The sequence below is a fragment of the Cygnus olor genome, chromosome 1 (assembly GCF_009769625.2).
Source record: "Cygnus olor isolate bCygOlo1 chromosome 1, bCygOlo1.pri.v2, whole genome shotgun sequence".
Classification (NCBI taxonomy): Eukaryota; Metazoa; Chordata; class Aves; order Anseriformes; family Anatidae; genus Cygnus; species Cygnus olor.
The window spans coordinates 161,878,605-161,950,693 of NC_049169.1; the positions used below are offsets into that span (position 1 = coordinate 161,878,605).

Genomic DNA, 72,089 nt, shown 5'->3' on the forward strand with positions numbered 1-72,089 from the left:
ACAAACAGAAGACTACCCTCTTCCTAAATAGTAACTGGCTTAACAGGAGTACAAATGGGAATTATGAGGAAGAAATGAAACCATATCATCAACAAGTAAGCAAAAGTAAAGCTCCAAATCAAGCTCATCATAGTTCTAATCATTTCTAGGAAGGAGGCAAGTTTTTGAATGCCCCTAACTGGAACACCAGTGTACATGAATTTCTACTTGTCTGCTAGGTCATAACATACAAAATATTCAGAGCCTCAGGATATTCTGGTGACTTGTGATATGACCTTATTTGATGTTGCACAGCCATGAACTTCTGAATAACACTGTTCGCTTTTACACTTACATTCACACTTATAATAAACAAGGAGAAAATATACATATTTCAGTCTTGGGAATATATGCACAAAGGTGACTTGTCATCTCCTTCATTAGGAACACATAATCTGTTGGGGCACTTTTTATCGCCATTTGTAAGCAATAGATGTCATCAGTAGTAGACATGTAAAGCCTATTGATATAATATTAGGCTAACAACCCCTTTAGACTTCAGTTACGTTAACATGAAAGTCTGAAACTAGATAAACTTTAATTTTTTCTTGTTAGAAGAAACTAGTCATTACATACATTCAGACAAACATAATAATAATAAAGACCATAAAAAAATCATCTGCTTGTAAAAGTTTCTAAGATATATTTCTTCCATAATGGATGTATTATAGAAGCTTATAGAAGCCTTGGGGTCAGGTTTCTTACAATTACAAATTGCAATTTCCTAACCAAGAGTTTTCACTGAGAGGAATATGCTTCCTGCTTTGGAGCTGATCTCTTTCAATCACTCCTTATCTAGCTACTCCATTTAGTAAAATAAATTAAGCCCAAGGTCTCTGAAATTCACTCATGTTAAGAGTATAAATTACTGATAAAGCTAGTAAGTAAAGTTAGTAAATAAAATTCTTTCTTAAGCTGCACATAGATTTAAATATTTACATAAAATGAGTTAGAGAAAGAAATGAGCTAAGCCTTCACATTTTTTTATACTTTCAGATGCTTCCAAATTCTCTTTTTCCTCTCAGGAAAAAAAAAGAAAGCACCTTTAAATACAGCAATGATCTACGTAACGCACTGTTGATATCCCTCTTGTTTTACAGTTGTATTAATTGTGTTACTGGAGCATTATAACTCCATTCAGCATAGTAGGAGGCATTTCAAATGTCTATGGTTTGCCTAAAAATGACACAAAATACGCATAAAATAGGCATTCCAATTGGTGTGTTTAGTTAATAAAATACAAAAGAATCATAATTTGATTTCTGGTATTCTTCTGAAAGGCAATATTTTCTTATAGGCTTAGCCAAAAAATCACTTACCAATCCAGATTGTTTGTAGGTCTATTTAGGAGAACCAATGCATTTTTTGCTGTTTAATACCTAGACTAGTAATACATCACAGAGTGCACCCTCAGCAAGTTTGCTGATGATAAAAAACTGGGAGGAGTGTCTGATACGTCAGGGGTGGCTGATACATCAGGCCATGCTGCCCTTCAGAGGGACCTTGTCAGGTTGGAGAGTTGGGCAATGAGGAACATCATGAAGTTCAACAAAAGCAAGTACAGGATCCTGCACCTAGGCCAGAATAACCCCATGCACCAGAACAGGTCTGGGGCTGACCTGTTGGAAAGCAGCTCTATGGAGAACGACCTGGGAATCCTGATGGACAGCAGGTTAGTCACGAGACAGCCATGTGCCCTTGTGGCCAAGAAGATCAATGGTATCCTTGGGTACATTAGAAAGAGTGTTGCCAGCAAGTCAAGGGAGGTGATCCTCCCCCTCTGTTCAGCCCTGGTGAGGCCACACCTGGAATATTGTGTCCATTTCTGTGCTTCCAGAAGGACAAGAGGGACATAGAACTACTGGAGCAAGTCCAGTGGAGGGCTACTAAGATGATTAGAGGAGTGGAGCACCTGTTGCATGAGGAGAGGCTGAGAGAACTGGGCCTGTTTAGCTTGGAGAAGATAAGACTGAGAGGATCTTGCCAGTGTGTATGCATCTTAAGGGAGGATATTGAGGATGGGGCCAGACTATGGACTCATTAGTGCCCAGCGACAGAACAAGAGGCAACAGACACAAACTGAAATACAAGAAGTTCCATCTAAACAGGAGGAAAAACATCTTTACTGTGTGGGTGACAGAACACTGGAATAAGATTGCCCAGAGAGGCTGTGGAGTCTCCTTCTCTGGTGATATTCAAAACCTGATGGGATGTGATCCTGTTTAACATGTTCTAGGTGACCCTGCTTAGCAGGATTTTGGACTAGATGATCTCCAGAGGTCCCTTCCAACCTGTAACCTTCCATTCTGTAACTAAATAGGCTTTGTTTCAGTGCTTTTATTAACAAAATAAAGTCTACTACCGAAATAAGTATGTATTAAGCTCAGGACAACCCAATTATAATACAAATAATTGAAAATCTACTCATTTAAATCTCTTCAAATGTTTCATTGCCTCGCCTTAGTTGTAGTCACCTGTTATCAAACAGGTGTTTGCCAACATGACTAAATTTTACAATGGATTTTTATTTCCCCTGGATTTTGGCAGACAGAGAAGACAGGAATGGATCAGAAAGGACAGGATTAAGACAAAATGTATGAGATAACTTAGATTTTCATGTTTATATGGCATTTGATCTAACATTCTGTACTTAACAGTACAGTATTCATGACATAAATCAATGCAGACAGATAATAGAAGGGTGATTTTTTTCCTCAGATTTATTCATAGTAAGGACCTCTCAATGTACAAAACAATCATATAAAGTATCTTTCCTTTCAAAGCAGCCAAATGAAACTACATAGTTCATAAATAAAAATCTACAGATTTTTTTTAAAACAGAACTTACCAGAATTAAACAGTGAATATTGCCTTTATTATTATTATTATTATTATTATTATTATTATTATTATTATTATTATTATTATTTCCACTTAATGTATCTGGACAAAGTCCAGACAGATTCTTCACTTACAATGTGGCAATGGATATATCATTGTGTACAACAGGCTATGATAGCATAATAAACATTACCAAATAATAACTGTAACAAATTGCTCTACTGAATCATACTAATATTTCAAATAACTCATTACTTACCTCTCCAAATAAACAATTGCAGATACTTCACAGAATACAAGAAAACTTCAGCATCCTATTACGAGATCTCTTGCCTCCCAGGAAAAATGTTCTTCTAAATCCTGTCAGTTAAATGTTAGTTTAAAAGTAAATGACAACGGGCGTAGGGACTGAAGCTTACCTGTTATAAATGTAGATGTTCTCATGCTCTGTGGAAATGATGAAACATGCTCGGACCCTTCTAAGATCTTTAATATTGGGGCAGTGAGATCCTTATGTACTGGTAACTTGTATAATACCTTGCATGTGAACAAGCTGTATGTGATCCACATGATTAAATGTCACTCTATAAGTGAGCATCACACCTGAGCTTCTGTTCCAGTCAAAGGGGTTTTAATTTAATTACTTATTTGTATACCAAGGTCTTATATCACCTAATAAATCCTAGTGTATCTTATACGGCATCTAACTGCTGTTCCAGAAAAGCACATTTCTATATGTGTCTCCATGCTGATATCTCAGGAATACATCAAGCTATCTCTGATACTTTAGGATATTTGAAATAATAGTAGATACCTATGATGACTGAATATAGCCTGTAGACAATTCAGTCAGTAATGTCTGGGAGGCTAATCAGCTAATGAAATATATGTGATCTTTTAAAGCTGTGTTTTGTACTTCTCACCACTGATTTGGAAATGCATTCAGACACTTAAATGCTGGAAACTGGTGCCAAGTTATGGTGATTGCAAGCTGGGACTTGGCCAGAGAATCCTGTCAGGAGAGGCTGTAGACAAGCTACAGTGTGGGCCTAATATATACATCCAGGAGATGAGCTTCCAGCAGCTCTTGGCCCCGAGCCAGAGTCTGGAATGGTCACAGGCCAGACACGCCCACAGTATCTCTGGAATTGGTTTTGGATCCAGTTGAGCCAAAACAGGGTACAGAGACCCTGAATATGGAGGTCCCAGGTGAGTTCCCTCAGGGAGTTTGGCCAAATGGTGTCTTCAGGGCCCTAACATACACATCCAGTGCCTGGCTTATTGATCTTTGTATGAATGTGAAAAGATGGCTTTATTGAAATGCTTGGAACAAAATAAATGTGATGAATAGTGGCAACATGGTCACCAAAAATTTACCTGGATAACTCTTACAACATGGGTGCAGTCACACTACTACAAAGAAGTGTTATATGGTTATGCATTCCCTTTCCTATTTTGTGACAACTATCAGGATGAGGAAATTTGTAGGTATACCTAAGTCCTTGGGCAGGTTTATATGGATATGGAAGGAATGAAACACATAGAAGTAAAAAAGCGGAATACCTTTCAGTTAATACAACCCCAGAGATAATTGCTTCATGCTAATGAAATTCTGCTCTTCCCCTTAACCTAAATCAAGGCTAGAATCAGACGTGGCTCTCATAAATAAGATTATAAGTTTTACCTACTGAAGAAGGAAACTCGTAAAATTTTTTCATATGGAAAATGCCTACACCTTATTCTTAGTAGTTATAATTATTTAGAAGATTGTTATTGTGTCACCGAAATGAGAAGGAGATTTCTGGTTGACTTCTCAGGTTCTTCTTTAATTTTGAACTGTACTATTTTCCCCAATAATTTCCATTGCAGTCTCATAACATAATTCTTTGTCAGTTGCACTTACCATTAAAGATGAGGGAAATCTTTAATGATCTTCTAATTCTGGTTTCATCTTTACATATGACCAAATCCTACTTTCTTTGCTATCAATTTCAGTTTGAACAAAACTGTAGTGCTTTATTGTAATATTTGGAACTTCTTACTGGATAACATTATGACAGCCTTCCAATAATCTTGGACTTAGAAAATAAAATCAGATTTAATCATGTTTCCATGTTTAAGTAGTACCTGGTCATATGTTGTTACTCTCTTGCAGCCAATGGAGAAATTTTATTTATTTATTTATTTATTTTCCAGTGGAAGTAGAATTGTGCTCCATATAGAAACACACATAAAGAAATGAAGAGAAAAGATATACTTGGTGGGACAGTATTTCAGCTGATGTAAATCAGTGTCATTTTATTTACTTTTTTTTGTTGTTGTTTAATTAATGAGTAGTTAGAAGAATATCAATATATTGCAATAAATATTTCCTTTAAGTCATTTCTTGAGTAAATACATCATAAAAGAAATTCAGTTACCATCATCGATAAGATATGTTTTATATGTGAATTACAGTAAACACAGGAAGGAAAATAATCTGAATTATTCTAATAAGTCTGATTAATGCTATAAAGTTAAAAAATAAATAAATAAAATAGTATTAGTAAATAAATAATAATAATAATAATAATAAAAACTCTGAATCAATCGTGAAGAGAAATTTAATGTGGAAGACCTGTATTATTTTATATGTCCCAATACAGCAGCAAGGTATTTTAATGAATCTCAGCTCTGCAGATCAGCTACTCTGAACTCTTAATAGAATATATAGTTTACGCACATTACCATTCCTGTAGTATTCACTGGATTGTGATTTTGATAACTGTTCAAAATTCTTAAATTTAAAAACAACTTTGAAATACAGATAAGTACTTTTAAAGCAATTGGTTGAGAAGAAAAGACAAATAACATATCCAGAGTATGTTATGTAGCTAAAGTGGAGGCCAGGTACAACCCATGAAAAGAGTAGTACACGAAACAAATTTGAAAACTTGCTAATTATGAACCCAAACATAAGCACACTAATAAACTCTAATCACATAAACACCTCAATACCTGGTAGTCTACTGAAAAGATTATTATCTCTGCTGGCAACAGACCATAGGACTTTTATTAGGTGTGCCTTATGCTGACTGTGTAAGGCCCTAATCCTTGCCTACTATTATCAACTTGTTATGGGGACTAGCTATGTGAGCTTGTTACCAGGTGTCTCTTGTCACAATATGTAATTCAAGTGAAGATAACGGCAAAAACCTTGAAAATATGGCCACAGATTGAAAACAAAGGTTGCATGACTGTTAACAACTCAGTGATTGACAGTTACCGGTCATTGTAAAAGTACAAAATGGTGACTTGGGAAAAGACTGTGTTTGCTTTAAGGAAACAAGCAACAGCCAAGCAAGGAGAAAACAAAACAAAATAAAAACTAAAGCAGCAATGAAACTAGACAAGCTACAGGATAAGGTACCTGCCTGTTACTTCCACCTCATATTTTGTCTTCTCCCTTTGGAAACAAAAGACTAGGAAGTTTAGGTTTAGAAACTTAACTGCCATGTAAAAAAATAAGGTTACAAAATCAGAGTAGGAGAGAGATGACAAACCCACTTCAGTCTGATTTATCCTGGCTGAAGAGCTCCCAGGTCTGATCACCTTAGACTCTTTAATATAGACTGTCCCAGACCTTAATCATCAGTGCTAACTAAACATCACTTTGGTGTGCTCACAAGTAATGTAGGATATAATTACTAAGGACTGACCACTTTGAATGCATAATAATAATGAACTGTAATCTGTAAGAATTAATTAGCATGAATTGTATTGTTAATTAATGTCAGTCCAAAAAAGATTTGTTTTAAATTTTGAAACTGACCTGGTTTGTTAATCTTCTAAATGCTACAAACACAATGATCACCAATTCCTGAATTTATATATATATTATATATGTGCATATACAGCTACATTTATTCAGTTGCAATAGTAACTATATTCATTTCATCTACAGCAAATTGTATGAGGAAAAATGAATGAGGTAGGATAAAGTTCTTGTTGTTTTAGGTAATACGTTGAAGACTGGCATTATAACATCCTTAGAGAAACAAGAAATTATTATTTCTGTAGCACCTGGATATGTACACCGGAAATTACTGAGATTGTGATGGTATTGCGCAAAAGCAAAAACTTAATGAAACCATAAAATGACAAAATTTGTTGTAGAAAAAGGAATCTTGAATACTTCTATACAATAGAAAAACAGGGCTCATCACTGTGAGTCAGGTGAGAAGGATGAAGATAAAGTTTTACCCCATGTAGTGCATGCTCAGTATTACACAATGTGTGGCACAGACAGCACTATGCACTCTCTTATCAGCAGCTGCAGTTGCTTTCATCTTGGATAAAATTGTTGAGAATTTCGCTCTTTGATACAGCTGGATCAAAATTTCTTCCCTAAGGGATATCTTTATGTCAGATGTTCCTGAACCTGAATAACTGAAATTATTTTATAAATAATAGCAATTGTTCTTGAGAAATGTTTTACTTCTAACTTCGCTTCAATAAAGACTGCAAAAACAGGCTCCTTGCATGTCAGTTCTCAAGTTTGTCTAAAATGATCTAGGATCCAACTTGGATCCTGCCTGTTTGATATTGGTATTTAAATGGAACGAGTTACTCCAGTTTTCCCAATATCGCTCTACTTAAGAACAAAGTTAGGGTTGAGAAATAAATGTTTATGTATCATAATTTGATTTTGGTATTCTAATACACAGTTTCTGTCCTTTCATACCTAGATTCATCATAGAAACTGAGAGATCCCAAAAGCTTAATGTCGAACAGGATATGACAGGTGGTACTAATTCCAAAGTGACTCCAACCTTGGTTATCATAGAGCTCTTGAATCTGATATAAACAGCTTTGCTGCAAAATGCATTCTGTGGACAAATTAGAACTTTGTATCAGTGAGGGAATACTCAATAAGCTGTGGAGAGATAATCTACTCAGAATTCTGGCACTGGGTTTTCTGAAGTGGGAAAGAGAAGACCATGATTTTCTGAAATAATTGGTTCTTAAGGGGTTGATTATCTTGTTAGATTTTGACTCATTTTGTGTCCTTCCAGCCTGAAGATATTTGAAATGTTTTCCTCTGTTTGCCAAGACAACACTATAACCACTAGGCTATCATTTACAGAAGGAATAAATTTATCTCCTACTGAATTTGCTATGTTACAATGAAAATATTTTAGGTGCAAAAATAAGTAAGAGAAGCAGAATGATGAAATGGGACAGAAACTACTATAGAACCACAATTCTGTAACCCTTCTCTCCCCACTCTATCTAGTACCAAAATGCAACCCTCTTCCTGTTCACTCAATCCTTCTAGACCAAGTCTTTCAGGTATAAATATGATAGGGAATATGGCAGGCTATCCAAGGGGGTTCTCCCAGTACTTAATTGGCTTGTCAGGTATTGGTTAGCTATATTACAGTCCCTCATTCCTTTCACTGGGAGATCCTACCCTCCTTTGTTCTTTACCTGACTTCCTGACTTTACTCCTTTCTCTCTTCCCCCCCTCCCCCACCCGTTTTTTTTTTCCTCTCTATTTTTCTACCTGTCTTTTCTGCCTCTAATTGTCTCTTCCTCATTAGTCTCATTTCTGTTATTTTATCTTTCTCGTTTCACACATACCCAAATGTCATTTCCAGTGACAGGACTAATTTGGTCTTACAGGGTATTGCTGACAGTGTTGTCTAGATGCAAGCATCTCTGCCGGGCTCTGAAACCCAACACTGCACAGTAATTACCCAGTTCATAAATGCAACACATTCTTGCTACCTAAGACACTCTTAAAGATACAATGTTCTATTTCAACCTTGATTCCTTTACCAAGTTTTAATTAAGCACAAGTGTTTTCTTTTCTTATGTACATTCAGTGTTTCTACAGTCGGCTATTGTGTTCATATGGAATTCTTGGTCTAGAATTGTTTTCAGTATTGTCTTGGCTCCGTGCAGAAGCCGTAGCTAGTTAAGAGTGCTCTGTTAGGACTTTTGTTCACAAATACAAAAGTGAAAAGTTTTCGTACAAGCAACTAGAACTCAATAATCATTATGTCTAGGAAAAAATGTACTCATCAGTGTATTGTGATCTTCTCTATTCCTGGGAACATATACGTTGCATAGATAATTTCTGTCAAACAACATAAATCTTACTTTATAGACATTTGTATTTAGCAGGAAGACAGGACAACTTTTTCCCTTTCTCTTTTCCATTATAACCTCTGGACTGATATTCAAGACTGTCTTTTGCCACAGATTTCTGCAGTCTGAGGAAGGGACTACTGTAACATTTCCTGCTTTGGACTGGTGATTTAATCACCACTATGTTTGTTTGTTTGTTTGTTTGTTTGTTTAAAAAAAAGGGGGGTTACTATCTTGTCATTATCTGCCAGTATAAAGTTTACATGAGAAATGCTAAAGGATGTCTAAGCTTTCTTGGGGATTTAAATAGAATTTTAACTTAGGGTACCAACAAGCTTAATCTGACAAATCTGAGTATGTGTTAAACACTTCAGTTGTCTAGGAAATTTTGCTCACCATATTGACAGATCAAGAGTCCCTGGGACAATTAGGCCCAGGTCTCTCAGCCTTTCCTCCTAGGAGAGATGCTTCAGTACCTTAATCATCTTTTTTACACTTCATTGGACTTTTACCACTATGTCCATATCTCTCTTTTACTGGGGAGCCTGGAAATGGACACACTAGTCCAGACGTGGTCTCTTCAGTGCTGAGTGTAGGGCAAGGATCATCTCCCTTGACCTTCTGGCAATACTTTGCCTATTGCAGCTCAGGACACCGTTAACCTTTATTGCAAGATGGGCACATTGCTGGGTCATGAGTCTCTCATTCTTGAAGAGTAAGTAATTTCAATACTGCTTAAACTTTAGTCTTGTGTTTTATCCTGATTGTGTGCTTAGTTCTGGTATGCATGTTAGCTTCTCATCCTCAATGATATTTTACCTCAGATCTTGGATATGCTTTCCTTGCCCAACACCTTTTTTTAAAATATATATATATATATATATATATATATTATTTATTTATTTATAGAGATGTACATATAATCTGAAACCTCTCTTGGGCAGACATCAGGGCAAAACGTTTCTTATGTCTCATAGCTAATGCAATTTTTTTTTCCTAGCAAATAACCTTGCAGAAATTTCAGATTTTGCATTCTGATGAGCTGTACACACTACACTCCCAAACAGAACCCCATAACAGTTGAGATAGAGACTGCTACTGATCAAGTTCAATTATTATTGAAGCTAGAACTTTCACATTGCCTCTCACATACCTTATGAAATCCCGCAGCTGGATTCTCTTAGGATATTTGCAAAATTGCACAATTTAAGACTCCTGTCTTTCAAATTTTATATTAGATTTCTTCCCTAGAAAGTACTTAACACAGTGCTTCACCAATTTATAGGACAGATAAGAACAATCATAAGTGCTTGGCTACACAGTAGAAAGAAAGCTATTTAGGCTAGTTTGGTCTCTGGTATAGTCCTTGACCTCTTTAATTCAAATATTTCCTCCAAACATTTGACAGCTATATTGTTAACCTTTTCAATTCATACAGAGATTGTAGATCAGAATATTTACAGAGATTGTAGACCAGAACATTAGGCTTGAAACAGAAGTAGCAAATATACTGTAGAAGATTGTTCCTATTTATTTATTCATTTATGTTTATTTGAGCATTCAGTCATAGAAATTGTCAAGGAAGTTACTTGAAATAGTTAACAGATGTGCTGCTAAAAGGGTCTATAAGAAGGACTTATATTTATTTATAGTTAATCATATCGATATAAATCTAATACAATTCTAATGATGCTTTTTTATATAACTAAAAATTAAGATGCTGTTTATGCTATATATTGATATTATTGATGCTACATATTGACTTATATAACCCCCAATGTGACACATGACATGATGTGAAGGTTGGGTTGTTTCTTGAGAACCACAATTTAACCAGATCAGAAGAAATGTAGCATACATTTTGGACAGGGTTGCCTTATTCTATTTATTTTTTTTTTCTTCTTCTTTCTAGACAAATTGATAATACATTTTTGAAAACTGGTTGGAAGATACATTTTTTCATACTTTTTTTTTTTTAAGCTTATTATTTTTCTACATATTCTGTCCCTGTGAAATGATAAACAGAAGTTACATCCAGATTCATTACCTTGCTCAATTATCCTTTGAACGACATTTTCATATAATTAACTTCTATTCAGGAAATTAGATAAGTTTGAGAGCAAGACTAAATGTGTGTCTCTCAAAAGAAGTGTGTGAAAGCAGGATGCATAGTTGTATAAATTCTGTGCATTGGAGAAACCATCTGTCTAAAAATAATAACTTTTTTTTTTCTTTATAGATCAGAATTGAGCCCACAGTTCTTCAACTGGAAAAAATATTTTACATTATATTGTTTTGTAAAGGATTTCTTTCAGAATAAATAAACAGTCTAATTCTGCATTGTTGGAAGAAAACTACAAACACTGTGTTCTTAAAATATTTTGTGAATTTCTATTCTACAAGATAGCTCTTGTAGCATTATTGATTCATTATGGTCTAAAAAGAAAATCCACCCCCACCTTTCCCATTAAAAATTTCAATTTATTATTCCTTGTACCTTGAAGGTAAAAGCAAAAGATATTCACAGGAACCTTGGAGTAGTCCATATAACCATGTTATTAATTTAAATACACAAATATTTTATTTTCATATAGATATTCTCTCTCATAAAAACACCAGAAGATTTATGAGCAAATGTAGTTGCCACGGGAAACAAAAAGACATACAGATATACTTAAGGTACTCAACCAGGGAGTTGTTTTGGCTTGGATTTATGCTGCTTAGGTAAAAGTGACACTGAAAGGCTAATCCTTCACTTGAAAATAGCTCTTTTTGATCCACAAATTCATATGAAAATCACTCTTTATTCCAGAGACAGTCCAAATGAAACCAATGGAATAAGTTTGTAATTGACTCTATGCAATTAACTTTGCAAATTGTCCTGTTTGGCTGAATACAATGAACAATATGGTTTATATGAGACCCAATTTTGTGAGCTCTCTATTTGTATTTCTATGCTGTTCCTCTTACTCAATTTGCTGATACGTTACTATTCAATGTCAATCTTGAGGTATGTGATAATGTTACATATATAAATATAATACTATATCATTATCATACTGTATTTATTACACGAAGATGTGATTTATTGTCTAAAGTACCCATAAAAGCGGAAGCGTTAATATGGGGGAAAAAATTACACTTTCTCAGATCTGGCACAAGAGTTAGAAAGACTTTTACTTCAAAATTTAGTTTGCTGATAGAACAATTGTAGAATACTATTATACAATGGTTACATAAACTAACTAGAATCTGTGCCTGACTAATAAAAGCTGAAGTAAAAAATAAAGTTATTATTAACTACAAGTGTAAACTCTTAATATTAGATAACTTTATACAAGCTTAGGTACAGAGACAGGAGAGAACTAAAAGAACTGATAAACTTCAAGAAAATAGAGAAACAAGTGAGTTCTAAAATGAGATATATTTTTTTAAAAATCAACAGTTTTTAAATCTTATTTCTGAAAAATGAGTTTCCTAGAAGCTTGTGATAAATCTCATATGTATCTGGTTTTGAGTATACATATATTCAATTGGAAGTTAATGGATTACTATGCAAAAAAAAAAAAAAAAAATATGTTTTGGGCATTGAACTCTGAAATTTAGCTTATTTCCAGGAAAGTCTTGTTAAAATAGACATCTATGGATTTCTAGTAACTCTATTCCACTAATATTCCCCTAAAGATTACTCACTGTTTCTCACTGCAGATATGATTAAGTTTTAGACTCCAAAAGTAAACTAATATGGACTGGCAAGGATTGAAGACTAGAGATGTGCTGGGGATGGAACTGAAGGAAGAAAATTTCCACATAGATATGATATCCGAACTATAGTTTTAGAGAAAGATGGATAGAAATGTCTGTACATTGGAGAAGTAATTGTTCTCATGTTTTTCTTGTTTTGTTTTTGTTTTTCTCAAGTCTGTAGCACAGCAATTTTGTAACAAGTCTAAACAGAGAGAAAAAGAAAGAGGCAAGGAGAGGATGGTATCACTTATGAAAACCTAAACGGCAGTATAGGATTAAAACACTGAGGAGGAAAAGTAGATGAAAAAATATTTGGAGAAAAAAATGCATTATTGATTGCAATATACATTGAAGAAATAAATATATATATATATATATTTAAAGTCATGTCCTAAGAATGGCATGATTGTATTTGTACCAAAATGATCTTAAGAAAGAAGTTGATTGTCTGGAGTGTCACCTCAGGAAACAATTTATTTAAACCAATTACTCTATTATCAATAGAAGGAAAAAGGGGGAAAAGTTAAAAGTCCGCTGCCATAACTGCAAGCTTTGATGTTTTAAAGATGTTCTATTGCTTTTTTTTTTTTTCTTTTTCCAACATCACTGAGCTTTACTTTACTCTGAATCTTCTCTTAATAAAAGAATACTGAGTCTGTGACAGCTATCAAATCATTCTGTAATAGTACAGCTCCTCAATCAAAAGAAGTAAAACTCTTGTGAAAAGTTTGCAAGTAGTGTATTTTGAAGTTTTTGGTATATACCTTCTCCTTAGCTGGAACATATTCAGTGCTGTCTGGGCTCTTGATGTGAAGAAAGGTGGGAAAATGGCAACTAAGTCACACTGAAATACCAAAATGATATGTCCAATACAGTTTTCATTATTGTGGAACAGTTTGCTGCAACTCTGATTTATTAGGAATGCAAGCTTATCTCTCAGAGTATTGAGATGATTTTTTGTAAAGTGTGTGGCTTAGAAGACTACAATAACAGATTGTCAATTTTGTGGAAGGTAGAATTTCAAACAGTGTCTTACAGGAAAAAGGGTTGTGGAGACTGGTATCAAAGTGAAGCTGACATTTTATTTTTATCTCTTCCATTACTTTTTAAGGTACTTTCAAACAAAACAATGAGAAAATTATTTACATGGGCCCATCAAGTCACCCAGCTCAACCCTCATTGTTAGCAATTGGTTCTTATAAATAAATTAAGTTTCTCAATTTTCTTTAAAGAGCCATTTCCAAATAGGATAAATTTAACTAATGATATATGACACATAAACACTTATTTTGGAAAAAATCAGGTGAAATAATACAGTATGCTGTTTACAGAAATCTGTATAGAATCTCACCTTCCTTTTGACTTTCCAGTTTAATAAAAAGATTAAGATTACTATCTATCTCACCTGATTAGTATATAAAGAATCTTCTTATAATAAAAAATAACTGCAAGTATTTGAAGTAATATTGTCACATTATATATAAAAGTGTATGAGAACTACTAATTTTTGAGTGCTAATGCCAGAGACAAAATGCACCTTAATTTAAATATATGTGGAATTTGGGTGCCCCAATCTGCACTCTAGTCATTTGTCTGGCTGTATCCCAGAATGTACCATTACTTAACTTTGGGTTCAACATTGCTTTGGTGAGCATTTATTTCTTGAATTAGATGTTGAAGAGAAAGCTTGTAGGTACACTAATAGTATGCTAAGGACATTATGCATAAGAAAACTAAATTAGAAATATCAGTGGAAGATATGGTAGGAGAACCCTGTATTAAAAATGACCTTATTCCTTATAATCAATGCCAAAGAAATTAGAGATCTTTTTCCAGGTCTTTCTCAGTTCAAAAGTGTTTAACACTACAATAACAGAATTTGAAGCTATCCTGGTTCAAGACATGTTAAAGTCTGCAGGGGATGAGGAGAACTAAGAAAACAAGTAAACAAACAAAACAACAAGAACAAACAACCAAATTAAAAAAGAATGTATTCTTGTGATTAAAGTGTTAGCATTCCAAATGGAACATATATGCATATATTTCCCAGGATAATTCACATGTTAGTGTTTGATACACACAACATGAAGTCACTCCAAGCTGAGGAGAACTTAAGACATCTGTTTGCCGAGTAATTGTTTTTACTGGAATGTATTGAATATATGAGGTGTGAACATATTAGTCCACATCAGTCCATAGCAGATTTTTTTCCAATATTGCCTTCTGAATGGGAAATGGAACAAATGAAAGACAGGATGAGTAAGGAAAGAAATAGTTTTTCGTAAAATTATAGAATATCTCGAGTTGGAAGAGTTCAAGGAACATTGAGTCCAACTCCTGGATCCACACAGGACTACCTAAATATTAAACCATTTGTCTGAGAGCATTGTCAAAATGTTTCTTGAACTCCAGCAGGCTTGGTGCCATGGCAGCTTCCCTGGGAAGACAATTCCAGTGCCCAAACAGTGTTACTTACTTTAATAGAAATTAAAAATATTCAGATTTAAGAAGCATGAGAAATCAGAATGTAGTGATTATATTATAGTATTATTGATGTCACCTTGGAATAATATATTATGTAACTTATATTCAAGAGCACTCTTATTAGCTTAGAACATCTACCTTAGATTCAAAACTCAATTCATATCTTCGAAGGCATCTTTTGGCCTGCTATTTTCATTATTGCTGAAAATTCTGTAACAGCTTCACTATACCAAGCAATATTGCAAAGGAAGCTAGATGATTATTTTTACTTTTTTATTTTTTTGGGTAGTATAAATGGTTAAGGATCAATTATATTTTAAAATCCCTTAAGCTTTAAAACACTTTTACCAGATTCCCTCCTTTTGAAATGGAAATGAATATAAGTTTTGCTGAAGCATCCTATGATTTGAGTTTAAATGAATCTATCTCATTTTTAATTCTAATAAATTCAAAAGGTATCAAATATATTCTAGAGGAAATTCATTAAAGGATAAACTGATAGAAGATTGTTATGTACAAGGAAGCTAAAATAAGTTTATTTGTACACACACAAAAAAAAGGTATTAAAATCACTGATTTTTTTTTTTTTTTTTTTTTTTTTTTTGCAAATTCATACACTGCACATTTTCAGGACATCTGTCTCTTCTTTTAAAAAGGTCCTTGTATCAAGATTAATATTTAAAAATAAACCTTCTGGCAAAGTCAACAGATTTCTCTCTTAATTCTTAGAGGAAAAGTATGGATGCATTAGTATCATTCCGTTTTATTAGCTCTACTTTCCTGTTATGTTTCAACACTGGAAAGAAGACTATGCCTAAATTATAGAGGTTAGTACATTTAATTTGATATATGAATATATGTGTACATAATTTATCATAACTATGTTGTTGATAAATATTACCTCTCATAAGGTACTGTTATATTATTAATATTTGTAATTGTGGTGGTTCTACTCAGGCGGGCAGTCAAACTCCACCATAACTGCTCTCTCACTTCCCCTCCTCAAAGGGAAAGGGGGAGAAAATACGATGCAAAGTGCTCAAGGGTTGAGGTAAGGACAGGGAGAACACTCAACAATTATAATGACAGGCAAAACAGACTCAGAGTAGGGAGATAGTAAAATTTATTGCCTAATACTAACAAGATAGAGAAGTGAGAAGCAAAGGAAAGAAAAAGAAAACACCTTCCTCCCATCCACCCTCTTCCACCTCTTCCCGCCGAGCAGCGCAGGGGAATGGGGGAATGGGGGCTGCAGTCATTGTATAAGAACTTCATCTCTTCCACTCCTCAATCACTCTCTTCCCCTGCTGCAATGTGGGGTCCCTCCCATAGGAAGCGTGTCCTTCCTGAACTGATCCTGCATGGGCTTCCCACAGTCAGCAGCTCTTCAAGAACAGCTCCAAATATGGTCCATACCACAGGGTCTATCCATCAGGAGCACACTGCTCCAACGTGGGTGCCTCATGGGCAGCAGCTCCTGCCAGGTCACATGCTCCTGCATGGTCTCCTCTCCACAGGCTACAGGTCCAGCCCAGAATCTGCTCCAGCAAGGGTTCTCCACAGGCCACAGCCTTCTTTAGGGCAGGTCCACCTGCTCCACTGTAGAAAAGAAAAGAAAAGAAAAAGAAAGAAAAGGAAAAAAAAAAAAAAAAAGGAAAAAAAAAAAGTAAAAAAAAAAAGTTCTGGAATGAACAGATTTGTCTGGGGAAAACTGTAGATGGTTGAAGCCCTTTTTGTATCCATCAACCACGTAAATGGAAGCCAAATAGAAATGGAAATCAGTGCTATATACAGCATATGTTAAATTAGGTAATTCTGGTTCAATGTCTGTAATACTTCTAGTTTTTAACTGATCAAGTTCTTTCTAAAATGGGCCCATGCTGGAAATAAGATTTATCAAATACTGAATAAAAATATATAAATAAAAATCCAGATTAAAAAAAAGAATTAGTACCTATATTTTGCACACATTTTGAATAATGCACTTAATTCTCTGAAAATGATTATACTGAGAGTGGGAAATCTTCAAGGAAGGTCTGAAAAATGCCTAAAGTCATGGCTACCTTACAGAGATAAGTCTATACACTAAAGATCTTCAAACGGAAAAAAATGAAACTGATTGTTTTTGAAAGGGAGGTATGTTAGATTTTTATAAAAACATGAGTGTCATGAGGAGAGTAGAAAGTGATAGACAAGAACTAGGCATCAACAAAAGGGAATATGTTCAAAATATCCAAGAATTAAATGTTTCTTCATGAAAAAGGTAGCAAATATTTGGAAGGCCTGTTCAACAGACACTGATAAAAAAAAGTTTCTGTGTCTGTCCCCATGAGGATTTTTTCCATCTTAAGGCACCTAAGCTACCATGTATAAGATGTTAGGTATAACATTAATCACTTGTGACTTTCCTGCCAACATAGCGCTGACAGAATGGGAATTATTGAAACAAAAATATGATAGTTCTGTCTTGACAACAGAATGATGAGGTGGCAGACTGTGAACAGAGTGCCAGCTGGGGTGCTGCTGGGAAAATAAATGTCTGTGGAATTTATTGTGTGGGGAAGTAGTCCCCATGGGCAACCTACCTCTCACATAACCCTGCATTCAAAGTAGATCACCAATGCACTGTGAGAGGGATGACTGACACTAGGAGAGGTCAGTTCTGTGAGGTAACAGGCCTAGCAGATATTTGTTCTTAAGAGCTCTGACCTCTGTTATCAGACTGCAGCTGTCGTCCTCCTGTAAGGAGGACCCAGAGGAAATCATAATGTATATATAATCCCACATGACACCTGCCAGCACTCTATGCACACCTGGTCAGAGGGTGTGTGGTGCAATTGCCTAAAGTAACTAGGAAAATAAAACTAACATTCACATTTTAAAGAAAATGTACGACATTGAAGAGACTTTCAGGGTAGGGAGTAGCTGCATTACCTGAGCGTTCCCTAGGCTTCCAACCTTAGTTACTATCGCGCTGGGGGAACCTGGTGTGCTAGCTCTAAGGAACAGTACGGAGCATAGAGTGGAGTGGAGACACCACGGCTAGACTCTGTGACCAGGTGGGGACTTGGTTGTTCTTGTGCACACCAAGACCGGTAAGCTGCACTTTTTGCTACCCTGAGCCAACGACCTGTCATGTTTTGACAAATGCTGTACTCTAGTGTACTTTTGCTCATTATAATATCATTATAATACCAAAACACACCTCCACCCCAAAAGCTACCCACCTCCAAAGTGCAACCACCCCTTACTGAGCACGTGCTCTGAATTTCTTGGAGCCTATACCTTTAAACAGAGATGGGAAAACTTTTCACCAGTCATAACTAAGATATGCTTGACTAGAGTCACTCAAGCTCCACCTAAAAGATAGAAAATAACATAAATTGGCCTAAGAGAGAGGGGTTGTCAAAGGAAGATACCACCGTCAGAGGAGATACCATCCCGAGGAAATACACCATCCTGAGGATCTCCTGACTCCTGGGATCAGTCGACGGGCTGAGCCTCTCTTCCCCCACATTGGGACGCCTTTGGGTGAGATTTGAACACTTGGTTATACTGTGTCTCCGCAGAAACTTAGAAATCTCTATAGAGTCTTTGTGTTTTAACGCGTTAATTTCAAGGCTGTGCACCTGTGTATTTCAAGCATGCTAGCTTGCTTTTGCAGACAGTAACTATCGCTGGCAATCCAAAGAACCTGTGTACCTGTTGCTGTAATAAATTGCACCTAGCCACATTGTTCCTAGCTGTGATAGTTCTCATTGAATGCAACTAGAGTAAGGGTGGTTATACGTTACTGGTGAATCCGTGACCGTGACAGTTCAGTGCTCTGAATCCGACCAGACCCATATCAGTTAATGCATTACTGGTGAATCTGTGATTGTGATAGTTCAGTATCCTGAATCTGACCGGACCCATAACGGTTAATCGGCTACACCCCATAACACGACAGGGTGCACTGGGAGGGATCTGCAAGGGTTTGCCATTTGGTCAAGGATGTGTGAAAGTATCATTTAATCAGAGATTCTATGTGATTATAAGTACGTGTTAGATGTATGTGATGTGTAAAGGCAATTAGGAATTATCCCCTTACTTGCTGCAAATTCTTTCCCACATAAACAATTAAACAAATGATATGTGAATTGACAAGTCTCACATATTCCATCGTGCTTTGCATGGCAAAGGTTCAGGGAAGAAACAACAGAACTTAGAAAACTAAACATGAGAAAATTACTAAACAGTCAAACCATACCAGGGTCAGGAAATTCACAAAGATAAAAATTGTGGAGATTTATAAACTTAGGGGAAATACTCAATAGTCCTTCTCCTGTTATTACATTTCTATAAGCATTTGCTCATGATCATTGAAAGATACAGGATACTGAGCTAGATGGAGTTTTTGTCCGGAGCCAAGCATAGCCATTCCAATATTTCTCAAAGAGAAAAAAAAAAAAAAAAAAAGTGTTACCTGATTTTATGTAACACCGACCTCTGTGTGTGTGTGTATGCGCATAGACATGTGTGTGCTCCTGAACCTGGTAAACTGTTCATAATTCCAGCATGCTATATTTTTTTTCTGAGGATTCTAACACCAGCAATGGTACTAGCCTGTAACCTGCTGGTTAAGACATGCTGATTGAAATATTTGTCTTCTTCACAGAAGCTTTACAGTCCTTTCTTCTAATTGAAGCTCTAGATTGGCTCTTGAATTCTGTAGATTTAATCCACTCTTCTGTTGGATTTACATTAAAAGTTTTTGTAGGACAGGGGCTGCAGGGATGGCCTCTGTGAGAAGAGTTAAGAAGCTGTCCCTTGTTAGATCAGAGCCAGTTCCAGTCAGCTCCAACAGGGACATACTGCTGGCTAGACGAGCCAATGACCAGAGTTGGTTGGACCTCTGTAAGAGCACATTTATGGAAGGAAAAATCTACTGTGCAAGAGCAGCTTGGAGAGAGGGGTGAAAAAATGTGAGAGAAACAACTCTGCAGACCCCAAGGTCAGTGAAGAAGGAGAGGGAGGAGATGCTCCAGGTGCTGGAGCAGAAGTTCCCTGGTGGCCCATAGAGAGGCCCGTAGTGGAGAAGGTAAATATGGCCTTAAGAAGGCTGCAGCCAATGGAGAGCCCCTGCAGGAGCAGGCCCTGGGCCAGAGCTGCAGCCCATGGAGAGAAGCCCACGCAGGATAAGGTGATCTGACAGGAGCTGCTGCCTGTGAGGGACCAATGCTGGAGCAGTTTGCTCCTGACGGATGGACTCCATGGTACAGAACAATATCGGAGCAGTTCTAGAAGAGCTGCTGTCAATGGGAAGTTTATGTAGGGCTGAATCCCATGGGAGGGATCCCATAATGGAGCAGGAGAAGACAATGAAGATGAAGGAACAGAAGATGACAAAATGTTACAGACTGTCTGCAAGACCCGTTCCCCATTCACCTGCATTGCTCAGGGATAGGAGATAGAATAGGCTCGGTGGAGGAAAGGTGTTTTTAGTTTGCTCTTAGTTTCTCACTGTTCTAGTCTCCTAGTGAATAGCCAATAAATTATATTAATCTCCCTATGTAGACTCTGTTTTGCCCATGATAGTGACTGATGAGTGATCTCCCTGTCCTTACCTCAGCCCTTGAATTCTTTTTTATCATATTTTCTCCCCCTTCTTCCTTTGAGGAATGGGAATGAGAGGGTAGTGTGGTGGAGTTAGCTGCCCATCCATGTGAAAATATCACACTTTGCAAATTGATTCCTTCCTGGTCCTGATGTTTCAATGATGCATTTAAAAGTACAGTGACTGAGCACTTACTTCATTCCATAGATTGTAATCGTATTATACGTGGTAAATATTCCATGTTACTTTTCTGAATAGAAGCAAGAAGCAATTGTCCTCATAAATAGAAAAACAGCTGTAGGAGCAGTTTTAACAGTCCTAAATGTCTCACAAGTAGTCAATTACAACATGCAGACTTCAAATACTGAAATTGTCTTCTCACTCATTTGCCCACTCCCCCCCCCCCCCCCCCCCCCCCCCCCAGTGGGATGGGGGAGAGAATATGGAAAAATAAATAAATAAATAAATAAATAAATATAAACTTGTGGGTTGAGATAAAGACAGTTTAATAGGACAGAAAATGAATAAATTGGTAATAATAATAACAAAAATATACAAAGCAAGTTATGTATGATGTAATTTCTCACCACCTGACAACCAGTGCCCAGCCAGACCCAGAGCACTGCCCCACCCCTTCCTCCCCAGCCAACTCCCTGCAGTTTTATTGTTCTGCGTGATGTCATATGCTATGGAATATTCCTCTGGCCAGTCTGAGTCAGCTGTCCCCTCCCAGCTTCTTGTGCACTTCCAGCCTCCTTGCTGGTAGGGCATTATGAGAAGCTGAAAAATCCTTGACTCGGTGTAATCACTGCTCTGCAACAACTAAAACATCAGTGTGTTATCAGCATTACTTATTATTCATCATCCTAAATTTAAATGTCAGCAACATACCAGCTAGTAGGAAGAGAGCTATCTGTATCCCAGATGAAACCATGACAATAAGTCAGGACCTTAATCCATTTTAGAACTGCGGTACTACTTTAGCTGAAAATTCAAATAAACCCACTTTTTACATAGGCAGATAGTAATAGGAAAATGGGGAAGAGTTTTAAACTAAAAGAGGGGAGATTTAATTAGATCTCATGAGAAAATTTTTCACTGGAATGGGTTGCTCAGGGAATTTGTGGATGCCCCATCCCTGGAGGTGTTCAAGGCCAGATTGGATGACGCTTTAGACAACCTGATCTAGTGGGTGGTATGATCTAGCCCAGAGCAAGGGGGTTGGAACTAGATGGATGATCTTTAAGGCCCCTTCCAAACTGATTCATTCTATGATTCCACGAAGATTTGTATAATGGCATTTGTAAACATTACTTTACTAATACTCAAAAATAATCCTCTTTAAATGACATATTGCAAATAAATCTTTCCGCGGTATGGTAGGATTTTGGTCAGAATTGTAAGGCAAATCTTCTTATCATCATTTTTAAATGAAATTCAATATATAATTCTATTAATATATAGTATTTGGCATAAACTTGTCTATATCTTTCTCCCTCTCTGTCTGTCTAAGATTAAATAGGCCATGGTTCTTCCAAGGGCCCATATTCTAAATGAGAATTTAATTTTTTCTCTCTTTTTTTTTTTTTTTTTTTCCCAGAAAACAGAACTTTCCATCAGTTGTCAATTCCTTACTGTTGTTCTTGTTCTTTGCCCATGTTCCCATCACCTTTATTCTTTTTTCTCTGACGGAGTTTTTCCCTAAACAAATAGTTCCTAAACTCAGTATCTTCAACATTGAATTTTGTGAGTGTTCACTGAACTGTCAGAGAGAATCATCTTAAGTATCCAGCCTACCAATATTGAGTGCATTTTACTATAAATGTTTTTTGTGTATAAGGTAGAGCAGAAGAATATGTTCTCTTATCCTATGCCACCTGACAAGAAGAACAGCATGTTTTAACTGAAGTACTGTCACATTACACAAGGCAAGGACATCTGAAGTGGGCACAAGTCTGGACTATGAACACTCACAACCTTCATAGTAAAAAGTGACACCCTGCACTTATGAGAAGGGAATTCGTATTTCTGATCCCTATTTATTTATTTATTTATTTGCCTTGTGTCAGGAGTATTATTTGAAGCAAATTCAGCTTTTTCCATCTTACTCTGCAGATCAGTGTTGGGTACATGAACTGTCTTCTTTTCAGGTGAGAATTCATGAGAAAATGTGTTCTGCCTTAATGAACTACAGTCACTAATATAGTAATAGAGCTGTTTCAATGTAAACTGCCTATGAAATATGTTTGCTGGGGACATGGATTTCTCAGTTACATTATTTGATAATGTAGAACTGACCCTTGTTCTTATTGCTCAAGCAGGATCCTCAGAACATGGTTGCATTTGTTAAATGTAACTATACATCTTAGCTGATAAGGTTTACTTGAAGTGAAATTAGAAAGAAATATTTAGCCAGCCTACTAGAATTATTTCTGAATTTCTGAAAATAGGTACTTCAAAAGCATTGATCATTTAGGGTATGTTCCAAGAACTCCCTGTTCCTGAACAACACGCTACTTTGTATCAGTACTTTGCTTTTCATGTTGCCACTGACATGGCAACACCTGAGTCTTTGGTATCTCAAAATTAGTGAAATTGTCTGTATATTAAGATCCTAGAGAACAAAAATCAGAATTTTATCCTTTATAAATATGTTTATTTTTGTTGTGTTCTATTTTCCATCCTGTTTCTGCTTTTACCAAAGATACAAAAATGTCAAACTTTTATCACATTCACTTTAAATATTTATTTTATGAAGCACAGTTTTGAATTTGTAGGCTATGCTACTCTTCAAAACAGATTTATAAATATAACAGGACATCTTGCCAAAATACTTATGCTTTCAGTGAAATTGCCTTATCTCTTCCAGGAATCACAGAATGATTTAGGTTGTAAAGGACCTCTCAAGGTCATCTGGTCCAACCACCCTGCTCAGTCAGGGCTAGCTAGAGTTGGCTGCCCAGGAACATCTAGAGATAGATTTTGAATATATCCAGGGAGGAAGATTCCACAACCTCGCAGAAACATGTTTCATTGCCCAGTCACCACCATAGTAAACAAGTGTTTCCTGATGTTCAAATGGAACCTCCTGTGTTTCATTTTGTGTCCATCATCTCTTATCTTGTCATTAGGCACCACTGAAAACACCCTGGCTCCTCTTCTTTGCACCCACCTTTCGGGTTTTGTAGACATCAATGAGATCCTCCCTAAGCTTTCTCTTCTCTAGGCTGAACAATCCCAGGATGTCATCATCAAAAAGTTCAGGATTACCCCTGCAGAACAGTTTAGAAATTTTGTTGTTGTCATTGTTTTCAAAAGCATCACAGATATTTGCAATTTTAAGTGTTCTTATTCAACATCTAGAGAATCAGGGATATTCAAATGTATTCTTGAAAGAATAAAGAAGTGAGGGAAAGATAACGCATCATACATGCACATTGGAGTAGCTTTTGTTCTCTAAGAAGAGAAGTAATTGTTTTAAGGAAGACACTATTCAAATCACTCTCATTCATCTTGGGGAGTCGAGTGCTGGAATATATTTATATGCAGTCACGGCAGTTCAGCTTAAGCTAAATTACCTTGCCTCTGCAGTCCTTTTATAGTTCCACATTTTAGGTGAAGTCCTAACCCCTGGAGTATCAAAAATACTGAAGTGGTGTGATCTCAAGACTAGATCTGAGATTTTTCATAGCCTAAAAATTTTCCTACTAAAACAGATGGATACATTCCTAACAAAAATTTCAGTTTCAATAAAACTCTAGTGTACATTGAAAAGTATTTCCATTGGAAGTTTTTTTGTTATCTCCAGAATGTAAATTAACCCTTTGAACTTTCTCTTCTATTTGACTGTCATGTCCATGTTATGTATGCACATATCTGTATGTTGTCTATATATTTCAGTAATAGTTTGATTTCCCATATTTATATATTTTATCTAAATGAGTCTTCTAACAAGGATTGTGATGAAATTCAAAATATTTTCCAACTCTGAAATTCTTTTTATTTTCTATTACCCACATATTCTGTACTACTGCAGTCTTGGAAGCTTTAGGCAGTATGTTTTTTATAACTACTTTCTCATTTGTTGTTGATTTGTGGTTTTAAAATTGATACTTGCTCTTTCTTCCTATTAAGATGATGTTTTTTCTTCTAATTTTATTCTAATTTCTAATTTCTAATTTTCTTCTAATTGCCAGGACTCTTGGCAATCATATATCATCTCCAGTAATAATGTTGCTCCACAGTATCATGCCAAAAAAATGATACTTTTCATCTTTGCAAATTATTTTAAAATTTGCACAGTATGCATTGTGAATACTTCTGGTGTTAAATATATTTTGAAAGACAATCCTCAAAAACTGTATTTGCTAAATAATATTCTGAAATCACCAAACTTTGAGCTTTGTGTCCAAAGAAATCTAGCAAAATTGTACCACATTGTTTAGATTGTTGAAAATAATGGTTGCTTCCACTGCAGTGAATAATTTATTTACAAAGTAAAAACAGGCATGTCTCTTAAGTTCAGACATGTATTTATTTTGTACATCAAATAAGGGTAAATTTGAATGTTCCTATAGCAGATTTTTAGAGTGGAGGAATCTGTACGCTACAACTTGTTTAATTTCTATATCTTTTTTTTTTTTTTTTTTTTTAGGTGGATAGATACATAATTTCTAAAGCCTTGATATATTCTATACTCACATCAATTTTCCTGTTTATTTTCTCTCTCTTCTTCTCTCTGTGCATGTCTTAAGTTTCTGTCTTTATTTTTCTATGGTGGTCTAAATTTAGCTACAATTATGGTTTCTTTGCTTTGTTCTGATTCTTGACACATTAGTATTAACTTCTCCAGCTGCCAAATTTGTTGCCTGGAATATCATTTTGAAAGTATTTTTTACATTTATGTCACAAATGACGTTGTTATTCAGTGTGAGACCTCTAAAATTCCAAATGTAATAGTTTCCTCTTTTAAATTTTAATCTGCTACAAACTACTGTATGCCCTTTACTTTTTGTCAACCACAAAAATTTGTTTCAAGTGTTGTAATGACATGGTGAACCTTAGGTATTTTCACTAATTCTTCACTATTTTTTACCTTTGCTTCTCATCTTCTATATGAAAACGTGCATTACATCTGGCACATACATTATATTTTTCTTACGTCTTCTCATACAATTTTATTTTCATAATTATTCATTCATCTAACTTTCATTATAAATATTTTCCATGTAGATTCTCCTTACTGAAAAAATTCTAGAGCTGTGCTCCTATTGTCATTATTGAGTTCAATTAGGACTACTTTCACTATGCAGTCTACATTTTTTTTTACATAGAATGACAGAATTGCTAAGATTGGAAGGGACCTCTGGAGGTCCTCTGGTCTAACCCCGACGCTCCTGCAGGCCTGCCTAGAACCAGTTGCCCAGGACCAAATCCAAGTGGATTTGGAAGATCTCCAAGGAGGGGACTCCAAAATCTGTCTGGGCAACCTGTACAATGCTCAAGAACCTTCACAGTAAAAAAGTGTTTCCTGATTTTCAAATGGAAACTCTTGTGTTCCAGTTTGTGCCATTGACGCAGGTCCTGTCAATTGGGCACCACTGAAAAGAGCATAACTGCATCCTCTTTGCAACCTCCCTTCACATATTTATAGGCATTGATGAGATCCTCCCCCTTTCCTTATAGGAGAGATGCTCCAGTCCCTTAATCATTTCTTTGACCCTATTTTGGACCCTTCCTGGTATGCCTATGTCTCTCTTGTACTGGAAGCCCAGAACTGGACCCAGTACTCCAGGTATGGCCTCTCCAGTGCTGAGTAGAGTGGAAGAATCACCTCTCTTGACCTAGTAACAACATTTGAATGCAGCCCAGGATACCATTAATGTTCTTTGCAGCAAGAGCACCAGCAGGTCCCCTAGGTCCCTCTCCAAAGCTACTTTTCAGTCTGTCAGCCCCAAGCTCATACTGGGAGTGTAGGACTTTGTCCCTCCCCTTGTTGAAGTGCTTAGGGTTCCTGTCAGCCCACTTCTCCAGCCTCTCCATGTCCCTCAACAACTGCAGCACAACATTCTGGCATATCATTCATTCCAGATCTGCTCAATCATCCAGATCAATAACAAAAATGGTACACAGAAATGGACCCCCTACTGGAGAGAAGTCTAAGAAAAACATTGGACTGATATTTGATGAAAATGGCCATCTAACAAGTAAGGATGAAGAAAAGGCAGTGGCATTTAATGACATTTTTGCCTCAGATTTTAATGTTAATGATAGATCTTGGGGTGCCCGGTCCTAAGAGTTGGAAGGCTGTAACTGGGGGAGCAGTGACTTTCCACTTGTGGCAAAATGGTAAGAGGCCAGTTGTATCAGTTGATGCAGTTGATACAGTTTATCAGTTGATATAACTGGCTGGTAAGTCCATAGGGCCTCATAGGATTCACCCCAGAGTACCGAAGGAATTAGTGGATGTTATAGCTTGACCTCTCCCAACAATTTACAGGGGTCTGGTTCCTGCTGCCTTCTTATACCCATCAACATTATCTTGAAGTAGCTTATGTTATACCCATCTACATAAAGGGCATGAGAGAAGACCCAGGAAACTCCAAAACTGTTAGTTTAACCTCAGTCCCTGGAAAAGTTATGTAGAAGATTATCCTGAGTGCTATTGAAAGCCATGTAAAGAACAAAGATATTACCAGGTATAGTCAACATGGGTTCAGGAAGGGAAAGTCCTGCATTAGTAATTTGATTTCCCTCTGTCATAAGGTCACCCACTTGGTGGATGAAGGGAAGGTGGCAGATTTAATCTTTCTGGATTTTGTTAAGGCCTTTGACACTATCCTTTACAATATCCTTCTGGACAAATTGCCCAACTGTGAGATGAACAGGTTCACACTATGCTGGGTGATGAACTGGCTGCATGGGAGAACTTAAAGGATTGTAGTAAATGGGTCTACAGCTAGCTGGTGACCAGTCACTAGCTGTGGTCCCCAGGGCCTAACTCTAGGGCCAGTTCTGTCCAGCATTTCCGTCAAAGATCTGGATGCAGGAGTTCATAGAATCATAAAAAGGTTTGGGTTGGAAGGGACCCTTAAGGATCATCTAGTTCCAACCCCGTGCCATGGGCAAGGAAATCTTCCACTAGATCATGTTGTTCAAAGCCCCATCCAACCTGGCCTTGAACACTTCCAGGGATGGGGCATCCACAACTTCTCTGGGCAACTTGTTACAGTGCATCATCACCCTCTGAGTAAAGAATTCCTTCTTTATATCTAATCTAAATCTACCCTCTTTTAGTTTAAATCCATTACCCTTTGCCCTGTTCTATACTCCCCAGCTTTCTTGTAGTTATTCCTTTAGGTACTGGAAGGCTGCTATAAGGTCTCCCCAGAGCATTCTCTTCTCCAGGCTGAACAACGCCAATTCCCTCAGCTTGTCTTCATAGGAGAGGTGTTCCAGTCCTCTGACCATCTTCATGGCCCACCTCTGGACCTGCTCCAACAAGTTGATGTTGGAACTGAATGCATCCTTAGCAAGTTTGCTGATGATACTAACTGGGGGATGATGTTGACTCTCCGAAGGGTTGAGAGGCCTCACAGAGGGATCTATATAAATTGGATCACTGGGCAATCATCAACGGCATTAAGTTCAACAAAGGACAATGCTGGGTTCTGCACCTAGGATGGAGAAATGCTAGATACATACAGGCTAGGAGATGAGTGGCTGGGGAGCAGCTCTGCAGAAAGTGGTCTGGGGATACTGGTCAATAGCAAGCTCAACATGAGTCAGCAGTGTGCCCTGGCAGCCAGGAGTACAAACCACACTTTGGGGTGCATTTAACGCAGTGCAGCTTGTCAGTCACTCTCCCTCTGTATTTAGCATTGGTGTGTCCTCACCTTGAATATTGTGTGCAGTTCTGGTCTCCACAATATGAAAAAGATGTTAAGATACTCCAGAGGAGGACAACAAAGCTGACAAAATATTTGGAATGCGTGTCCTATAAGGAAAGGCTGAGGACACCTGGTTTGTCTAGTTAGGAGAAAAGAAGGCAAAGAGGTCATCTCTATGGCCTCTATGATCTCATTGCTTTTTACAACTTAGGGGGGGAATGGACAGGGAGGTGCCAATCTCCTCTCTCTGATGACAGATGATAGTACACATGAGAACAGCACAAAAGGGGAAGTTCAGACTGGACATTATGAAAAAAAACTGTACTGTGAAGGTGATCAAACATTGTAACAGGCTTCCTAGAGAGGTGGTTAATGCCTCATCCTTGTCAGTGTTCAAGAGGCATTTAGATAATACCTTTAGTAATATGCTTTGTCTTTTGGTTAGCCCTGAAGTGGTTAGGCAGGTGGACTTGATTTTCTTTATAGGCCTCTTGATTATTCTATTTGATTCAATTTGATTTGATTTGGTTGTATTTGATTTGATCAAATTGATTTTACTGACTTCCGTGCTACACAGCTAATTATAGGCCTCCAATTAGACTGTTCCACTGATCACCACAACCTTCCGAGCCTGGCCATACAAGTTTTCCACCTGCTTTTGTCTATGCTTTTTGATGTATTTGTTACTAGATTTTTTTCCGAGAGGTGGGATACAGAACAGTACTTAGCACCTTAAGGTATCTACGCCTTGGGCTCCTACAATGTCAGTGATTTAAATCAAATTGAGAATTCATGAAAATGAATAGGTGAGTTTTATGATGCAATCAACCTGAAATACTAAAGACAGTAATCTTAGGAAATCAAACAAAAAGGGAAAAAAAAATGTTACCATGATGATTTCATTTCTATTCATTGTAAAAAGGAGAAGAAGAAAAAAATAATAACGTGAATCTGGATTAATAATGATGCTATATGCCTTAAGTGACTTAACCTTTGTAATTCTGAGTGCTTTCCATTTACAATGATCTAAACCTGACTTTCACTGCTTCTGTAACTGGCTACGAAAGTATTTGTGTCAGAGTTTTTCCACAGCCTTTGTGGTGGAATTTTTTTTTTGTCTTTTTTTTTTTTTTTTTTTTGTCATGCTGTTGTTCTCATGCTGTTTCTCTCCTGGCCTTGAACATCCCTTGTTGTGGTTTAACCCAGCAGGCAGCTAAGCACCACATAACCATTCTCTGACATCCCCCAGTGGGATGGGAGACTGAATTGGGAGAAAAAAAAAAAAAAAAAGTAAAACTTCATGGGTTGAGATACAGTTTAATAGGACAAAAGGGGAAGAGAAATATAATAATAATAACAATGTAATAATAATCATAGAGTCATAGAATGTCTTGGTTTTAAAGAGACCTCAAAGATCATCTAGTTCCAACCCCCCTGCCATTGGCAGGGACTCCACCCACTAGATCAGGTTGTTCAGGGCATAACCTAACTTGGTCTTGGACATCTCCAGGGATGGGACAATCCACAACCTCTCTGGGCAACCCATTCCACTGCCTTACCACCCTCTGAGAGAAGAATTTCCTCTTAACCTCTAGTCTAAATCTCCGTTCTTTTAGTTTAAAGCCATTCCCCCTTGTCCTGCCATTATCTGATTGAGCAAAGAGTCGCTCTCCAACTTTCTTATAAATCCCCTTTAAGTACTGAAAGGCCACAATGAGGTCACCCTGGAGCCTTCTCTTCTATAGGCTGTACAGCCTCAGCTCTCTCAGACTTTCTTTGTAGGAGAGGTACAAAGAGGAAAGGAGAGGCCCCTTGATCATCTTTGTGGCCCACCTCTGGACCTGCTAACAGCCCCACATCCTTCTTGTGCTGGGGGCTCCAGACTTGGACGCAGCACTCCAAATGGAAGCTCACAAGGGCAGCATAAAGGGGGACAATCACCTCCCTTGGCCTGCTAGCCACTCCTCTTTTGATAATAATAATAGAAAAAATATGGAATGTACGAAGCAAGTGATGCACAATGCAATTGCTCGCCACCGACCGTCCAATGCCCTGCCTTTCCCCAAGTAGCAGTCCTCCCTACCCCAGCCAGACACCCCATACTAATTGTCCAGAATGACATCATATTTTATGGAATATCTCTCTGGCCAGTTTGGTTCAGCTGTCCTGGTTCTGTCCCTTCCCAGCTTCTTGTGCATCCCCAGCCTGCCTGCTGGCAGGGAAGCGTGAGAAGCTGAAAAGTCAGTTGCAGTGCACTGCTCTGCAGCAACTAAAACATCAGTGTGTAATCAACATTATTCTCATCCTAAATCCAAAACACAGCACCATACCAGCTACTAGGAGGAAAATAACTCTATTCCAGCCAAAACCAAGACATTTAAGTATTTGTGTCAGAGTTTTTCCAAAGTCTTTGTGGTAGCATTTTTCCTTTGTTTTCATGATGCTATTGTTCTCATGGTGTTTCTCTCCTGGCCTTGAACATCCAAGACCTGATACTGTTGTTATAACAGATACTCATGGGAGAATTGTCAAAGTGTAAAACTTTGTGAGATTCATCTCTTCTCCCTTCCCCCACCTCCACCCCCACACTCCTCTATTCTGTTAAAGTGAGAAGGAGTTAGGTTTCCAATACATTGAGATGACAGTATGGCAAGGCACATTCACCTTAAGAATACTGACAAAGTAAGTCAGCCAAGTAAGTTTGATCATTTTTGAACTTCTCTCTTTCTCTCCAAATAGTGGTTTATATTTCATTCACAGCTGTAGGATCCTTGTTTCATACATATTCACATTCCAAAATTGAAAAAGGAAATGAATTTTCTAGTAGAGTTAAATTACATAGGTTGTGACAATTTCTGTGCTTTATGGACACGAGCCATCAGAGCAGTTAAAGCTGTGCTTAAGTGCTTTGTTGGATCAGGGCCTAGTAACTCGTGAGGGGACTGGAGTTTTTTTTCTAAAATGGCTAATAGTTTTGCCCTTAGCCATCGTGACTTTTTTTTTTTTTTTTTTTTTTTTTTTTTTTTTTTTTAATGAGGTGTGTTAGGGAAGAAAAAAGCTGAGGATGCAAACTTTGCTCTTGTGATTTTGCTCTGAACATCACAAAGCTGTTTATTTGTTTTGTTTTGTTTTGTTTCATTTTTCCAGTATAAAAGAAACAGAAAAATGAGGCATAACCCATAGAATTTCCAAATTACATCTAGAAAGTATCTAGAAGTATCTAGATGCCTCAAAGATATAATGACATTGGAATTTAAAAGAACACAGTACTCTGCAGCCTTAGCGTTCTATGAACATTCAAAAGAGAACAGGAAAATGTTTTTTTTATACAGTGTTCCTCACACCATCTGCAGCTGGATCTCCAAGTTACTAAATCAGAAGAAAAAAGATGAAATTCCCTAATCAAAATTCAGCCAATATCTCTGCATACATGACTTTCATAAATACTTTCTGCACTTAAATAAAAAATATAAAGTGTCCAAAGGGCTCTTTTTTCTATAGTAAGACACATTTCTCTGATCAATAACACTTTGGAATTGTCTTTCTCTCTGCACTGATTATGACACAAACCTAAATGACATGCATTCATATTTTAGACAGCTGAAATGTTGTGAGAGTAATATTAATCTTGCAGAAAATAATGCAGTTTTACACTGAAAACATGCATTTCCTTCTTTATTCATGAAATATTGAAAATTTTTATAGCTTTATATCTAATATATTTGTAATGTGCATGGATTTGTATCTTTCTATTTTCTCTTTTCATTTTCATTATAATGTTATGAAAGTTCAGTTATATCTTATTCGACAGAAAGTTGTGAAAATTTCTGTTCAGATTCACATATAATTGAACTCAAGTATGTGTAAAAAACTCATGTGTATGCATGTGCATATATATGCACATGCATGATTGTGAAATTATAAACATTTAACTGTAATTTGCAAATATTGTCACTGTTATCAATATGTCAATATAATTTTGGTCTAAAATCTGAAAACATTCCTTCTGAAATCTAACTGAATATAAATATCCACTGTTTAGATACCAAAACCTTTCAAAGTAGGTGCTTATATCTACTAGCAATGTCTCTGCCGATATCCTATTTTCTCATTGTCATTCGGAATTGCAGTATACAGGCTTGCAGTCACGGTTTCAGGTCTCTGTCACTTCAGTCTGTCCTACAGTCCAGATGCATACTAGCACACCTCAAAGCATAACACATAAGATTTGCATAGTCTACTAATAGTCTTGTTCTTTGATCACAACTAACATTAGTTCCTTTTCTAAAATAAAATAAAATAAAATAAAATAAAATAAAATAATAAAATAAAATAAAATAAAATAAAATAAAATAAAACAATAAAATAAAGTAATAAAATGAAATAAAATAAAATAAAATAAATAAAATAAAATAAAATAAAATATATTTAAAATCCTTAAAGCAATAGTAAAATATAATCACTCTGCCCAGACAGAATGTAGTAGCCCTATGAGACATTATCTATTCCTCAGAAGCATATTTTTTCCGTAGTAAATGCAAGAGATAGATCAGTCAGGTTAGAAAATGCCACAGACATCTTGGTATAGCACAAAGCCTTTGAAACCTACATCTGTTGAGTTAAATTCTTTCAGATCTATGCTATAATGGTATTTCAGCATTCATAGCAGAATGGGGGGAGTTTCTCACACACGAAATAGCACAGAGAGAAAAGAAAAACCAGGGAAAGTAAAGTCAAGGAAAAAGAAAAGCAAAGAAAAAGGAGAAGGGAAGAGAAGTAGTCAAAAAGGCTCCAGGGATGTAAAGTATTCCAGTGTATCTCCACAGCAGACATTTACATTTCCCTGAGATTTGTATTTTTCACTAGCTCAAGTGCCGTGAGTACTTTTCTCAGTTGCATCCTCAATGTAACCTCTGTGCTGGAATAGATGAATACAATCTAGGGTTTACCTCTGTGTGTGCTTGTATCAGGAGAAAAAGACATAGGGGCACAATTATATCACTGCCAAGAATAAGGTGTTTAAATAACAATTGACATCTTATTTTTAGCCCATTGAACCACACTCACAGTATCAAGAAGGACAAACAATGTGGTTATAAATTTAAAATTATTATTTAATACAACTATTTTTGATCATGTGTTATTACAGAATAAATAGTTGAAGAAAATAATTTACATTGTAAGGGGATGAATTTTCAGTCTTTATTGATTACACCATTTCACTTCATAACCTCGTACTTTATTAATAAGGCAATACACAGTCCCTTTTTGGGAGCTGTGTTTCACTGAAAAGATGACAAAGACACACTTTTCTATCACTTTCCCTTCTTAGAAAAGCTATGCTAAACCAATCTTCAGCTAATGGATTTTCTTCACTTAATGCCAGTTGCTGTTTTTCTCTTACTTCCTTCTCAGTTTTAAACACTCAACTTACTAAAGATGACAGCCAACAGCATAGATTCATTAGGAAGATTTATTTTTTAATCACAGGTTATTTTTCTGAGTTCATGCTTCAGAGCATGAGTCCAAAATTACTGCTTCAGCATAATTATTTGTTAGCAGCAATAATAAACCAATGGAATGCCCTCCTAGAATACTAGAATAGGGCTATTTCCCATTAAAAGTCATTATTCAAGTCTGCCTTATGAAAGAATGAGATTTATAGCTATCTGGGAAAAAAAAAAAAAAAAAAAAAAAAAAAACTAATAATTTTGTAAATAAAGTTAGGGGGAAAAAATTGAACTTTAATCAAAGATTTGAAAAAAGAACAAACAACTTGAACAACTTGGTGATTTTCTAACTAATTCTATATTCTTCTTACTTCCTTCCCCTTGACAGGATGTACAGGCACATGAAAACCAATAATGGTAGCAAAAGAAACTCCAAAGACCAACCCTTTAAAGGGAGATCATATCAGTTTGGTATTTTCTTTTCTATAAAAGCATAGTGTACTGCAATATGCCAGGGGATTCTATATGAAGTTAAAAATTGTTTGTGATTAATAACTTTCCAATGGTCAAAATTAGATAATATTAAAAAAGCTTAATAAATAATACCCTTAAAATTGTTATACCTAATCTCTCTAGCATCTATCCTTTTTCTTTGGTATTATGTTCAGCCTCCTAATGCTGGGTAAAAAGGTTTGGTCTTCCTTAAGTAGAGAGGAGGAACCATCAATACTGTGGTCCTTGCCAGGAAGAGTGGGCTGCCTGTGGCCGGTACTTCCCCCTCAGCCTGAGTTCAGGTGATTCACTGCACAGTGTGTGTCTCTGGTTTTAGGAAGAGCGGAACCTTCTGTTCCAGCATAAAACAAAATTCTCCACTTCTGAAAAAAAAAAAAAAAAAAAAAAAAAAAAAAAAAAGTAGTTATATAGATGTATAACCCCTACAGATCTGTGGGGCAAAATGAGTAACTAAATCAGAGAAATGTGTCTGGAAAGGGGAATTTATGATGAAGGACTGCTAGATAAGGACAGGACATAATCTAGTTATACGTGTTATAAACTTCTGTTCAGTAGCCTCTAAAAAAACATCTAAAGGGCTTATGATAATTTTTAGACAGTATTCTGAGAACATTTTACCAAAACAGCTTGAAATACTTTATTATTATTATTATTTTAAATACTTTTACTATCTCTTGTTCAAATCCTACAGATATATGAATAGTAAATATATAATGAATGTATATTATTATTGTCATGGCAATCTCTTCTTGCACAGGCTAGGCACTCAATTAACTTATGTTTTTAATATGATTTTTTGAAATAAATGGTAGTAAAATACATTGCCCAGGAAGAATAATGGTTGTTTTTTCCGGAATGCAGCATTTTTTTGTAGCAGGGGGGCTGCAGGGGTGGCCTCTGTGAGCAGAGCCCAGCAGCTACCCCATGTTAGATAAGGGCTTGCTCCAGCCAGCTCCAAAAGGGACCCACCACTGGTCAAAGCTGAGCCAGTGAGAGGTGCTGGTTGGGCTTCTGGGAGAGCAGATTTAAGAAAGGGAAAAAAAAAAAAAAAAACAAAACAAAACAGCTGTGTAACAGCAGCTGGGAGAGAGGAGAGATAAACAGCTCTGCACTTGAACATGGAGTGGGAGGAGGTGCTCCAGGTAACAGAGCTGAAGTTGTGGAGAGGACTCTGGTGGAGCAGGCTGTCCCCGTGCAGCCAATGGTTACCATGGCGGAGAAGATCTTCACACTACAGCCTGTGGAGGATCCCCCCGTGGAGCAGCTGGATGTGGACTGAGGGAGGTTGCAGTGCATGGAAAGCCCCCACCAGAGAAGACTCTGGGACAGATCTGTGGCCTGTGAAGAGGAGCCCACGCAGGAGCAGGGGATCTGGTGGGACCTGCCACCCATGAGGGACCCGTGCTGGAGCAGTTTGCTCCTGACAGATTGACCCTGTGGTAAGGACCCATATGGGAGCAGTTCTTGAAGAGCTGCTGCCTGTGGGAAGTCTATGCAGTTTCAGTTCAGGAAGGACAGCATGCCATGGGAGAGACTCCACGTGGAGCAGGGGCAGAGAGTGACCATGAAGGAGCGGCAGAGACAAAGCATTAGGGAATGACCCACAGCCCTCATTCCCTGTTACTCTGTGCTGCGTGGGGGGAAGGACATAGAATAGGTTGGGAAGGCTGAGGGGAAAGTTTTTAGTTTGCTTTTAGTTTCTCACTGTTCTAGTCTGCTAGTGACAGGCAATAAATTATATTAATCATCCTATGCTGTGTCTGTTTTGCTCGTGGCAGTTATTGTTGAGTGATCTCCTTGTCCTTATCTCAACCCTTTCCATTGTATTTTCTCTCTCATTTCCTTTGAGGAGGTGAAGTGAGATTGTGGTTGAGGTGGAGTTCAGCTGCCCAGCAGGGTAAAACCACCACAAATACAAGTGTAGTATTTCTGGTATCTTAATAGTATGAAGAAAAATAGGCAAACGCTTTTTTTTTTTTTTTTTTTTTCCTCATCTCTTTTACACACATTACTTATTTCAGTGTAATGAAAAGGAATAATAATAGAATGTAAGTGGACAAAAACAGTATCTGGCAAAAGTTTTCCTTCCAAAATGACAAAGGTAACTGAATTATTAAACTGCTTTTTCTCCTTTAAACAAACAAACAAACAAACAAAAACCACAACAACAAAGTGAAGTTATGTAAATAAGGCACACCATTTACCTGTCACTTTGAATTTCAACAAAGTGCTTTGAATAACAATACACTGCTGGACTACAGCAATGACCAGAAATTTCCTTAGGTCTGCATAATACAGTGTAAATTTAGAAAAGAGACAGACTTTGTTCCTAAGTTGGATCTTCTCTGGATTGTACTTTGCTTGTAAAATGTCAGCTATTACCCCGCTCTTTCTGAGAGTGGAGTCAAACTCTTTGCAAACAGTACTGTTTGTTTCCTCATTATCTTCTCCTCTGTAAGCATGGTCTAACGTAAACAGTCAGGTAAGGTACTTGAAAATTGCACAATATCAAACTTTTTTTTTATTATTATTATTTTATTTTTTTACTAAATTTCACAAAATCACAGAATGACAGTGGAGATTTGAAGCGACCTCTGGAGGCCATATGGTCCTACCCCCTTGCTCAAGCAGGGTCAGCTAGAGCTGGCTGCCCACAATCATGACCAGACAACTTTTGAACGTCTCCAAGGAGGGACATTCCTCTCACAGTAAAAAAATGTTTCTTGACATTCAGAGGAAACCCCCTATATTTCAGTTTATGCCCATTGCCTTTGTCCTGTCACAGGTCACCACTGGAAAAAGCATGGCTCTGTCTTCGAGATCCCCCTGTGCCTTCTTTTCTGTAGGCTAAACATTCCCAACTCTCTCAGCCTTTCCTCATAGGACAGATGCTCTGATCCATTAGAATACATGTACTTCAAGAGTACTGGAAACTCTTGTGTTTATTTGCATAACTGTGATCTCTTGTAGGAGAGAAAAGACCTCAAGTGTTATCAGCAGAATCTGATCTACCATTGGTATTGACTAGTCTCAGTCTCAGTCTCATTTCTTTCAAAACACTTCCTAAAAAATACAAATACATTCTGTTTCTGTTGTCTGCAATAAACATAATTTGACTTAAGCTATCTCTGTTGTGATATGTGAAAGGGGAATCTTTCGCACTTTTCTATTTCACCGTCTTACAAAGTTCAAAAAAGTATTACAAGGTAATAGTAGAGTTCAGTTTTTAATATTTAGTGCTGATCTCAGTCTTTGGTTTCCCTTGCAGAAAGATAGCATCAAGTAATAAATCAAACTATAAATAACAGATATTTTGTTCATAGTAATTTTAGCAGAAAAAAATATATAGTTTGATTTATTGCTTTTTGGTTAAACAATAATTCCTGGAGCAAAGCAGCATAGCACTATTAGAATGTATGCTCTGTTTTGAAAGGCTGGAATTGGCAATTTAAAATCTAAAATAAATTAAAAAAAAAAAAAAATGAAGGAAGAAAAGGGAGGTATAATTTTTTTATCTTCCTTTATGCTTCAATATAGACCAAACAATATTATTTACAGTCCACCTTTAATTGATTCTATATTCTATATTGATCTATATTCTATATTATTGATTCTATATTCTATACTGATTCTATATTACTAGAATATTGTAATTCAAAAGAAATTATAAAAAATAATTATTGCTAATTATTACAGTCTGGCACTTTGTAAGTACATGTATCAAATGTCAAATGATACATGTCAAACATATCATTAATACTGTCAGAATCAAAGTATCTAAATGTAGATAATTCTAATTAAAAAGCAAATCAATAGTGATGTCAAAAATGTTAAAAGTATTGCATTAATGCCTTCTCTCTCCCTCTTTTCCTGTAGAGTCTGTCACAGTGTTAAAAACAGAGTAAAGGCAAAGAAGTTTAATTTTGCTGTGAGACATCTTCACTAAATTTGTTTATATACTCCTTCCTGGACCTATCAAGCTTCCTTCACAGCAAAGTTTCTTACAGGGCAGAATGTACCCACTTTTGGTTTGGCCTTGCCTACTGCTTCTGTATATACCAGCAATAATAACCAAAGTAGTGATTATTATGATGGAGAGAATGTTACCCTACAATGCATTTGCCATTAAGAACATTTTACGTGCGCTTCATCTTTGCTTTTGCTTGTTCATATGTTTTAAGGGACTGTTATCCAGAATTGTTCATAACACACACAGACATACACACATAAAAAGCTTTGCAGATTAGTATACAAATAACAAATTTTGAATTTGGTTTGAATATTGTGATGTTTCCTGGCTTATGAGAAAAATTTATGAAAGACCAGATGGTAGAGTGAAGAAAGCAGTGGGAGAGATAAGTATTCATTTTACTCTAGTATTATGGAATCCTTTCCATATGTCATCACTGGAAAATCTAATTTTGGAACAGACACTGACCTCCCAATAGAACTTCTAGAAACACTATATATCATAAATCAACAACTGTATTATTAATTACTTCAGGTTTGACAGCCAAAGTGGATAGAAATCTTAGGCTTGGAAGCCCAAGGATAGATGGAAAGTGACATATTATAATTGAAATGTCTGGGACTGATCATCTTAATCCCAATGTGTATGTGTTAGTAAAAAAACAAATGTCATACTACAAGCAATTCTTACATTAAACAATGTAATTTTAACTAACTTTAATTCAATTATTTACTTAAAGTTTTGACGCTTGTAACTTTCTTTAGATGTGGTTTTACTTTCAATCACTACCATATGGTTTATGAGCCAGGTGCTAGCAATTAGTCACTCATCACAACTGTCATGCAAAATACAAAAGAATTAACACTAGCAATTGAAACAAAGGCAAAATCATTGTATTATCAGTAATCAGGTAACATCTTTCTACAGTTTGCATAATCAAAAACAGATGTATAATTCATTAAGGAAATTAAAAATCCATTTAAAGTGTTTTAAAATCTCCCAGTTATGCAAGAGTCATAGGCAATATTCATAATATGTGAACAAGAAAGGATATAGATTACTTTTCATTGAAAGAATGGTAGCAGATAAAAGGCAAAGAGATGATCATAAATAAAAATAAAGTATTAAGAATTTCACAGTACAGTATGGTGCCATCAGTCATTCCATGTCATTCCAGACCAACAGTGGCAGTTCTAGTCACAGTGGGTTGTGTAGAGTGGTACTATATAACAGTTTATTTTAAAAAGTACTGGAAACATAGGAAACTTATTTCAAGCAACGCAAAATTTAAAATGTGATCCAGAAAGATTTGGAAATCTCTGATGCAATTTGCAGTTGTTTTATAAAATACAGTAATCTATTAATCTATATTCATCCTAAACATGAGAAAACAGAAGATATTGGTATCAAATTTATTAGCATAGTAAGAAACAATAAAAGCATAATAAGAATCATTATGATTTTTTAGTATAAAGTTTACAGTGTTGACTGTGGGCCAGTACTGATGAAAATATGTGAATATTTATTTTTGCTCACTAGGAAACATTAGGAAACAGGAGGATCTGCCAGTGTCATATGTTTTATGGATCTTTTTTAGCCTGTAAGTACTGAGTAAGAAGCTTTGCATTCTACAAGCAATAGGGATGAGTAGTAATATTCACAGGCCACAATCCCTTTTTCTATCATGGTGGATTAGTTATGAGTTATTGTCTTAGGTATTTATGAAAGCATTGTAACAGTCAACCGAGGTAAATGACAGGAGAAAATGATCCATTCTTTAACTTCTGTTTTGTCTTGTTTTGTTTGTTTGTTTTTGTCTTGTGCCTTTCTATTTCCAGCTCATGAAATAATTGCTTGTACCTACATTGCAGTCTTAATCAGTCCTCGTGTTGTTGCTTCTCTTACTAATTCTGTATATTATTCATACTTTTTACTTATGATCTAGAATGTATGTTTAATGTTTCGCAGGCTTCTCAAATAAATGAAGTTATAATACTTTAAAAACACTCTGGAGCAAAAGAATCGGGTCTTTCAGGACATAGTTAATGTTTTTAAGACCTTTTGCAAGCAAATCATCTAATAAGATATCTTAATAAATCAATGCATCAGACAATAAATGAATGACTAACAGGTTTTATGTGAGAGAAAAAAGAAATCTGATTAAAATATAAAACATTTAAACGAAGAAAAGGCAAATTTCACACAATCTATATAGTCATAAAATAGAATGACCGCTACAATCTCAGTCAAAAAAGTCAGACAAAAGTCAAAATTGCACACTTTTTTATTTCATCTTCTTCAAATCCTAATCTCAAAGCAAAATTACTTTGATACTTTGGGGTCAATGGGTTTTCAAAGGTAATCCAGTAGACCTTCCAGGCTCTGCCACTAGAGCACAGAGTGATTTCAGCAGAATTATACTTCACTTTCCTTGTAATGTGGGTGGGCACACTGTAAAACGTTGGGTAATCTACTGCTGGAAGCACTATTACTTAAATCATTCAGCTACTGGATATCTATTCTTGAGTAACACTTAATACTTTTTTACAATATAACAATCAATTAACCAAACAAGTAAAGAAAAAAAATAGAATTTCCTTCTGTTTGAAATTTTTCCTGTATACAGGTTTGCAACATTGTAGATGATGCTGACTACACAGTTTAAAGTTCCAATTTCACATCTATAATTTTTTGCACATTTGATTTGTTGTCTGTAGTTATTCACAGAATCATAGAATATCCCAAGTTGGAAGGGACCCATAAGGATCATCAGGTCCAACTCCTGGCACCTCACAGGTCTACCCAAAATTTTAGACCATGTGACTAAGTGCACAGTCCAAACGCTTCTTAAATTCAGACAGGCTTGGTGCTGTGACTACTTCACTGGGGAGCCTGTTCCAGTGTGCGACCACCCTCTCGGTGAAGAACCTCTTCCTGATGTCCAGCCTAAACCTCCCCTGTCATTTCAGAAATTCACATATTCTTTTTAAGATTAAAAAAGAAATAATTTTACTAAAGTGACTTAGAATTGGTGTTTGGATTTCAAGTTGTAGACGAAGTCCTAAGATTTAACAGAGAGCTTCATTTCCAATAAATGTCATAGTCATTATGGCTGCTTTTCATAGATTTCATTGGAAATGCAATTAATTTTATTTCCCCAAACTCATTGTCTTGTTTGTTTTATTTTCTTTATTCTTGACATTTGCTTTCATTATTGAGGGTTTGTTCATTTACACAGATGTGAGCCATCACAAAACAATATATTATGACTTCATAGTCATTTTATTGCTTATTTCTACATCTTAATTGTAAATATTGAGTTACTTGTCCATTTGTTGTAATACCAGTGAGAACACTGGGATTTTTAATGATGTGAAACATTTATTGAAGTAATAAAATATGAGCCTCTATGAAATAGGATAATAACAATTCTACAAGATTAACAAAATTGAACAAAATCATATCATTAGAATCATAATTTTAACTATAAGTTACAATTACACTCTCGAACTCATACATCCCTATGGAAGCTTATACCTCAAAAAAATGCATCTCTATATTATATCCTGTCTATAATTTAAAGAAAATTCACCAATAAATAATGTCTTGGAAGAATTTAAAGAAAAATAATACAGGAAATTTCTCTGCATATATATACACAGTTCATTTTAGACTATATTATTTGTTCTCTTTGTCTTTGTTATATGTATACAACTACCTGCCTACCTAGGTAGACAAATACAAACCACTAATATAGTTATTTGTTAACAAATTCTTCAGTGATAGTACCTGATTTATTGGTTGTGTCAGTATCCAATATCTGGTATTAATATGTTGAAATTTGTAAACTATATACTGAGAAATAAATAAATAAATAAATAAAGTCTGCAGTTGGTAATGCAATGTAGAAAAATGAGTATGCAAAAATAACCTGTTAACATATTTTTTTGAAAAAAAATAATAAAATAAAAATAATAATAAAAGAGCATGTGCAAAGCAATTTAAAAATCAACATGTAGCCATTACTTTAGTTGACAGAATTCATGTTCCAAGGAGAAATAAGGAATATTATCATCAGAACAAGAAGTCAAAAAAATATGTCATTTAAAAAGATGAAATATTTGTGCTATTAGATAAATAGAATGGTATACTTAGCAGCAATAGTAAAAAGCTTACTTCTCCTCTCCTGGGAATATTCTGTACACAAAATATTTCAATTACCTGGAAACCGCATTTTCCTACTCCATTGTCCTAGACACTGGAAGCTATGCTTTGCTATAAATTGACTTAACTTGTCTGAAATCCTCCAGTCAGTCCAAAAATTAAAACTCCAATACAAATTTCCATCTAATTTTGAAATGATTAGGTCATCTGATTACATCTCCTTTATGTTGGCTTCATATCTTCATTTTCTTACTCCACCTTCAGAAGTTAATGAGTTTTCTATTACAGGAATATTTTGAGAATGACTCTTTTTTTTTTTTTTTTTTTCACAAATCACTTATGTGTTAGCCCTTGCTTTATTTAAATGTTGAATTATATTTCATTTTCCATGTTCTAAAAGTATAGATTTATATTTATTTAATCTCTTAATATTTTCCTTCTATTTTCATATTATCCCTCTCAACGTTTTCCATTTTAACCATTTTAAATCTGTGTCTTGGTACTATATCTGCATTCTACTCTGAGGAAACATTAATTTTAAATATATAAGCATTCTGTTTCCACAGGGTTTTTATTTATTTATTTATTTATTTATTTATTTATTTATTAATGTTATTGCCATAATATTTCTCTAGCCAATTAGAAACAGAAACTGGAGATAATATTTTGTATCTCAGTTTACATTTCCAGAGCTCATACAGTTTATTAATGTATGCAGTGGAAGAAATAACAAGCATTATATGAAAGTATAATTTCAAAATAACATTCTCACTATGACTATAAATGTATTATACTAATCTTCATTTTTTTAGCTTTGTTTTAAGTAAATTGCATGACATAGGAAAACAGTAAAACTTTGTAGCATATTATTCTGCAATCTAGGTTTATTTATTTATTTATTTATTTATTTAAGGTATGTCTGAATCAGGTTTTTACACTACACTATGCTAGAAGACAAGCGAGAAAATTTTCCTCCTGAAAAACTGAATTTTAATCAAAGTATCATAAGTTTTAATTGACTTATCAAAACGACCCCAAAAGATAAAACTTAAGGCAAGAGTTTTTTTTTCATTTACTGTAACATAATTCTATGGTACCCTATTTATGAAACTGCACTCACTATATGTGAAATGAATGTAGGTAGAATGAGATTAATATCTGTGAATATTATCTTATTGTCCTGGATGTATTGACAGACAAACAGCAAAGTAACAAAGGTAGGAAGCACTTAAATAAATGATTCCTGCATTGAAATGTCCAGAATTTCTAACCTTTTTTCTCTAAGTGAAACCTTTAGTGTTTTCTTCTTTTTGGCCTTTTTTTGGTTTTGTCTTGTGTCTCATATTCTCCTGTACAGCATGTATTGCACTCACCACAGTGCAATGCTTATAATGAAACTTATCCCAGGTAAAGAAAGACTGTGTAGGCTAGATTTAAGGTAATCAAGGCCTCCAGTCTCTCTTTAAGTTTTGTTAGATTCAGGCACTTCTAGAGCATAATTCATGTTTTTCTATCAGACGTTTCAGATAGTTCAAATCTCCCTTTGGTGTGGTCTGTCTCTCTTCATTAGCTATAACTTTGGTTAGATATGGAACTAGTAAAGGCCAAAACTAGAATGAATTTCATGCTGCTCACAATCCTTTCTTATACAGTAATCAACGATAAATAAATAAATAAATAAGAAAGAAGATATGGAGAAAAATACTGTGAATACACAAGACACATGAAAGTGTAATCCATATTTGAAAGGCTGGTAAATAAAACTTAATAGGGCAAATGGAAAATGGGAAAAGAGTGTTATGTACAACTAAGTAACTTGAAGCACTTTCACACACTGAACTCAAGGTCAATGATTTTTTTTTTTTTTATATCTTAATTTCTCCTGAGTTTTCATTTATGAAATGGGGATAATAATATCCCTCTATTCATGAAACTGTTGTGAAAATAAATTGTGAAGCATATGCTTACTGTCACAGTAACACTACATGTACAAGCAGGAAAAGAAACTTCAATTTTTGGAGCAGAGTGTGAATAACATGCAGTATTTAAAGCATGAGGTCATGTACACAGCAGCTAAAACAAATAAATGACAACAACAAACAACCACCAACAACAAAACTTTAATCAGGTAATTAAATGAAACATCATGATATTTTCATCCAGAACACAGAGATATGAGATTTGCATGGCACATCTGATTTCTGTCATTCTTAACTCTTGAACTCAACCCTGCAACTTGTATGCATTTTTTATTTTTTTTTAATATACTGTGTTATAAGTGAAATATGAAATAGAGTAAGTGCAGGGTCTTATTCTGATAAGATCCAAGTTTTCATAATGTGATTTCCTTGAACTAGAAGGTATTTTTTCTTTACAGAACTTTTTTGTTTTCCTGGGATTCATTCTCTGGATTTATTTTAGCCTGTATATGTGTATATTAGTTTGCACTCTCCTCCTTTTAATCTTGGTGAAAAGAGTTTTCATGTATCAAGCTAGAATTTTGTGTGTTCCAACTCTTGTGGTTTTATTCAGGTGGGCAGCTGAGTTCCACCACAACCACTCACTCCCCCTCCTCAAAGGGAAAGGGGGAGAAAACATGATGAAAAGGGCTCAAGGGTTGAGATGGGGACAGGGAGAATGCTCGGCAATTATCATGATGGACAAAACAGACTCAGAGTAGGGAGATAGTAAAATTTATTGCCTAATACGAACAGGGTAGAGAAGTGAGAAACAAAGGAAAGAAAAAGAAAACACCTTCCTCCCATCCACCCTCTTCCACCTCCTCCCCCCAAGAGGCACAGGGGAACAGGGGAATGGGGGCTACGGTTAGTCTATAACACTTCTCCTCCGTTGCCCCTTCACGGTCACTCTCTTCCCCTGCTCCAACATCCCTCATAGGGGATGCCATCCTTCCCAAACTGCTCCTTGTGTGGGCTTCCCACAAGCAGCAGTTCTTCAAGAGCTGCTCCAATATGGATCTGAACCACAGGGTCCATCCATCGGTAGCACACTGCTCCAACATGGGTCTCCCATGGACAAGCAGCTCCTGCCAGGTCACCTGCTCCTGCATGGTCCCCTCTCCATGGGCTACAGGTCCAGCCCAGAATCTGCCCCGGTGGGGGTTCTCCGGGGGGTCTGGCCACAGCCTCCTTAAGGCCAGATCCACCTGCTCCTCTGTGGTCTCCTCCACAGTCCACAGCATGGAAATGTGCTCCACTGTGGTACACCATGGGCTGCAGGGGGACAACCTACTTCACCATGGTCCTCTCCACAGACCACAGGGGAACTTCTGCTCCGGCATCCGGAGCACCTCCTCCCCCTCCTTCTTCACTGACCTTGGGGTCTGCAGCACTGTTTCTCACTCTCCCAGCTGCTGTTGTGGGTCCCTCTGGAGCCAGCTGAAACCGACCATTATCTAACATGGGTCAGCTTCTGGATTTTTGTCACAGAAGCCACCCCTGTAGCCCCCTGCTAGCAAAACGTTGCTACTTAAACCCACCACACCAACCCGGGTCTGTTACTTCTTATCCTTCTGCTGCACTGCTTTGAGAAGAATTTAGGTCTGTCTTTTTCATGTCCTCTTACCATGTAGTTTTAAACAGTGGTAAGATTTCCCTCATGTACTTCTCTTCTTAAGGGAAAACAAAATAAAACAAAACAATAAGAGAACCCAGTAGTCTCACACTGTCCCTGTACATCATGTACTTTACATTTTGATGGCACTCCACAGGACTTATTCCAGTATGGCAAAGTGGTTCTTGCATGGGGGAACCCCAAATTGGACACAGTACTATAGATGTAGTCTCACCAATGCTGGAGAGAGAAGAGTTACCTCCCTGGTCCTGCTGATAACACTGTTGATAGTATAGTTCAGAATGAGGCGGGCCTTTTGCTGCAAGCGCACAATGTCCACTCATGTTTAACTTGCCTACCAGGCCATACAGGTACCTTACACCAAAGGTGTTTTCTAGCCTTTTGGTGCCCAAACCATTTTGTTTTGAGGAAATGTTACATTCCAGGTGCAGGACTTTCCATTTGCTTCTGTCGCACTTCATTAGGTTCCCATCAGCCTATTCTTCCATGCTGCTGAGGTCTTCCTGAATAACAGCCCTGCCCTCCCACATACCAAGCACTTCCCCAAATTTACTTTCATGTGCAAACTTGCCAAGAATTTATTCTTTCCCATTGACCATGTCATTAATATGGACATTGAGCAGTATTGGTCACAATATAGATCACCTGGAAATGTCACTACTAGCTGATTTTGAGTTGGATTTTGTACAACGGATCACCATCTTCTGAGCCCAACTGTCCAGTGAACTGTCCATATCATTGTCCACTTCTCCAGTCTACATCCCACTAGTCTAGCTGTTAGAATAGTGTGGAAGACATTGCCAAAATTGTTGTTAAAGCCAAGTAGCACAATGGCTACTGCTGTCCCCTTGCTCATACAGTTGTCTCACTATAGAAGGCAAAAGTCTGCTAAAGCACAATTTCCCCTTCATGTTGGCTGTTCCTATTGTCTTCTGGCTCTCCATGTACTCAGAAATGGCTCCCAGGGGACTGTCTTCATAACCTTCCCAGGGCCGGACTACCGGTCTGACTGTCCAGTAGTTTTCTGGATCCTTCTCATTGTCCTTCCTAAAGACGGGTAGGTTGCTTGCCTTTTTTCAGTCATGACAAATATCCCTCAATATCAATGACATTTCAAGGACGATGGAGATTGGCCCACACTGGCAACAGCCAGCTCCTTCAGCACCCTTGGTTGTATATTATCTTGTCCCACTAACTTGTGTATGTTCAGTTGATGTAAGTAGCCCCTAACAGTCTTCCTCTGCTGTGACTAGTTCTTCACTCCTACTGACTCTGTTGGAAGGGTCTAGGAAGCCCAAGGACAAACCTTACCAGTAAAGTAAGGCAAAATAGACCCCAAGTATCTCAGCATTTTCTATATGCTTTCTCCCTATTTAGCAGTGAGTGTACATTTTCCTTAGCTTCCATTTCACTACTGATGCATTTGTAAGAACCTTTTGTTGTTATTGTTCACATCTCTTACTATTTCCAACTGACACTGAAATTCAGCTTTCCTAGCCTTACCCTTGCAATCTCAGGTAGATTTTTGGTATTGCTCTGGGTAGCAGGTTCCTACATCCACCTTCTGTATATGTCCCTTTTGCATTCAAGAGAAACTCCATGCAGGAAAAAAAAATAAAATAAAAATAAATAAATAAAATAAAATAAAATAAAATAAAATAAAATAAAATAAAATCTCACCCTATCAGTGGCAACAAAGAGCTTTTGAATATTCTAGGAGATGAAAGGTAATGTACTGACCAGTTCTGTATAAGCTAGATCCAATTTCTGGATTCTGTTTTGGAAAAGGTACTAAACAGTGATCTATAAAGTAATATATATGACTTATCTGTCTGTTGTAAGATTCCTACTTAAGTGAGACTTAAGGTAACAGTATAACACTGAAAGCTTTGCCATTCCATGACATTTATTAACAGAATGACAATGAAATGCAATATGAAATCTGACAATGGCCTAACCTATGGTTTCAAGAACTGATAACTATTTTTGACTCCATGAACAAACTCCTGTGATTTTACAATGAAGGTAGAAGCCTAATTTTGTTTTGCTTTGGGGACGGTTCTTCTGAAGAAGGTTAACAGCTTCCTGACCTGTGCTAGACAGAGCCTCACCAGCAGGATGAGGGAGTTGATCCTTCCCCTCTACTCTCCACTGGTGAGGCCACACGTAGAATATGGTGTCCAGCCAAGGGTTCCCCAGTGCAGAAGTATTGTTGATATACAGGATAAGTTCAGCAAAGGTCCACAGTGAGGATCAAGGGTCACACACCTCCCATATAAGGAGATTTTGAGAGAGGTGGGACCATTCAGCCTAAAGAAATCTCTTGGGTAATCTCATCAATGTTTATAAACATCTGATGGGAGGCTGTAGAGAAGACAGAGACAGGCTATTTTCAGGTGTGTCCAGTGACAGAAAATAGGCAACAAGCACAAAGACAGACACAGGAAATTGTCTGATTAAAAATAAATAAATAAATAAATGCTGCATTTATTTTTTTATTTTTATTTTTTATTATACTGTGAGGGTGGTCATACACCTGAACAAATTGCCCAGAGTCTTCATATTTGGAGACATTCAAAACCAGACTAGACACAGTCTCCAGGAACGTGCTCAATCTGACCATGTTTTAGGAAGGTGATTGAACTAGGTTATATCCAGAGATCCCAGCCAACCTTAAAAAAATCTATGATTCTGTGATTTTTGTTGTAAGAGAACTAATCCTAACAAAAACCTGGACGTTAAGTTATCTAAGCACCACACAGCTGCTCACTCACTCTCCACCAGTATGATGGGGAAGAGAATTGGAAAGGAAAAAGTATAAAAACATAATAAGAGCAGCCCTGCAGAGAGAGACTTGAGGGTTCTGGGACAAAAAGTTCGGCATGAACAGCAGTGTGCACTTACAACCCAGAAGGCTGTGTCCTGGGCAGCATCAAAAGAGGCAAGACCAGCAGAGCGATGGAGGTGATTGTCCCCCTCTACTCTGCATTTGTGAGACCCCACCTGAAGTACGGCATCCAGGACTGGCCCCAGCAAAATAAAGATCCACATCTGTTAGTCCAGAGGAGGGCCACAAGGAAGATAAGAGGTCTGACCTCTCCTTTGAAGAAAGGCTGAGAAAGCTTGGGATGTTCAGCCTGGAGAAGAGAAGGCTCTGGGGAGACCTTATTGTGGCCTTTCAATACTTAAAGGGGTCTTATGAAAAGGATGGAGACGGATGAAGGCACGCACGACACAGACTCCTGATGGCTCTTGAACAGCAGGACCTTTATTGCCATTTTTCACCACTAAATATACTTTCCCCGTAGCCCCACACGCTGTCCACGCGCCTGAATCTGTATTACAATTGGTTAGAGACCCTCAGACACGCGCCTTGAGCCAGCCAGCAATTGGCTACTGCCCAAAACTCATCTTTAACACTTTAGCCAGTTTACTTTATCTCCTCCTTGCTCAAGTTTTTGATTCTACCGCTGTTTTCCTCATTATCTCTAACTCAGGGACATGTGAAACAACACAAAGCCACCTGCGAATTCCTTTCCCACAAAACAGCGCAAAGCTTCCTGAAAATTTTTCTCCCACAGAGGGACTCTTTACTTGGGTAGATAATGATAGGACAAGAGGGAATGGTCTTAAACTAAAACAGGATAGGTTTAGATTAGACATAGGAAGAAATTCTTTACTGTAAGGGTGGAGAGGCAGAGGAACAGGTTGCCCAGAGAAGCTGTGGATGTCCCATCCCTGGAGATGTTCAAGGCCGGGTTGATGGCCAACCTGGCCAACCATGGCCAACCAGACCTAGTGGGTGGTATCCCTTTCTATGGCAGGGAGGTTGGAACTAGATGATCTTTAAGGTCCCTTCCAACCCAAGCCATTCTATGATTCTATACAAACAACTCAAAAGTTGAAATAAAATCAGGTTAATAGTTAAAACAAAAGCTGCACATGAAAGCAAAAGCAAAACAAGGAATTCATTCAATATTTCTTGTTGGTAAACAGATATCTAGTCATTTCTGGGAAAACAAGCCTTCTTCATGAGAAACAGTTAATTGGGAAGACAAAAAACATCACTCTCCCAACATGCCCCCACCCACTCTCCACCTTCCTTCTTCTTTCCCCCAGCTTTTATTGCTGCACATGACATCATATCCTATTGGATAAACCTTTGGACTGTTTGGGTCAGCTGTCCTGGCTGTCTTCCCTCTCAGCTTCTTGTGCACCCCCAGTCTCTTCACTGGCAGGGCAGCATGAGATGCAGAAAAGACCTTGACTCAGTGTAAGTACCTCTCAGCAACAACTAAAACATTGGTGTGTTACCAACACAGTTTTGATTATGAATCCAAAAGCCAGCAGCACCATGTGTACAGTTAGCCTTGCCAGGTACCTACCAAGCTACTCTCTTCCTCCCTCTCCTGAGAAAGACAGGGGGAGAAACTACAATAAATAAATAAATAAATAAATAAGTAAAAATGAGTGTCAGATCAGGACAGGAAGTTTGCACAATAATTGCCTTCATGAGAAAAAACATTTAACTTGAGGAGTATTAACTTAATTAATGACCAATTAAAAATAGACTAAGAGAGTGACAAACCAAAAAATAAAAATAAATAAATAAATAAATAAAAATAATCTTCACCAACACTTCCTGCTTCCAGGAATAAACTTGGATCTTTCTTTCCCACCTCTTCTATCTCCTCCCCCCATAAACACCACAGAGGGAATGGGGAATGGGGGTTGCTTACAGTTCATAACCTGTCTGCTTCCTGTCTGCTGCTCATTCATCTTCATGCTCTTCCCCATCTCTAGCATGAGATCCTTCCTACAGAATACAGTCCTTCACAAACTTCTCCAGCATGGGTCCTTACCACAAGATGCAGTTCTTCAATAACTGTTCCAGCATAGATTCTCTCTACACAGTGCAGTCCTTTAGGAATGGACTGCTCCAGCATGGGTACCCCATTAGCCACAGTTCCTGTTAGACCACCGGCTCTGCTCCACAGGCTACAGTTCCTATCAGGATACTGTTCCTGCATGATTCCTCCATGTTCCTCCATGGTCCGCAGCTTCCTTCAGGCCATATCCACCTGCTCCTGCATGGAATCCTCTACAGGTTGCAGTGTGAATATTTGATCTGACATGGTCCTCCATGGGCTGCAGGAGGACAGAATGCTTCCCCATGGTCTTCTCTGTGGGCTTCAGGGTGCTCTGCTCTGGCTCCAGTAGCACTTCCTCTCCTTCCTTCTTCACTGACTTTGGTGTCTACAGGGTAGTTTTATCTCACATTTTTCTCACTCCTCTCCCAGACGCTGTGCAGTATTTTTTACTCTTTCTTAAATATACTCTCACAGAGGCACCACCAGCATCACACATTGGCTCAGTTTTAGCCAGCAGCAGGTCCCTTAAGACCTGCTGAAACTGTAGCTTCCCTCCCCACTTTCCAATCCCCAACCCCCATTCCCCATCAAAACCTTGCCACATAAAACCAGTGTGATGTGGCACTTTCCCCTTCTACTCTCTTTGCTTGATTTTAGGAGGATCTTAGATGAATAATTTTATGTGAGGGTCTAAATTACATCATATGAACTGTAGGCATCATGTACTATTTGTTAGCACTAGTCTATCCAAGATGACCACACAGTCATGACACTACCAAAAACAGTGAAACAATTATTGGAGACCTGGTGGAATAGTTCAGGACATCTCAAATAAAAATAGATAATCATTTTTATGGAATTTAGTACCTACCCGAATGTCTAGGTTTTTGACAGTTTACATCAGGTAAAATTATTCTACACTATGAAAACAGATTAATTTTAAAAGTCCTATTTTCTCAAAAAAAAAAAAAAAAAAAAAAAAAAAAGGCATAAAATAGCTATTGACATTCCAGATTCTGCTATTGATGCTGAAACATAACTCTACAAAGGCAAAGCCAGACCAATTTTTATTCTTATTCTATTTTACAATTTATTAGTTTCTTTAAATATTACTTTTTGCATCTGAATAACATACTGAAAATCTACCTAATAGAGTGGTCCATTAATAGAATATGCAATTGAAATTAATAAAATATGAACCAAGCTATCTGTTTAATTGGAAAATATTTTTAAAAAGACAATTTTTAATGAACTTAAAAGCTTTTTTTTTTTTTTTTCTGAAACCATACATATCATGTATTGCTACATTTTAGAAAAGAAAAACATATATTTAAACATAATTTTATGGGGAGAAAAAGGAAACAGGTTTAGCTAAGCCCTAAAAACTGTGGTATCGGTGCAGTATTACAGTCTTTTGAGATGTTAGGTTATTCAACAACTGAAAAAAAAAAACCTCAGATTTGACCTCTTTCTTCATCAGCATGTATGTAGATTCAGAATTGTTCAAGAGCCAAAGCCAACCAAAACAAACAAACAGCAACCAACCAAACAAAACCCTCTAACAAGTTCTTAATCTTCTGCAAAATTTAATTTTAAAGTTACCACATTACTCTAAGGTGTAACCATAGGTCAACCTGAAGGAAAATTTATAGGTGTGTAGGTGATGGAACAAAACTATAATGCATGAGTGACTTCACTGTTACAAAAGTAATCAGCTCCTCAAGTCATCTATGAAAAAAAAAATGCGTTGTAAGGACATACATTAATAAGCTCAGTTTTTTTCTATGTGTATTAAAAAGTGTGCAGTGAATTTAAATGAGCACAGTGAAATATATTTCACAGTCATCAATACTCATACTTGTAGGGTCTAACAAACTTTAACACTTCTTGAAAATAACAGATTAAAGAAAAGATTAACTGTTCTTAATCAAAGAACATATTAACCAACTCTCACTATCACATTTCTTGTTCAAACAAACAATAAATCTAGAATACTTGAAGAACTGTAGTGATATTTCATAACACGTAATAACTTGCAAGAGAGGATAATATATATCATCAAGTATGTTATTAAGGGAGTAATTATTTGCATCTTGTTGAACAGCTTTAACATTCTAACAGGTAGCCTCAGTATTCACAAGTGTTCATAGTGGAGAATAAGAAGGAAATGCCACTAAGCAGTCATAACATTTAAAACAGCCTTTAGTACACAGATGGGTTCTAAGCATTAGCTTGCTTACTGCTATATATGATGTATCACTATAAAATCAGAATATCTTCTACTATGTTGCAGCTTGGTTTTCATATTAACATGAGCAAAGTGTTACAGAAGACATTTCTTACATTTCTGTGTGGATTTCACAGGAGGTCATCTTGTAGGTAAGGAATAAATAGGTCGTCTCTAGAACAAGTCAACTAACTTTCACTCAGATTTTGTGACTTAAGACAACAACCCCTCATCAAATATAGAAAGTGCTATACCCTGAGTAAATTTCTTGGTTGTCTTAAATGTTACTGAAGCTATAGCACATTTTGTATTTGAAGAAAAATACATTTGGAATTTCCAATGGGTCCACGTATTAACAGTATAGTAAGGTATATTAGTATTCTATAATTGTAACTAAGAAGACACTTCTCATTCATAGAAACCACAAGAAGAACCCAAGTCCTTATTATGGATTAATTTGCTTTGGAAGTTTTGAATAAAATGCAAAGCTTTATTGCAGATAATGCTTTATTACCACTAACCATATTTAATTTCATCATGCCCTAGAGTACACTAACGATGCAAACTTTATTCTGCTAAAAACTTTTTAAACAAACATTAACAGAAAGCCATTTTTACCAAATTTGATATGAATCCCTAACTGGAGAAGACAAAACAATCAAGGGATCAATATAGTAAGGAACAACAAAAAAGAAAAGACGAGATGTTACAGAAGAAAAATGAGATTAGTAGTATTTGAGAGGATTTTTGTTCATGTGGTGATATACGTATTCCATTCACTTTTTGACTTTTTACAGTAATTGGTGAAAAAATCATCATAGTCAGTGCAGTGAATGAAGTCAGTGATTCAGATTACCCCAAAACTGACCCATTAAAGCAGGGTGAAACTGACGAAACATATGTTATTGTTTAACCCAGCTAACAACTAAGCACCACACAGCCATTTGCTCACTTCCCCCACCCTGAGTGGGATGGGGAAGAGAATCTCTCTTGAGAAAAACAGAGTTTAATAGGATAGAAACAGAAGGGAAAATAATAACAGTGATAATATATTCTTATGACCATATATTATATATATATACACACACATATGTATAAAACAAGTGAGTCACAATGCAATCACTCACCATCTGCTGACTGTTGACTGTTGCCAAGCAGTGGTCCCCCTCCCCAGCCAACCTTCCCAGTTTTTATTGTCCTACATGACATCATATGTTATGAAATATCCCTTTGGCCAATCTGGGTCAGCTGTCCTGGCTCTGTCCTCTCCCAACTTCTTGTGCACCCCCAGCCTCCTCACTGGCAGTATGAGAAATTGACAAGTCCTTGACTTAGTGTAATCACTGCTCTGCAACAATTAAAAAAACAGTGTGTTATCAACATTTTTTTTTCTCCTAAATACAAAACATGGCACATACCAGCCGCTACAAAGAAAATTAACTCTATCCCAGGCAAAATAAGGACAACATATCACCTCATTTTACAGACTCTGCAATAGCTGTGACACCTGCATATGAGTAGCAACTGTAGCCTGTACTTATTGAAGTTCTGTGCTTTCATGGAGGTTGCTGCAACTGAGGCACAAAAATGTACCTCATGGGGCTTTCAAAGCCTGTGTTTTGGTCTGCTTCATTTTTCCACTTCATCGGTGATTCTATTGACTATCATGGGAGTTCTGACACCTACTTCTTATGTAGAAATCTGTACATAAATAGATGCTCATAAACTTAGGTACCTTAATCTGAAACTAAACCTTGTGTAAGAGATTTGATCTGACTGCTTGAAGGTAAACCTTCAGAGTCATTTGAGACACCTTAGAAAAGATCACCTAGTTCCAGCTGAAGATTCAGAAAGAAAACAGTTTCTCATTCATCCTCTGTTGCGTTTGCTAGATCCTGATACCTTGGCTATACTCTAAGGTACTAGAGATGACAGTAGAAGTCTACCTTATAGGCAACTGGTTAGAGGTTCTAGATTTCTGCTACTGAATTAGTAATACTAGTTTTCCTTCAATGTCATTTGCAAGTACCAGAGGGAGGGGAAACTGCTGAGAACTTGATTAATCTGTTAGAAGAGGGATATGTTAGGGTGACATTAATTACTCAGATATCACAGAATCACAGAATCGTCTAGGTTGGAAGAGACCTCCGAGATCACCTAGTCCAACCTCTGACCTGACACTAACAAGTCCTCCACTAAACCATATCACTAAGCTCAACATCTAAACATCTCTTAAAGACTTCCAGGGATGGTGACTCAACCACTTCCCTGGGCAGCCTATTCCAATGCCTAACAACCCTTTCAGTAAAGAATTTCTTCCTAATATCCAAACTAAACCTCCCCTGGCGCAACTTGAGCCCATTCCCCCTCATCCTGTCACCAGGCACGTGGGAGAATAGACCAATCCCCACCTCGCTACAGCCTCCTTTAAGATACCTATAGAGAGCGATAAGGTCGCCCCTGATCCTCCTCTTGGAGGAGCCCCCCTCCTTGGAGGGGCCCAAAACTGAACACAGTACTCAAGGTGCGACCTCACCAGAGCTGAGTACAGGGGGACAATCACTTCCCTAGCCCTGCTGGCCACACTGTTTCTTATACAAGCCAGGATGCTGTTGGCCTTCTTGGCCACCTGAGCACACTGCTGGCTCATATTCAGCCACCTATCAACCAATACTCCCAGGTCCTTCTCTGCCAGGCAGCTTTCCAACTACTCATCTCCCAGCCTGTAGCACTGCCTGGGGTTGTTGCGCCCCAGGTGCAGGATCCGGCACTTGGCCTTGTTGAACTTCATACAGTTGACCTCAGCCCATTGGTCCAGCCTATCCAGATCCTCCTGCAGAGCCTTCCTACCCTCGAGCAGATCGACACATGCACCTAACTTGGTGTCATCTGCAAACTTACTGACGGTGCACTCGATCCCCTCATCCAGATCATCGATAAAGATATTAAAGAGGACTGGCCCCAGTACTGAGCCCTGGGGGACTCCACTAGTGACCACCCTCCAACTGGATTTAACTCCATTCACCATAACTCTTTGGTCCCCGGCTACCCAGTCAGTTTTTAACCCAACGAAGCGTACGCCTGTCCAAGCCATTAGCAGCCAGTTTCTTGAGGAGAATGTTGTGGGAAACGGTGTCAAGAGCCTTACTGAAATCAAGGTGGACCACATCCACAGCCTTTCCCTCATCCACTAAGCGTGTCACTTTGTCATAGAAGGAGATCAGGTTCGTCAAGCAGGACCTGCCCTTCATAAACCCATGCTGACTGGGCCTGATCGCCTGGTTGCCCTGCAAGTGCCACGTGATGACACTCAAGATAATCTGCTCCATGAGCTTCCCTGGCACTGAGGTCAAACTAACAAGCCTGTAGTTTCACGGGTCTACCCTCCGGCCCTTCTTGTAGATGGGCGTCACGTTTGCTAGCTGCCAGTCAACTGGGACCTCCTCTGATAGCCAGGACTGATGATAAATGATAGAAAGTGGCTTGGCGAGCTCCTCTGCCAGTTCTCTCAGCACCCTCGAGTGGATCCCATCCAGCCCCATTGACTTGCATACATCGAAGTGCTGTAGCAGTTCGCCAAACACTTCCTCGTGGATTGTGAGGGCCACATCCTTCTCCCCATCCCCTTCCACCAGCTCAGGGTACTAGGTATCTAGAGAACAACTGGTCTTGCCGCTAAAGACTGAGGCAAAGAAGGCTTTAAGCACCTCAGCTTTTTCCTCGTCTCTTGTCACCAATTTCCCCCCGCATCCAGTAAAGGATGGAGATTCTCCTTAGTCTTCCTTTTAATGTTAATGTATTTATAAAAACATTTTCTGTTGTCTTTAACAGCAGTAGCCAGACTGAGCTCCAGATGAGCTTTGGCCTTTCTAATTTTGGCCTTACACATCCTTACAACATCCTTATAATCCTTCTGAGTGGCCTGCCCTCTTTTCCAAAGATCATAAACCCTCTTTTTTTTTTTTTTCCTAAGCTCTAGCCACAACTCTCTGTTCAGCCAGGCCGGTCTTCTTCGCACCGGCTTGTCTTTGGGCATGTGGGGACAGACCGCTCCTGAGCCTTTATGATTTCCTTCTTGAAGAGTGCCCAGCCTTCCTGGACTCTTCTGCCCTTCAGAACCACCTCCCAAGGGACTCTGCCAACCAGTGTCCTGAACAGCTGAAAGTCAGCCCTCTGGAAGTCCAAGACAGCAGTTTTACTGGTCCCCTTCCTGGCTTCGCCAAGAATAGAGAACTCTACCATTTCGTGGTCACTCTGCCCATGACAGCTCCCGACCACCACATCTCCCATATAAATCTGTATACTTCCTCATATCTCCTTTTAAGGCTGAAAATTAAATAAAAAGACAGATATGTGAAACTGTGTACCAAAGAGCTTATTTCTAATAATTCATGTAAACGACAAATTAGAGGTCTCTGTTTTTCAGATAATCCAAATATAAAATAACTGAAATATATGAAATGAAGAATAATACACAATCCATATTAAGAAAATGAAATGAAATTATGTATGCTGATTCTGCTTTTGTAAATTCCAATGAAAATCAACACACTCTATTAACCCAAAGACTTTGCTGATAAAGTTTGTTATCTATACTTAGTACAAGTAAAAATGTTAAGATGGGGTGGCAGAAACACAGCAGAGTGAAAGATGTGAAAAGACAACAACCAGCAGCAGTTAGAGGTTTCTCCCAATGCCTGAGGTGCCTTTACAGAACTGCTTCACCCCTTTGCTCACTGAAAAGGAAAGACACATTGGAGGGTGGAACTGAGTGAGACAGCCTGATCTGCTCCCTACATAACAGTGAAACTAAGAAAAGGCCATTCACTACAAGAAGTACATCAAAGCCCTGGAGCATGTCCAAAGAAGGACAACAAAGCTGGTGAGGGATCTAGAGAAGAAGTCTTATGAGGAGTGGCTGAGGGAGCTGGGGTTGTTTAGCCCAGAGAAAATGAGGTTCAGGGGAGACTTCACTGTCTACAATTACCTTAAAGGAGGCTATAGCGATGTAGGGATCACGCTCTTCTCCCAAGCACCAAGTGATGAGAAGAAATTGACCTGAAGTTGCACCAAGAGAGGTTTAGATCGGATATTAGGAAAATAAATAAATAAAAAAAAAATTCTTCACTGAATGGGTTGTAAAGTAGAAAGTATATAACTGAAATGATTCTATGATTCCATAAGTAACATGGTGGGCGGATAGGTTTTTAATGCTTTACCTTTATGTCAATGTTCTCAGCTAAAACCAGTGGAAAGTTCTGAATATATCCAGTCATATGGTTTTCAGTCAGGTGTACCTAATACACAAAGGGATAGCCAGACATCTGCTTGATACAGGTATAACAAACACATCTATGCCCAAAACTACTTTGTCATAAAATAGTTTGTTGACAGAAATGTCAGAAAAGATTCATAATTCTAGTACTTTTAGAACCTTAAAATGTAAGACTACATAATAGAAATCGCAGACAAAAAAAAAAAAAAAAAAAGTCTTCTATTAAAAGCCACACTGTTCATTTTCTCAGTCTAGTGATTCTGCTCAGTGACCCATATATACACATTATTTCTGCTAATTAAGCCTTTAATTAACATTGATAGTTTTAAGTAAATAGAGATGGTATCAGCCTACCAATACTGACTTTTAATAACTTTGTTAATATCTAATTTACTTGCTCTAATTATCTTGCTAAACACCAGTAAAATACTTTAGCATCATTTACATTAGTCTATTAATAGCAGTTCAATTACTTTTGTATTGCTTGTGTAATTTAAAGTAATTAAATAGCAGCAACATTTAAATTTTAGCTTTTTACAGACTATAAATGATCCTATAATTAAAATTTAATTGCAAAAATACCAGTGTGTTTCTTAATTTGTGATGTGATCTGTTGGTGAAATATCTATTAACAGGAACTAAACATGCAAATGGGAATCTTCCTTAAAAATAAATAAATGAATAGATAGATAAATAAATTAATAAAGCATAAAAATAAGACCTCTAAATTCAGTTATGCTCTGTCTGCTGTTCAGGAAGATGTTTTGTTTTGTTTTGTTTAATCTCTATCAAAATCTTTCTAATCAGAAAACAAATAATGAAATTCACAATATATATTCAAAGAATGCATTGCACAAGAAGCTTCATGAATACATTTAAAAACATTTCTCTTTTAAGAAAGGTTAAATCTCTGGGCCAAGAAATCTTAAGGTAAAAAGTTTTACTTGTTGTATTCATTAAAAATAGAAAGCACTGCAACAGAAATCTTGTTTGGCACATGTCCTTGTAAATACATTTTCTCTAGTGACTCAAAGTTGAATGAGGTTCACAGTAATCTGAGACCAATTATAGTTGAACCACTAAAAAGTTGTCATTAATCACCTCTCTTGACCTGCTGGTCAACCTTCTTTTCATTCAGACCAGGATGTGATTGGCTTTCTGGCTGCAAGCGCACATTGACAGCTCATGTTGAGCTTCTCATCAACCAACACACTCAAGTCCTTCTCCTCAGGGCTGCTCTCAATCTATTCTCCACCAACCTGTGTTTGTGTTTGGAATTGCCCCAGCCCAGGTGCAGGACCTTGCACTTGGCCTTGTAGAACTTCATGAGGTTCATGCATGTCCATCTCTTGAGCCTGTCCAGGTCCCTTTGGATGACATTCTTATCCTCCATCATGTCAACCTTATCCTCCATCATGTCAACCACACCACACAGCTTGGTGTCATGTGCAAACTTGCTGAGGGTGCATTCAATCCCACTGTCCAAGTCACTGATAAAAATGTTAAAGTCTCAGTAAGGTCTCAGTACTGACCCCTGAGGAACACCACTCATCATTGGTCTCCACCTGGACATTGAGCCATTGACTGCAATTCTTTGAGTGTGACCATCCAGCCAATTCCTTACCCACCGAGTGGTCCATCCATCAAATCCATCAAATGGTCCATCCATCAAATCCATGTCTCTCCAAATTAGAGACAATGATATCATTGGGGACAGTGTCAAATGCTTTGCAGAAGTCCAAGTAGATAATGTCAGTTACTGTTTCCCTATCAACCAATGCTGTAACCCCATCATAGAAGGCCACCAGATTTGTCAGTCATGATCTGCACTTAATGAATCCATGTCATCTGTCATCAGCCACCTCCTTATTTTCCATGTGCCTTAGCACAGATTTCAGGAGGATCTGCTCTATGACCTTGCTAGGCACAAAAGTGAGACTGACTGTCCTGTAGTTCCCCAGGTCTTTCTTGTTTCCCTTTTTAAAAACAGGGGCTGTGTTTTCCCTCTTCCAGTCAGTGGGAACTTCATGAGACTGCCACAGTTTCTCAAATATGATGAGTAGTGGATTAGCAATTTCATCCACCAGTTCCCTCAGGACCCACAGATTTTTAATTTTAAGGTATTTGATTCTGTCATTTCCAGGTTGAATTTATTTGTCTTATTTGTGTTCAGTGAAAGTTTGTTCTCTATTTATCCTCACATTGAATCTCTGTCCCAGAAAAAAAAAAAAAAAAAAAGAAAAAAAAATTATAAATAACCAGTATGAGCTCTATTAGCTGAGCTGGTGATATTCAGATTAAAGAATTTAAATTGATTACCCTGGACAAAATGATATGCATATATAAATATACACACTTGCTATGAATGTGTACATTAATAATACCATATACTTCCATACGTCATACCAGAGACTCTACACTGCATGTGATTTCAGAGTTCTGTTTATTTCTTATAACCATCCCAAATAAATTAAACACAAGAATAGAATACCAAATAAGTTTATAAAGATAATATATATAGCAATCTATTTTTCAAACATGTTTGATCAATCTAATTAAGCATTGTGGAGCTTCTGTCAGGCATAAACTAGAGACTGACCTTCATGTCTGTGCACATACTAGTTTATAGGGAGGGAAGGATCAAAGTTGTGTGTATGGAATGCTTCACATGGAATGCTTCACATATGCAGGTTTTTCAAGCAAGCTGTTTATGTGAGAAAATTAGTGAACTATTGTTTCACTCTTCATCTATGTGCCAAACAATGGAGTTTGTAGTTTATACAAAAATGACAGGCATAAAAAGTACAAGAATATAGGGTGGGTAGCCACCAGGAATTAGAAGGAAAGATTACTAAGAGCAGATGGTTTGGATAAGGCCAAAAGATGACAAAAAGGCTAACGATTTGAAAAGGGGTAGGGCAAACATCAGAGGGGTTAGAGCCACAGAATGATCATGACATCCAGGAGCTTCTGAGATGCAATTCCACTGTCCATATTCGTGATTATTTCCAGCTTTGAGTCTAGCTGAGAGGCTAGGATGAAACACCTCTAGTGTGAAATCTCACCTAAAACATGCCCCCAAGGATATGTTCAGTACCTAACTAGAAAATGGAGCTATACATTAATGTTAACTGTTTTCCGAGAATGAACAAGGAGCTTCACTGAAATGTTTTTTTTCTGTGTTTTTTTTTTTTTTTTTTTTTTCAGAAAGTGGAAATAAAATGGGCATTTAAAGAATATTATGATAATGACAATTAGGCAAAAATAATTACTAATTGCACCTTCCTCCTTTTTTATTTCCTTTTTAGTTGTCTTTCCAAGTGAAACTGAAGCCCCAAAAATTCTCCAAAAGGATTCTCCAAACTGAATACAGCCAAATATTTTCATAACATCCAATGTTCATCTATTTTAACTTTATTATTATTTAATATGCCTAATTTCTTGTTTCTTTAAGATTTTTCAAAATGAAGTTACAGGAATTACAAAGATAAGTGAAGTTTAAACAGTTGTCTTAAAATCTCATTTCCCTTTTCTCTGTACATAATATATTTAGACTTCCTAATAACATTTTCTAGTAAGAAGAAATTTAAGATTAAGAGAATCTTACACATAGTTTGAGCATTCTGAACAGGTTTCAATTTCTTGTTATGCTGATTTGTACCATAATTTAACAAACATTCAGTAAGCAGTAGGCATTATTTTTAGAAGGGAAAAAAAAAAAAAAAAAAAAGAAAAAAAAAAGAGCTGTTAAGAAGAGAGGTTTCAGAACAACAGATTTCATTTAAGTAGATTGTGGTGACAGTAAAAACAAAGGCTAATGTGAAATACATGTATATTTTCTGAAGAACAATCTAATCAGTGACATAAAATTAAAGAAACATTATCATTTTTATTCTCCTCCTTTTGTTATAATACCTAATATAAAGAAAATAATTCATGGCTTTGATATATCATTAGAATTAGATTCAACATAAAAAAAAATAATAAAAAATGCATTATTATGAAGTTAAAAAAAGGCAAATAAATCCAAAGAAAAATTAAAATGCAACTGCTGATTTTGAGCTTTAATTTTTAAATGATAATATATATAAAAGCAATTTAAGATGGGGGTGGGGAGATGTTATTCAGGTACAACCACTGAGCACTGCTGTTTTTCTGTGATTTATTTATTTATTTTTCTCTCTACAAGAAGTAATATTGCATAAAGTACACACTTTCTTCTGTGCATAAACTCTGCTTAGGATTTAAAATATAATATTTACCCTATGTTAATTAATTATTTTCTTTTAATTTCCAAAATATATTTTAAAGGCTGCATTGACTGAGAAACCAAGCACATCTGAGGTGACCCTTCCAGTTTTAAAACTTGTATATTTTTAATGTGTAAGAAATAACATTTTGACAATTAGTGTGGAGAAAATAATACTCAGGATAGGATGAAGAAGACAAAAGTATACATAGAAATCTAAAAAATGAAAAGGTTGTTCCGTCATTTTCCAAATACTTTAATACCAGAGTTCTAGATATTCCAGTGATACACACGTCCTTTCCTGAAAAACCTGGAAGCATGAGACTGGAGATCTCAAAGTGTAAAAGCTTTGACAATGTTATATTTTAAATTTTAAAATAATATTTTCAAGCCATTTAGGCTAAAATCATTAAATAACTTTTTTTTTTTTTTTTAATCTACTAAAAATCCTTTCTTTGGAAAAATGTAAGAAAAAATAAAAGTCAGAATTTGCTATTCTTTGCATTACATAGAAGTAGGTTCTTCTATGTGTCTTCTGGAGTTATTTTTGATATTAACAAGTACATGATGAAAAACAGAAAATGGACATAATGAGGAGGAAACTCGTTTTTCAAAAATGATTTTTCAGCACATCACAAGAACAAAGAATGAAGAGCAAACAAACTGTATTCAATCAGTGGGAGGTACTGTTATGCAGATAGTACGGTAGCTCATAAAGGCAAGAAGTACAGCTAAGTTGGCAAACAAGGACCTGAGAAAAAGCTGACTGTAAAATACAACTGCTGAGTTTAAGCTTTAACTTCTAAATAATAATCTATAAATTGCATTTTAAGAGATGGTGGCAAGAGGGAGGAATAATATTCAGGTGCACCCACTGAGCACTGAGAATACGTTATTTTCATGTAAACCAAATTTGTGACAAAGTAAATTAGACTGAGGAAGTTGGAACACCTCAACAAGGAAGGGATGTGAATCGGTGTCAACAGGCAATATACATTTCCAAATTGTGTTGGGCATAAGTGGCAACTTTTTTTTGGTGGAGTGTGAGGTAGAGGCTGTAGTGATGGTCCCTGTGAGGAGAGCGCAGGTGCTGGTCTATTCTAGACACAGATAATTCCACCTGGCTCGCTAAGGGACCCACTGCTGGACAAAGCCGAGCCAGCGAGCAGTAGTGGTGGTGCCTCTGTGAAAAAATACCCAAGAAAGGGTAAAAACACTGAGGATCAATATGTGAGAGAGGAGTGAGTGGAAAACAAAACAAAACGAAACAAAACAAAGCAACAAACAAACCAAAAAGAAAAAAAAAATGTGAGAAACAGCCCTGCAGGTGCCAAGGCCAGAGAAGAAGGTGGGGAGGAGGTGTTCCAGATACGGGAGCAGAAATTCCCCTGCAGCTCATGGAAAGGACCATGGTGAAGTAGTTTGTCCATCCACACTCCATTGCATTGGGTCTATGTGGCAAGGATTTGGTAGTGGTGGGGAGCTGCAGGGGTGGCCTCTGTGAGAAGAATCCCATGTCAGAGACAGAGCAAGTTCCAGACAGCTCTTCTGCTGGACAAAGATGTGCCGATAAGTGACTCTGTTTGCACCTCTGTGAGAGCACATTTAAGAAAGCGAACAATTCTGTGCAACAGCATCTGGGAGGGAGGAGTAAGAAAATGTGAGAGAAACAACCCTGCAAACGCCAAGGACAGTGAAGAAGGAGAGGGAAGAGGTGCTCCAGACAGTGGAAAGAGGAGGACCATGGTGGAGCAGGCTGTCCGTCTGCAAACTATGACGGAGCAGATATCCACACTGCAGTCCACAGAGGAGCTCATGGTGGAGAAGGTGGATCTCACCTCAAGGAGGCTGTAGTCCCCACAGAAACAGACTCTGGGCCAGAACTGCAGCCCGTGGAGAGGAGCCCTCTCAGGAACAGGTAGTCTTGCAGGAGCTGCCACCCATGGGCAACCCATGCTGAAGCAGGTGAATATGCCCTGAAGGAAACCACAGACTGTGGAGAACCCACAAAGGAGCAGGTCCCCTGTGGGGGTATCTGACAGGGGCAGGGCAGGGGGTCCACCACCAATTGTGAGGTATCTCCCTGGCACCTTTCCCTCTGGCATGCAATAGAGCTATTCCACCAGTCATTCTCCCTCTCACAGTCCCTGATGGTCTTCAGTCTCTCAACCTGCTCTTTCAGTTCTGTTACCACACTGACCAGATCTTCCACCTGCTTGCACCTCACACAGGTGGAATACCTGCCGCCCTCCCCCAGCAGCAGCAGGCTCTGGCACTCCCTGCAGCCAGAGGAAGAACCATATAGGCGCAGTTCCGGACAGGCCCTCTGTTTGGGTCATCAGAGTTTTTCTGGAGCAAGAATGTAAGTTTTCTCTCAGATTTTAGTCTTGTTTTCACAGTGTATGCAATGTTTAATTAATAACAGAACTAGAAACTGCATTAGAATATACTTGGCTGAAAGCTAGAGAGATCAGACTACCTGCAAGAATATGGAGTGAGGAGCCGAGGGAGAGAGGAGGCTACCAGGGCAACAACTTATCAAAGTGTGTGATCCCATGATACTTGACCAGAAGAGCAAGTCTGGGATGAGGATGGCAATTGGGGATCATCTAAGAGTCCAGTGATGGCTGGGCAAGTCCACAGTGACCACACAAGCCCCAAACCAAGCCAGGAAATGCAGTCGGGGTCAATAAGGTAAAAGGACAGAGTATAGCTCAGAACAGGAATCAGAGCAAGGGCTGTGCTGAAATGCTGCCCTCAAGCCAATTAGGTAGGTAGTGCATACACAGGACTCTGATGGGGCTTCTCACAGCTTTTTCTCACTTAAGTGTCTTCACTTAAATATAGCCTAAGGTTGCATAGCTGAACCATATCAGAACATATCTTAATCATAAGTGGCTAAAGCTCAAATTGGAACTGGAAATACAGTAATACGGAGGAGGCTTACAGAGCTGTATGACTGTCAGTAATTACAACCTGTTGGTCCACTCAGGACCCTGAATGCACATGAGTTACAATTAGAAAACTGCAATCCAGAAGCCTTTAAAAAGTCTAATTAGACTTCAACTGGAGTTTCACCTTTTTTTTTTTTTTTTTAACTCAAACACTTTTTCCATTTCATTTTTCTTCTTGTATCTAACTAAGATTCTTTTTCTTTAGGGTACTACACCTTGAGCACTGAGTTACTGAGTTCAGCTCAGTGTTGTGGTTTAGCCTGGCTGGCAGCTAAACACCACACAGCCATTCGCTCACCCTCCCCCCTCCCTCTCCGGGATGGGGGAGAGAAATGGGAAAGTGAAGCCTGTGAGTTGAGATAAAGACAGTTTATTAAGACAGGAAAAATAATAACAATAATAATAATAATAATAATAACAATAATAATAGTATTAATAGTAATAATGTGTACGAAATAAGTGATGCACAATGCAATTGCTCACCACCCGTTGACCGATGCCCAGCCTACCCCCGAGCAGCCGGCCCCCCCTCCACCCCGGCTAGCCACCCCTATATCTTGTTCAGCATGACGTCAGATGGTATGGAATACCCCTTTGGCCAGTTTGGGTCAGCTGTCCTGGGTCTGTCCCCTCCCAGCTCCTGCTGCATCCCTAGCCTGCTCGCTAGCAGGACAGAGCGAGAAGCTGAAAAGTCCTTGGCTTGGTGTAAGCACTGCTCTACAACAATTAAAACATCAGCATGTTATCAGCGCTCTTCTCATCCTAATCCAAAACATAGCACCCTACCAGCTACTAGGAGGAAAATTAACTCTGTCCTAACTGAAACCAGGACAGACCCCCAACAATAAGGACATGAACCTGTTGAAGCAAGTCCAGAGGAGGGCCATGAGGATGATAAGAGGCCTGGAACACCTCTGCTATGAAGACAGGCTTAGAGAGCTCTATCTGTTCAGCCTAGAGACAAGAAGGCTACAGGAGACCTTATTGCACCTTTTCAGTACCTAAAGAGGTCTACAAAAAAGCAGGAGAGGGATTCCTTGTAAAGGAGTGTAGTAAGAGGACAAGGAGTAAGGGCTGGGGCACCTCTCCTACAAGGATAGGCTGAGGAATTTGGGATTGTTCAGCCTGTAGAAGGGAAGATCTCTCCTCTTGGGAGACCTTATAGCAGCCTTCCAATATGTAAAGGAGGCCTACAGGAAAGTAGGAGAGGGACTCTATCAAGGAGTGTAAAGATAGGACACAGAGTAATGGTTTTAAACTAAAAGAGGGTAGGTTTAGATTAGATATAAGGAGGAAATTCTTTACTGTGAGAGTGGTGTAGCACTGGAACAGGTTGCCCAGAGAAGTTGTGGACACCCTATCCCTGGAAGGGTTCAAGGCCAGTTTGGATGGAAAACCTGGCCTAGCGGAAGGTGTCCCTACTCATGGCAGGGGGGTTGGAACCAGATGATCATTAAGGTTCCTTTAAGGTCCCCTTCCAATCTAAACCACCTAAACCATGAGTCTATGATACTTTTATGAGTCTATGATACCGCTGCTCCTCTTACTATTTTTTTTTCCTTAATGCCTGTCAAAGAACTTGAATACCAAATCACTAAAAATAAATATTTTATAATTTGTGGATCAGCCTGTTACATGAGCATTCAGACTAAATTTTTGTATTTAATAAGTGATAATATTTGCTGCCAGGAACAAGAAATCATATATGAAATGAAGGTATTTTCAGTTGCATCTGAAATGCATATATGGAGTTCATCTAAGACATAATTTTAATATTTTAGTATATTTCACCTGTCATTGGTCTGCCCTGCCAAGGTTATGTCGGTAGTCCAGCCATCTAAGTAAAAAAGCAGGACAAATTATCTTCATTTTTTTTAGGTATGATGGACAAAGCTGACAGTTTCAAGTAATTACTTAAAACTTCGGCTTCCATGTTGTAAACATGGCAGTGGATGTTGCAAACCTACCTTCCTTTCAAGGGTAGTACCCTTTCCTCAAAATTACCTGTATGTTTATTTTAACATCTTCTTAATTAGAATGATGTCTAGTAGATTTTTTTTTTTCTTACTATGCATATATGTTTACTTTAGCTGCTTTCAGTGAACATCAAGATAAATTTTGAATTAATTTTAAACAGTCAATTTTTCAGTAGTTTCAGGCATAAGGACTGCCACATAGAATCAGAGCAGAGCTCTATCAGGCTCATTATTATCCTTCAGGAACAGGAATGTCAGCCTATATAATTTCTCATAGGGAATTAATTCATTATGTTTACTACACATTTCTTCTTCTCTGATTCTGGGATACCCTTTTTAAAGTGGGATGACTCTAACAGAAATCAAAATGTAGATGCATTTGCTATACTTTCTGTTTTGTTCTCAATTCTCTTCCAACTGTTTTCTAACACTTTTCCCTTCTAATAGCTATTGAGTTAGTTGTTTAATAATAATAATAATAACGATAATAACGATAACGATAATAATAATAATAATAATAATAATAAACCAAATCAAAAACACTTTCTTGAATTACATTGGATCACTTGAAACTCATCACTACTTAAATATAATGAAGGTTATTTTTCCATATGTAAATTATCTAACATCACAAAATTGCACAGAATTTTCATCAGTTTTCTTTACCTGTCATTAACCATGAGTTTTCTGAAATTCTTGGCAGATATGGATTTAACTATACTGAATAAGTGTGAAACACTTGCTTTTTATTATTATTTTTATTTTATTGTTAATTCCTTTCCTAAATCTTCTGTAGACATGCTGTTATCACCTTCCAACACAGGTCCTTCAGAGAGTTTGGTTGTGACATTGGGTGCATATATGGAAGCGTTGCATGAAAAGTGTAAATTCTTAGCAGTGCCTTAAACTGTATCTATATGATTCCATTCTATATAATTCTTATTAATAGCCCAGTTCCTGACTACCCTGAGAAAATTCACACATCCTGATGAGTCTATCCACTCGGTTTCTTCATAGAGTTTGTTTTTAATAATAACACTACAAAAATAACCCGGAATATGGCAGCTAACAAATATATTGCTTATGGCTTAAGGATTCTGCTATTAATATTCACTTCTTACCACAGACAAGAGGAAAAAAAGTCCTATATCTGCTACATCAACTCTTTAAGAATCCAAACATTTCCCAGTATATAGCCCATGGCTGTTAAAATAAAACTTCCTTTTTCATCCCCTGTTGAGGTCATGTAGGTCAGTTGTTAGCATTAGGTATTAATTTTTATAAACAGCTACATAAATTGGACCTTTTTCAGAACTTTTTTGTTGTTGGTGGTGGTTGAACACTTGGAGAGATTAAGCACACATTATATTTCTGTTCTTATTATGAGAGTCAGAAATGCTATGAAAGCATTAGGATTAGTACATCTTGATAGATCCTTGATGTGGCGGTGACCTCTTCATTACAAGTCATTTCCTAAAATAATAATAATAAAAAGAATATTTTAGATGAATTTCCACAGAAGTTGATTAGATCAACCTTTATAATTTCACTTTTCATTTCTATGCTACCTGCTTCCTTGAGCTGCTAAATAATTTTGTAATTTCATCAATATATGGTTAATGCCTTGTTTGCCATAAGATTACCACAAGATACTCAGATTTTTAAGTTTGTTTAAAAGTTGTTTTGTTTGTTTGTTTGTTTGTCTTTTACATGGAAATAACAATTTTGGTGATTTGTTTTTACCTATGATCTACATGTCAGAAAGCTCAGGTCCTTTTATAATTTTAAACTTTAATGGCTGTTACCTGCCACAAAATTGTGTAGAACAAAAAATGTCTAAAATGCTTCATTTTGCTCAGAGATTTTTAACAGCTGAACACAATAGTAAATATTCTTTAATTTTGTGTACATATTCTGCAACAGTATTTGGAAGATGGTTTGCTTCTAACATCTGTGCTTCAAGACACTTTTTCAATCTGCTGAAGTACTCAAACAAGTACTATAGTTACCTTTTACTAAAATTCATGTAATGCCTGCTGTGTAAATTCCTTTGCTCCCCATCACTGTCTTCAAAATTGCTCGATCAACATTTTTTTCCCAGCACTGAATGGTGTTTTTCAGCATCAAGAGTATAAAGACAGGTGTCTCTAGTACTTAAAAGACAGCTAATAGTTGACATTTATAACATATATAATAAATTGTTCCATAGGCCTTCCAGAATATATTCCTGTATTGGTTTCTGCTTTCTGAGAAAACAAACAAAAATTACCAAATCTATTAATTCTTTTCACAGTTAGATGTAGATCTTTGGTGACAAATTCTGTCACCAGGCTAACAGATTTTATTCCCCTGATGCATTTTCTTTTCCTTGTTTGTTTGTTTGTTCGTTTTCTGCCAAAGAGCACATTTTGAATTCTTTTAATATATTTAATACTTATTTATTTAAAATTTGAGCTTAGAAATAACTAAAAAACTTTTTTTTCAGTTGTATAACAGAACTTTACAATGTTTTACATTTATCTCACATTTACATTTGCCATAAAAATACTTTAACACAGATATAAATTTAGAAAAGTAGAATAATAAATGCAAAGTAAAGCTGTTACAAAAGGTATTTTCAGGTGTGATTATGAGTGATTTTGCATGTGAGTATACAAAATATAATGTGATTCTAAACCGCAAAAATAATTTCTATAACATGCTCCTACACATGCAATAAAATGCATTTTAAAACTTTTCACACATGGCTTTTTGTGTATAAAGGCAAACGAGGACAACATTTATCTTCCATATTTATTCTGAAATCAATGCATTATTTTTCAGACCTTCACCACTATATTCTAATCCTGCTATCTGTGAAGCAAACCTCTGCAAATGGAATGGAATGGAATGGAATGGAATGGAATGGAATAGAATAGAATAGAATAGAATAGAATAGAATAGAATAGAATAGAATAGAATAGAATAGAATAGAATAGAATAGTTCAATTGAAAGAGACCTACAAAGATCATCAAGTCCATCAGTGTCTGACCACTTCAGGGCTAATCAAAAGTTAAAATATATTATTAAGGCTATTATCCAAATGCCTCTTGAACAGCTGTGAATTGACAGCTGTGGAGCATTCACCACCTCTCTAGGAATCCTGATCCAGTGTTTGACCACCTTCAGAGCAAAGAAATTTTTCTTTATATGTACGATCTTCTCCTGAACCTCTGAAAAATGTGGTTTGCCCTCTTGGCTACCAGTGCACACTGCTGACTCATTTTGAGCCTGCTGTCAATGAGCAGCTGTCAACCCCCACATCCCTTTCTGCTGATCTACTCTCTAGCCACTTGTCTCCCAGCAGGTGCCTGTGTCTGGCATTACTCCATCCCAAGTACAGAACCCTGCATTCTCTCTTGTGGAATTTCATGCCAATGATTGGCATTGTGCTCCAATCTGTCTAGATACCTCTGCAAGTCCTCTCATCCCTCCAGCGAGTAAACAGCATCTCCCAGTTTACTGTCATCAGCAAACTTGTCGTAGTTAACTGATAACAGTTTCAAAAGAGTGTTTCATTCTCCTAAAAGGTGGTGGTGCACATTTGACATAATTTCTAATATGCTCCTGGCCATGTGTGAAGATTAATAGGCTTTTTCTTTGCAGAAATTTTACATGGATACTGTTAGTGAAAGCAAAGAAAAGAGCACACTTTAACATACCTACTGGTCCAAACAGCTTAATATTCTCTCTCTTTTTCTTTTCTTCTTACCCTTCATCATTAATATTTGCTGTGTTACTATTTATGATTTTTTTTCTCATTTTGTTTCTTATCAGATGTTTCATTTTTCTAGGGAACTTTGAGTAATCTAGTCATTCCATAAAGTTTATTCTTCTTATTAAAGAAATATATATTTTTAATTAATAATATTTTGCAGCTTTAGCAATAAAATAACGACACTATTTGCCTCTTTCATAACTTAACTGGCCCATCTCGACAGAAGTCTGAAGTGTGATCAGCTAAAAATACTTGGCTGCCCACATCTATACTGTTTTTGTAGGAATCTTGAAGTGGAGCTGTTTGCAACTTTAGGCTGCTTGAGAAGCAGGTGACATCAGTGACACTGTAGAAAAGACA

The 72,089-nt window shown here is 37.1% G+C and overlaps 1 long non-coding RNA gene across 1 annotated transcript; it reads right to left on the minus strand.

Moving 5' to 3' along the window:
* Positions 1-18,380: 18,380 nt before the first annotated feature.
* On the minus strand, positions 18,381-24,046 carry LOC121060867. Its single transcript, XR_005814940.1, has 3 exons — positions 24,012-24,046; positions 18,681-18,768; positions 18,381-18,602 (listed from the first exon to the last, which is right to left on the minus strand). It is a non-coding gene; the product is annotated as an uncharacterized LOC121060867 (long non-coding RNA).
* Positions 24,047-72,089: the final 48,043 nt, after the last annotated feature.